We start from the raw sequence: 71,568 nt of genomic DNA on the forward strand, positions 1-71,568 counted from the left end.
TCCCATAATTCCTATGTTCTGCTAATGTCATCATCACATCACATGACAGCATGAGCTGCCAGCTGTCACCTTGACTTCCTCTTCTAGCTCAAATATCAAAGCATCTCATATCTGAACCCATTTAATTCTTAGCGTCACTCTTCTAGCCTAGCCTAGGTGAAGCTTCGTTTGTCTTTTACCTGGGAGAAGGCAGTAGCCTCCCAAACAGAAGTCTAAAAACCTTCAGGCAGTTCCACAGATACTTCTGTAAGCCACTGGAAAGTTGTGTTAGTCAACCCTGTCACCATGACACAGAAAACTGAGAAAACCAACATAAAAAAGAAAAGTTTAGAGCCGGGTGGTGGTGGCAGCACATGCCTTTAATCCTGGCACCCAGGAGGCAAAGGAAGTGAATCTCTGGGTTCTACAGAGCGAGTTCCAGGACAGGCTCCAAAGCTACACAGAGAAACCCTGTCTCACAAAACAAAAATAGGCTTTGGAGAGATGGCTCAGTGATTGAGAGCATTGCCTGCTCTTCCAAAGGTTCTGAATTCAATTCCCAGCAACCACATGGTGGCTCACAACCATCTGTAATGAGGTCTGGTGCCCTCTTCTGGCCTGCAGACATACACACAGACAGAATATTGTATACATAATAAATAAATATTTTTTAAAAAAGAATTGAAAAATCTTTAAAAAAACAAAAATAAAAGCAAGCAAGAAAGAACAAAGGAAGGAAGGAAAGAAGAAAGAAAGAAAGAAACAAAGAAAGAAAGAAAGAAAGAAAGAAAGAAAGAAAGAAAGAAAGAAGTTTAAGACTAAAGAGGCAGATAGATCTCTATGAGTTTGAGGCTAGCCTGGTCTACACAGAGAGATTCTTTCTCAAAATAATAATTATTTAACATAAAAAGAGGATAGGGAAGATTTACTATAGTTCTCAGTTGCAGAGGCTCGAGGCCATGGCTGGACAGACTCATTGCTGTTCTCACCTCTTATGGGGCCACCAGGTTCTGATGGCTGAGTGCACAATGGAGCAAGGCTATTCAGCTCAAGGCAGGAAGAATAAGAAGGAAGGAAGGGAGAGAGGGAGGGAAGAAGGAAGGAAGAAAGGGCCACAGTCCCACAGTTCCCTTCAAAGGCATCATTTGCCAATGAACTAAGGACCTCCCACCAGGTCCCATCTTAAAGATTTACCAACTCCCTCTGTTTGCAGGACATTCAAGATCCAAACCACAGTGAGTTCTTGCCACAGCCCAGCCTTAGCCTGGCTTTTACATCCCTGCCACCTTCCTTCCTATGCTTCAGATTCTTGGCCCAGAAATCGCCTATGTGACTTTTCACTGCGTGCCTCTCCATCTTTCCTGCACATCCCCTTCCTTTCTCACCCAGGTGAACTTAAAACCCTTAAAGGCCAGGGCAAGCCTTGTGCTTGGTGGTGCACCCCTGTAATCCCAGCTACTCCGGAGGCTAAAGCGGGAGGGTGATGAGTTTGAAGACAGCTTGGACTACACAGGAAGACTCTCAAGTAAGCTATTCAGTAAAGAGTGCGATTATTAATCCTCTGTAGCTTTCTCCTGCAGAATCAGCCACCTTCTCGCCTGTGGGTCTGAAGCGCGTGCCTGGGCTCCTCAGGAAGCATTCATTCTGACTGGTCGCACAGGCCGTCTATTAGTGCTAGGTACACAGTAGGTGTTTAACAGAAAATGGATTAAGGGAAAAGAGAAACCTTGTCCAATGTCTTCTATATTACCCCAAGCAAAGATTTGCATGCTTAGGGTAGACATTACCATATGGAGTAGGCAACCTTCCCTCTCTCCTCCTTTCCGGCTGTCATCTGTTGACATTTCTTTGGAGATTGTTTGTTTGGGGGATGGGATCATCTCCAGCTAACTTGTAGATATCCCTGGGAAGGAGTAAGTCTTCAAAGTATTAGCACCACCCTGAAGGAACCCCAAAATTCAGTGCTAGCAGGGAACTTAGTTGTCAGCAGCTTTCCAAAGAAATGCCTCTGAGAGTCCCCCCACCTCCGCCCAGAAGCTACACCCGGCTGAGTGTTCCCAGGAGAGCTGAGAGGAAGCAGGACCAGAGCAAAGGCTGAAACAGGTAGGGGTGAGGGCCGGCTCTTGGTGACAGCCCTGGAAGGAGGTACCAGGCCGGCTGTGCTGTGCGTGCAGAGCCCAAGGAGGGGGTGGGGTGGGTAGTAACATCAAAGACAACTTCCTCCTACTTCACAGTTTGGTGGAATGCCTTCCCTGGGTAGAGTAGTGATTTCCAAATCTCTCTCTACAGTGCCAGGAAATTCTCCAGTGATTTTCCAATTTTAATTCACCTTTAACTTAAACATAAATACATGCCTCGTGGCATTTTTAAGAGGGGTGGGTGTTTGACGAGATCAAATGAGTGACATTAGGGTGTCACAACTCCAGACAGGTTTCACATCGCAGGGTTGCTTTCCCGGTGAGTAGGAGGGTGACGAACCGAGAAATGGCTTCCAAACCGCTCTGCCCTACTATGCTGAGTTGCAAACACGCAGCCTTCCCACAGCGCTGAAAAGCTCCCGCTCTGGGGTGAATGAACCCTGCGGAGCTGCCGCTTGGCTCTCACCCAGCTGCTGAAAAGGCCGTGAAAGGAAATGTTAGCAGTCATTTGATGCACCCGGACTCTTTGGGAGGCAGTGCCCAGGATGGGACCAGCCAGGGCACTCGGGATGGGCATCCAGGGCAGAGCACAAAAGGCTCCCTGGGAACTCTCTGGACAATGGTGGCTTGGAGCCCTGGCCTCACGTTTCACTTTAAAAGAGGCCACCATCTAAACAGGTTGAGATGGTCTGTCCATAGCCAAGGGGTCACTTGTCCACAGATGTGCAAAGTAATTTGGCCTCATGAAGCCCCGTTTCTTCCTGGGCTTGACTCCAGGCAGCTTTGGTGGAAGAGACAAGATGACTCTTACATTGGAAGGCAATCTATACCCCAATTTCATGTATTTTAACTCTGAACTATGTTGGATCCCTGTATGTGGGTGCCCAATAATAACCGTGGGTTAATATTTCAAATAGTGAGTCAGGTGGTGGTGGCATATGCCTTTAATCCCAGCACTGGGGAATCAGGCAGGCGGATCTCTGAGTTCAGGCCAGCATGGTCTACAGGGTGAGTCCCAGGACAGCCAGGGCTGCACAGAGAAACCCTGTCTCAAAAACCAAACAATTCAAATAGCGACCTCCCTTTGTTACAAAGACAAGAGCTGGAGAAGATTATGAGGCCATGAATCATCTTTCAGGCCCAGTCAGTCAATCAGTCAGAGCTGCTGGGATGCAGACTCAAGCAGAGAGGCCCAGCTGAGACCTAAGGCTGTGTCAGGAGCCGTGTCCCCCCAAAATTTACAGGAAGCACCGCTGCGAGGAGCTTTTGCAGAGGGCTTCACTTTCCAATTGTATTGAGAATAGTCTTATTGAGCAAGCCTATCTCACACCCTATCTCACACCCAAATTAACTGTCAATAGAGAGCCTCTGTTAAGGGAACCTGCCTTACATTCCAAACTATCTAGGCAACTAGGTGTGTCACCTTGTGACTTCCTGACCAAGGAATCGTGACCTGACCCATTGTAACCTCTTGGTTTACGTGACGTGCGTGGCAAGACCCCGTGCTCCAGCCCCCCAAGCTCCTGATCCAGGGGCTATATAAGCTGTAACCATGACCCTAATAAACGGAGGCTTTGACAACATAAGCAGAGCCTCCTTTCTCTCATCAGCCTGTGTCTTTTAGGTGGTGCCTCTCCGTGACCCTGGAATAACTGGCCAGCCAGGCGGGTTACAAACCCTAGACAGAGTAACCCGTCGAGGCGGCCTACAGTGGCGCCCGAACCAGGGACTCGGAGCACGGTTAACTTCCCGGACGACGACGCGCAGTCCCGGGACAACAAGAAGAAAAAGAAGATTCTGCAGCTGTAGAACTCGGACAGATCTGCAGGATAAGGTAGGCGCAGGTTCGCTGTCGTCCCACAAGACATGGGCCATTCGCTTTCAAAGGAAGATAAATTCATAAAGGAATTTAAACAATCACTCAGGGTGAGAGGAGTAAGAGTAAAAAAAAGAGATTTAGTTGCATTTTTTTGTTTTATAGATAAAATATGCCCTTGGTTAGTTTTAACAGGCCCAGAAATACACCCTGTTCTCCGCGTCTTCCTTAGTCAGCCAAAAAGGACTCCGCAGCCACTGCCCTATGCTCTGACGGCTCCGGCTCCCGATAGCATGCCTTTGATTCAGAAATTGTTCAATACAAAGCCGCTCTTAAAGCACAAATAGAAGGTCTCAAACAAGTTCTTACATTGCAGCATAAAGTTCTAGACCTCTTCTCTCAGATTCGGGACTTACAATTCACTATGGAAAAAGGCAGGATTTTAGACAGACGGGCAAACGGAGCTAGACAAGCGAAAGCTGCTAAACTCCACCCTGATTCCACAGAAGACCCCCTAGGGCTAGAGAGCCTGTGTTTTAGCCTCCTGCCATGTGGAGCTGAGGCAGCCAGACAGGTTGGTTGTAAGGAGGTCTGTACTCAGAAAGTTACAGCTTCAGGACAATAAAAGGAGATAAATGTGCTTCTTTTCCATTCTAAAATCTTAATTCTTGGTCAAAAATCTTTAGTTTGTAGGCATATAAATTTATATCTAAGGTAGATTAATTTCAGTACTGTGGTTCTGTAGAAAAGTTTTAAAATCAAAGACTGTGATACATTCAGAGGATTTTTAAAATTGTTTAGGATATCTTGAGTTTTTATTTCTTTCTTATAAAGTTGAGGATTGTTCTTTTGAGTTCTGTGAAAAATGTTGCTATAATTTTAATGTGCATTTATAGTAAATTTGTATGTGAGTTCTGTGAGGAATGTTGCTATAAATTTTTAATGGACATTTACACTGAATCTGTAGACTGCTTTCAGTGAAATTGTCATTTTTGCTATGTTTCTTCTATTTTCCCAAGAAAATAGGAGATCTTTATTTTCTAATGTCTTAAAATTTTTTTCTTAAAAGAGTTAAAGTTTTTATCATACAAGTTTTTTCATTTGTACGCCCACTCTTGGGTGGGAGTCGTATTGTCTCAGCTTGTGTTTCTTTCCTGCTGCCAGGTGTTGCTTGAGGGTGGACTGCTGAGACTCAGGCCTCTCACTAAATTTATCGAGGGCCAGAGTTATACTCTAACAAGTGATAATGGTTAAAAATAAAAAAACATTTTCGCCTTCACAAGCAGAGGTAACAGGACCCAAAAACTTCTGTCCTGCTTGCTTGGAGTTACTCCAAGATATTTTATGGTATTCATGGATATTTAAAAGGATGATGTCTCATTTATCCTAGGTGTAAAAGAGATACACTTGGGTTATTTTCAAAATTCTGGCTATGATAAAGTAGTTCTGCTGTATACATAGCTGAGCACATGTTTTTATGGTCAAAAAACTTTTATATTTAGGCCCAACAGGGGTATTGATAAGTTTTAAGGTAAATATTTGCCTAATTTTGAAAAATGGCCGTAATGAGGGACTCCCAATGCTGGGGAGACTCTCACTCAGGTCTCGGGAGGGCACAGCCCCCCCAGTGACTTGCAGGAGACTGTCCTTGCTGCAATCGCACGAGGCTTTGGTTAAGGAGATGGTACAGGGCCCGATGCACTGGGGCCGAGGCTCGTGACCCACGTGGGGGAAGAGTTTGGCCTCTAGTGACCTGTAGAGGAAATTTTTGGAAAAGAGACCACAGCCCTGTGGTCCAGGAGGGTCATAAAAATTCCAAAAATCCAATGATGGTCGCAGGGGGACAGCTCCCTGCCTCTCGGGACCACTCCCAGGTTCCTAGAGCAGTGTGATGATAATCACAGGAGGAAAATTCCTTGTTTTTCGGGATTGTTTATCAGGATTGCAATCTGGTTTTGTCTTCAGCTGGTTCCTAGGGCAGGGTCGCTGAACAGGCTGGCCCTAGATTTTTGATTCTTCTCTTCCTGCTGGAGAAGTCTGGATTTATCCAGGTTTTTCAATACTGTGTATGATCCAAAAGTGACTGCCAGTTTACACTTCCAACGCAAGTGTGCACTTCCAGCAATGAAGTTTTTTCTTTACCCACATTTTCTTAAGCATAAATTGTTAGCAATAATTTTTAATCTTGGTCATTTTTACAAGGATAAAATAAAATCTCAAGAGTTTTAATTTGCATTTCTCTGATGGCTAAAGGTTATTATGTTTAAACATTTTTTTAAACTGTCTCTCAGTTTGTCTGTTGAGAGTTTTCAGTTTAGGTTTGTAACAAATATTTTTATTGGATTAAATTTTTTAATAACTAATTTTCTGAGTTCTTCATATATTTTTAAAATGGGTTTATGATAAGTAAGGACTTTTCCCACTCTGTAGTCTTGTTATACAAAAGTTTCTCAATTCAGGAGATAGAATTTATGGTTTCTCCAAATGTTTGTGCCACTGAGGCTATGTTTGAGATGTGGCAAAGTGTACTTCAAGAATTTTTTCTCTATGAGGTTCAACAAAATTTTTATATGCTGAGGCCTTTGGCTCATTTAAACTTAAGTTTGTACATGGAAATGGATATGGATCTATTTTTATTCTTCTACATGGTGGTGTCTAATGAGGCCAACATCATTAGTTAAAATACTTCCTTTTTTCATTCTCCTATCTGCGAGACAGACTTGCAACTTAAGAGAATAGCTTATAAGCTTTTAGATATTCAATGGTTAAAGCTCTAGTTATAATATTCTTATAGGAGACCTTGAGCTGCTAGGTAAAATTCTTACAAAAAATAGTTTCCAATAGAGAGCTTAGAAAGCTGCCAAGCAGGTACTCAAGCAGGTAAAATATAAATCAACAGGTACAGTATATTAATTATAATACAGCTATGGCAAGTGTGTATATTAAATATAAAACTTGTTCTACAACAGTTTTATAAAAAATGCTGTTTATGGCTAAACCTTCTCAGTTTTGCCAGTTAAGATACGAACTCTTAATTTAGAACAGTAGCCTGTCTAGTACAAAAGGGCAGGATAAAATCTGGGAGATGGCTTAACAGAATATTGACTATGATCAATGATTCTTATACTAAACAATAGATTCATTGATAATTTTAAGATAGATTCCTGGACAATTGCCTTTGCTCAATTCAAAGGCCAAAACAAAAATCTTTTCCCAGATGATCATTGCTACAATTCACACACCTGTATTTTGCTAATGTTATAGCTAAAAATCCCTTAAAGGATTTTATGCTAAATTTTACAAATGGCTCTTCCAATGGAAGAACTGCATATATGGTTAATAATTAATAAAAAGAAAATATGGAGCATACTAAGGCTCCTTGAAAGCAACTTATAACAGTTGCACAAAGCAACTTATAAAAGTTGCACACAGATCCTGATGCAAACGGATCTAGCAAGATGACATCAAGCTGACCTTTACTAAGGCAAGGTAAAAAAAAAAAGCCCTTGCAATGCATTATAAAAAAACCCGACCTATATATATTTGGGGTCGAGGAGATGTTTATGCTTTTTTCACAGAAAGAAAATATAAAAGCTAAACCTGACTTCGTGGCTGCAGACACCCCACAGAGGACTTCCCGGAGGAGATTGGAGAGGAATGCTTGGTCCGGTCGGTCTTCTCTGCCCCCAAGGAGGAGTGCCTGATAACAGAACCTGCTACGCCACTCTGCAGGACATCATGCTGCCTTTAGAGAGTCCAGGGAGACTGCTGAGATAATTGCCAGGATGTGCTTCAGATAGCTGACTACAGCTCACCTCACCCAGGAAGCCCACCTGCCCTGAAGCACAAATGTTGAGCTGCTTCTGCAGTCTGCATTCTGTTTGCTTTGCAGCTGAGGTGTAGACTAAACATCTGACTGTTTTAAACTTTGGGACACAAAAAACTCATTTTAATTAAAATATTAACCCCTCTTTACTTAAGAAGGGGGAAGATCAGGGTTTTGACTGTTGTTCAGAGACTGGAACTGGTGGTATTTGATAACAACAATGTCTGTCAATGTATGTATTACTAGAATTGACCTAATGATATTTGTAACTGCTTATAGATGTTGGGAAAAGTTTGACACATGCTGTAAAATGTTTGGGTTTAATGCATATGTTAAAAATTTTAGATTTTGATCCCTTTACACTGCCCTAATTGTTGGCAGGCAGCACTCATAATCTTATTGTGGAGTAGGCATTTAGGAAGGAGGATATACCTTAGGCCAGACTAAAGGTGAATACTGGGTTTGGAAAATGCCCTTTCTTCTGGTCTGGAAGATGGAGCTATTGGTGCCAAAATTATATCATTATATCTTTTATTTGAGGAGCTCCTCACAGTCTTTTGATTAATGACAAATGCAGGGGCCCAATGACGGGAGTTAGTGTGGACCCTCGCCTGAACAGCACACCATACAGAGGTTGTAAAAACCGGCTCAACATGGCATGGTGCCAGGCACGAGGATCGCCCTCCACATGGCCTAAGACAGGGTGCCCTGTGGTCAAAGATCTGCTTACTTTAGGTCTTGCTAGATACCCTTTATTTCAGGAGCTCCAGGGACGGGCAACTTATGGCAGGACATCCCCCAACCTAAGACAGGGTCCTGGGAACCCGAGGACGGGTAAGGGGAAAAAAAAGGACCTGGTCCCCACTCGGCGTAAGACTCATAAGGCACCCCTCTGTTCCCAGGAGAGGTAAATTGCTCCACCATCCGGGAGGAGGGTCCCTTCCTTGTCCCAGTCCCTTCTCATTTAGATCTGACACCGGGGTTAGACTCTGACCTGGTGCCCTCCACTTGATAGATGCCTGCTTTTATAAAAGGAAGGGGGATATGTCAGGAGCCGTGTCCCCCCAAAATTTACAGGAAGCACCGCTGCGAGGAGCTTTTGCAGAGGGCTTCACTTTCCAATTGTATTGAGAATAGTCTTATTGAGCAAGCCTATCTCACACCCTATCTCACACCCAAATTAACTGTCAATAGAGAGCCTCTGTTAAGGGAACCTGCCTTACATTCCAAACTATCTAGGCAACTAGGTGTGTCACCTTGTGACTTCCTGACCAAGGAATCGTGACCTGACCCATTGTAACCTCTTGGTTTACGTGACGTGCGTGGCAAGACCCCGTGCTCCAGCCCCCCAAGCTCCTGATCCAGGGGCTATATAAGCTGTAACCATGACCCTAATAAACGGAGGCTTTGACAACATAAGCAGAGCCTCCTTTCTCTCATCAGCCTGTGTCTTTTAGGTGGTGCCTCTCCGTGACCCTGGAATAACTGGCCAGCCAGGCGGGTTACAAACCCTAGACAGAGTAACCCGTCGAGGCGGCTACAAGGCTGGGTATGTACCTAGTGACAGAGTACTTGCCTCCCATGTCTGGGACCCTGGTTTCCATCCCCAGGACCAAAATCAACCAACACAACAACCAAATACTACCTCTTCCTCTCGGTATTGGCGGTTTCTTCTACATTTTTGGGGGGAGTAGAGGATTCAAGACAGGGTTTCTCTGTGTAGCCCTGGATGTCCTGGAACTCACTCTATAGACCAGGCTGGCCTCAAACTCAGAGATTCACCTGCCTCTGCCTCCAGAGTGCTGGGATTAAAGGTGATTGACACCACTGCCAGGCTTGATGTTTCTTCTTTTAAGAAGCTGTGTAACACCTAATGGAGGAAGGGAAGCGATAACAAGCAACAGAGCCCTCATTCAAATGAACTCTATACCTGACCTCAGTATACAAAACAAGAAGAGCTGAGCTGCTTTGAGTGAACTGGGATGGGAGCCTGGGAGTCTGACCTCCTTCTCTTGGCCCCTGGGAAGCACATCCATGCTGGGTTCCAGAAATATGCCATCATCCCAATCATAATTTCCCAATCTCCGAGGGCAATTTTGTCATCTGGTGCTTTGAAAACCGTTTTCAAAAGTTACAAAAGATCTGGCAGAGTCCCAGAGGCAGAGGCAGGCACTTAACACTTAGGTTTGAAAGCCACTGTATGTTATATTAGTATGTCTAAGTGGCCAGCTCTGCTCCAGGGGCTCCTAGCCTCTCATCCGACTAGCTGTCTGTTACAGAAAGCCCCCAGTGGGCTGGTGGGAAGAGCCTTAAGGAGGACCAACAAAAAACAGGGCAGAAAGAGCGTGACACAGGGATCACTGAGGTCAGGTGACACGTCGGCTTTACTTTCCGAGCTGACTAAGGGTGCCTCCCACCAAGCTGCTTGCTTGCTGAGGCCTGTCTTGAAAGCTGACAGGAGACGCTTGTGTCTGCGCAGAGCTTTTGCCCAGCAGCTAAAGAACGTGTAACAGATGCCTTCTGCAAATCCCAAAAGGCTCCAGATCAGCTTCGTTTTCTCAGCAGCCAGCAGAGCCAGGCCTTCCTCCTGGGTCAGCCGAGTTATTCCAAACAACTGACTCCTTGGGTGTATCTCAAAGGGCTCAAAGGGAGAGAGGAAAGGCCTTGCCTCGGGGACACGGAGAAGGCCATTATAAAGAGAACAGCTTTTGGGAATCTGATAAAGCTTCTTCTTGGGACAAGGAAGGGAGGAGGCCAGGCCTGAGGGCCGGGGCTATTTCAGGTGTCTGTGTCAGCAGCTGAGAAGTCAGTCTTCACTTCTTTGTTGCGCTCTGCAATCCGGCCTACCAGGTTCACCATGTTCTCTGTGCAGTGCAAGAGCCGGTCACTAGACACACTGTTCTCTACAAACTGATCCGGCCTCGGGAGGTCACGTGACAAGAATGTGTCTCTTGGTGGCCGGACAGATTGCCATGCTGCTGTGATCAAAGGCCTTGGCCCCCAGGTCAGATGCAGCTTGGCCCGGGCTCCAATTCTGGACTATAATTATCTGGAAGTTAGCCAGGTCTCCTCTGTGAAGGACCTGGGCCCAGCCTCATCTTGAAAAATTCAATACATTCCACACTGTCCCAAGAGGAAGTCCAGGGGAGACGAGTGGAGATTCTGAGCTATTTTGACTTTGCATCTGGGCTTTCCTGTACCTAAATCCTAGCTCCTATGGAAATGGGACAGGGGTCATACCCGCACCTCCTGGGGTCATTGCTAAGAGATGCTGTGTGGCAGGTGTTGGAACAGCTTTGACACGTGTAGAAGATGCCAAGAGACACTGAGTAATTTGCCTAGACCAGAGCTGTGTTTCCAGGTTATGCCTCAACCTCCCCTCGAATCCATGGGGTCATACTCTTCCAAGCGCTGGATACAGAGGATACACAAGGCTAGTTTGCTGTTCCCCACTCCTCCCACACACCCCAAGTCCAGTGTCCAGAGCTCTGTACTGTGACGTAGATCCTGGAAGAGTCCTAACACCCTGCTTGAGGACTGACTGGCAGTAGAATCTCTTATCATTCGGTTGGGAGAGATGCCATCTACCTCTGGTCCTAGACTGGGAGGGAACAGGGTCACATAGCCTAAGATTGGCCGCAGTGAAGCTTTTCCCTGGTGATTGTACGTGACTCATCTGAGCAGTAAGTACAAGCATGAGAGGCCCCAGCAGGCACTCAGGGAGCAGTCTAGTGAAGCAATCCTCAAGAAACGTGATGGCCATGATCTCTAACTTTTGCTGTTTGGGCGTGTGTTCTTTAGCCAACTATCTCTTCTCATTTCTGCCTTTGCCAAAATGGGGATGCGACTGCTCACAGAGCAGACGCTAATGAAAACGACTGCCAAGTGCCTCTTTAAATAGAACACACGGTAAGCAGAAATGCTTTCGGTAATGAAATTCAGTCTCTCTTCCTGCTTTGTGGCCCGAGCCACAGAATCAATAATGTTTTCCCAAGTACAGCAGAGTTCCCAGGACAAGATGTGAGTCAGAGAGCTCCCTGAGCTGGGCCTACAGCCGTCCGATGGGGAGTGGCCTGGGTCCTCTGGGCCCCGCTGTCTCTGCAGTGAGTGCCCATCCCTTCCTGGGATACCATCCAAGATGCCAGAGTTGCAAATTTCTCTAATGTCAGAAGAGGCTTTGTTTAGGGTCCAGTGCTCACAATGGGCTCTGCTATCTGTCTTCATTCTGTTTTCTCAGATGCAGACCTAACTGTCTTTTAGTGAGGACCTATTGTGCTCAGGCTCCGTGGTAAATGCTGTCTCCCACAGTATCTACTGTAACCCTCAGAGCCAGCCACTCTGGGAGCTGTCTGTGATTACCATTCCTATTTTACCTAAGGAAACAGACCTGGGGAGAGTTAAACAAGTCAGAAGGTAACAGACCACAAAGGCAGGGCTCCTTGTCAGCCTCCCGCCGCTCCCTATTGTATCAGAGTTGGCCTACATGTACAGACCCCCGACTGAACAGAAAACCACCCCACCGTGTGAGAAGGCTCTAGCCAGGGAATCCAAGGCAGTGGGGGCTCCCACAACCACGGGGAAAGATGCGGGTGTGGCTATGAGGGCTATCAGCCTTGGGGGGGTAAGGGAGGAGGGAACAGGGTCTCTCTTCTCTCACCTGGCTCTAGAGACTGGTGCACAAGCCTGCAGGTCACCAGAGAGAATTCGTAACCTACAGAGACTTACCAGAATCTCACAGCATCCAGGCTGCCAGACCCACTGCAGAGCCCTTGAGTCCTACAGGACACTCAGCACCTGTTCCAGTGACAATCACCCTGCCTCATGACAGATGCCCACTTGCTGACCATCTGCAGGATGTCTAGGCTATATGAGCCTGTCTCTGGGGGAATACAAATGAGGGATTGGAGGAAGGGAGAGCGGTAGAGGAAGTTCCCAGAACTTCTTTTTTTTTTTGGTTTTTCAAGACAGGGTTTCTCTGTGGTTTTGGAGCCTGTCCTGGAACTAGCTCTTGTAGACCAGGCTGGTCTCGAACTCACAGAGATCCACCTGCCTCTGCCTCCCAAGTGCTGGGATTAAAGGTGCGCCACCACCTCCCAGCTTCCCAGAACTTCTTGTCACTCTCTCCATGGAAAAGAATGCTCTGGTCCCTACCCTAGCCCCTGCACCCAGGGGGTCTGAGAGTAGAGCTAAGGAGAGTTGCCTGCACAAATCTGTTGCTTTTTAACTTAGAAAAGGTACATGCACATGTGTGTGCATGTGCATGTACGCATGCAAGTGTGTGTGTGCGAGTGTGCATGTATGTTCATCAGAAATATTGTGCCCCGCTAAAGATTTCATTTCCATGTCTTCATGGCTGCTGGGATATAAAGGGCTATGATACATGGAGTTTCAAGGTGTTTGCTTAGATGGCACTGACTCAGATGCGTGGCTCACCCTTTTACGGCCCGCATGTCCCTCTCCCTCATCCTGCTGCTTGGAGTGAAGAAATGATAACTGATATTCTTTGACCCTCTTGGATCATGAGGTAATGTGGCGGGAGGGTGGTGGTGGTGGGAGCCAGAGCTAAGGATGGTGCAAGAGGAAGACAGAAATGATTTTCCTGCTAACTTCGTGCCGTCATCATTCTTGCCCTGGGATTCTTATTCATGAGAGAACAAATCCTGATTTTTCTCTTATATAAAGTTTATCTTATTTTTATTTTTTGGTGTTTTGAGACAGGGTTTCTCTATGTAGCCCTGACTATCCTGGAACTCACTACATAGATCAAGCTGGCCTTGAACTCACAGAAATCCAGATCTCACACAGATCTGCCTCTGCCTCCCGGGTTGGGATTAGAGGTGTGCACCACAATGCCCAGCCGTGGATAAAGGTTAGCTTCATCCTAAATGGGTTCGATTAAACAGAGGAACCTAGACCTTCTAGCTAGGCAGGGTCACCTGAGCTCTGTTAGCTTGGATTCAGAAGGGCTCTAGTAAACTGCCCTCCAGGAGGTGCCCCTGGGAAATGGGAGCCTGCAGGTGAGCTGGGTTCAGCTGAGACTATAGCCAAGAAAATCAGAGGACCTTTCTGTAGCTAATATGAGATCCCTTTCGGGGGGACCGAGATGGTCTATAGATTGTGAGCTGGCGGCTGATTCCTGCTCAGCCTGCAGCCATCTTGCCCATTTAGGAGCTCCTTTATCCCTTTTCTTTTTTGCTTTTTTTTTTTTAAATATTTATTTATTATGTATACAATATTCTGTCTGTGTGTATTCCTGAAGGCCAGAAGAGGGCGCCAGACCTCTTTACAGATGGTTGTGAGCCACCATGTGGTTGCTGGGAATTGAACTCAGGACCTTTGGAAGAGCAGGCAATGCTCTTAACCACTGAGCCATCTCTCCAGCCTCTTTTTTGCTTTTTAGCGCAGTTCCTGCTCCATCCTTTTACATCTAAAGCAAGAGACGGAACATGGACAAGCTGGGAAGCCTGCCTCTGTGCAGAGAAGAGAACTGGGGAAAGAGCTCACTCTGCTTGTATTTAGGTAGATTCACACTTTCCCCATGTGGTCCTAGGCTTTGACCTTGGCAGAGAGTGTGCAAGGCAGAGGAGCACCCTTGGTGACTGTCCCTAAGGAACCAGTCTGACTTTGTTCCTCCCCCACTGGGTCCTACCCAGGCAACGGGAGGCCTGCTGCTTCTGCTCTAAGGCTCTGGTTTTGTTTGTACTGTAGATGAGAATGGTCAGAAGGGACAGAAACAAGAGAGAGCAGCTCAGCACTAAGGCACCTCGGGGAAAGGGCAAGGCTTTGCTCTTCCTACACACTGGCAAGGAAGATGCATGGCTGAGAAAAGATATTCAAACCAGGGACAAGGTCTCAGGAACCCGCAGCATGGGCTTGAACTCACAATCTGCTGGCTTCAGTTTCCCAAGTAGTTGGAATCACAGGTAGGCCTGCACCATCAGGCATGGCTAAATTACAAACAAATTTGAAAAGTCATGACTTCATTCTTATTTGTGTGTGTGTGTGTGTGTGTGTGTGTGTGTGTGTGAGAGAGAGAGAGAGAGAGAGAGAGAGAGAGAGAGAGAGAGAGAGAGTTTTTTTTTCTTATTTGGGAGAGTTTGGTCTCAATTTCAGATCTTGTGGCAAAAACATGAAAACTATAGCCAAAGAAGAGACACAGCTGCCAAGTTGATGTAGGTGGGTCTTCTGTCTATGTGTTACTTTCATTGGTTAAATAAAGAGACTGCCTTGGCCTTTGATAGGACAGCAGCTTAGATAGGTGGAGTAGACAGAACAGAATGCTGGGAGAAAGAAGCAGAGTCAGGCAGCCGCCATGGAGCCAGCCGCCAGGTCAGACATGCTGAATCTTTCCTGGTAAGCCACCACCTTGTGGTGCTACACAGATTATTAGAAATGGGTTAATCAAGATGTGAGAGTTAGCCAGTAAGAGGCTAGAGATAATGGGCCAGGCAGTGTTTAAAAGAATACAGTTTCCATGTAATTATTTCTGGTAAAGCTAGCCAGGAGCCGGGCCGCAGCCCACAGCTCCTTCACTACACCAAATGATGTTTGCAGCCAGGCCTGGGGTGAGCGGTTCTGTTGATGGGACAGTCTACTTACCACAGCCGTAGCCTAGGGAGCTTAAGTGCTTACCTCCCCACATGCTCTCTGATCCACACACTGACTGCCCAGGTCAGCCATAGCTGGTCTGCACACAAGGTGGAGTCTAACTTATTCCCTCTTAGAGCCCCAGGGTGTAGAAGGGCTGTGGCCTGTCAATCAAATACCTGGTGCATCAAATAATGGCATATCTATAGACTTTAGATTGATAGCAAATGGAGCAGTGGGCAAGTCCTGGCCTGGCAACATTTCCCCCTTTTTTGTCTAAATAAAAAGGAAAGGCCAAGGGGCTGGTGAGATTCAGTGGTTAAGAGCACTGACTGCTCCTCCAGAGGACCCGGGTTCAATTCCCAGCACCCACATGGCAGCTCACAGCTGTCTGTAACTCCAGTTCCAGAGAATCTGACATTGTTATACCAATGCCCATGAAATAAAGTTAATAAAGTTAAAAAACAAAAAAGTAAAGGCCAAGTTGTATTTTTGGTTTTTTTTGGTTTTTCAAGACAGGGTTTCTTTGGAACTCACTTTGTAGACCAGACTGGCCTCGAACTCAGAGATCCGCCTGCCTTTGCCTCCTAAGTGCTGGGATCAAAGGTGTGCACTACCACCACCCAGCCTTATCCTTCCTTTTTAGTTAGATAGAAAGGGGGAAATGTTGCAGGATTTTGTTAACAATAGCATACTGCTGCCCCTTTTCCCTTGTTCCTTCCCCTCCTCCCTCACCCTCTATTTCCTGCCTTCTGTCCCTCTGGGGTAAATAAATCTCCTTTGTGAGAACATGGTCTTGGGCATCCTGGGTTGATAAGTTTCCTTTCAACCCCATTTACTGGGGAATTAAACGGCACACAGTCATGTGTCATATAACATTTTGGCCAGCAAAAGTATCCTGAGATTCCGTGCCCTACTGGTGTGGTCACTATCTCAGTTTGTGTAAGGATACTCTGTGTTTTTTGCATGACACTATCACCTAAGGATGCTGTTCTTAGAGCTCATCATTAAACAACCCATGATTACAATATATAAAAGTCTTCCTCCTGTTATAGTAATTCTAGTATTTGTGGGTGCTGAGGAGTCAAAGTTGTGTGTTCCATTGTGTGTGAAGGGCTAGGGAGTATTCAGGTAGAATTGCAACTATGTAATTTATAGCAAGTCTCTGGTCTACCAGGAGATGGAAGTGACAGCATAATTAACCCACAAACCCCAATCCCCAGCTGCGTCTTTTTGCATACAGAGTGCTCTCCCATCAGTATAAAAGTAAAGCTTTTGGACCCAGCAGCAGCAGGAGGTCAGATACACTGCATGGGTCAGCGGGTGGAGGACAGCAAGGAGACTACTGAGCTTCCTGTATGCACAGCACCTTCCTTAGAGTCAGGTGTCTTGGTTGGAAGACTGGTTGAAGCTAATGGCTGCCCTGCTCACCACTCTGCTCTTGCCTTAGCTCTGCTTTCTCAAGCACAGTTCAGCATCTTTGAGCATCTACCCAGGGTCTTTCCTGTCCCTCTGATCAGCTTCTGTTCGCCACCCACCCCCAGCTTTTCGGTTTGTAGCCTGGCCCTCCCCTCTGCCACCCCACCCACCTCCTGCTACCCCACCCACTCCTCTGCTGCCCTCTCTCCCAGGCTCATGCTCACCGCAAAGAAGATTGTGTCCCAGGCCTCCTATCCCCAGAGCCTCTCTCGCTTACTCTCTCCCTCCCACCTCCCCAGACTGGCTCCGGAGTAGCAGTATTTCATATCTGTCCTCTGATGTCCCATTGTCCACCTCCAGCAGTTAGGAACACCATGACAAGGGACAACAAATACAGAAAACAGGAGACATTTTTAAAAGGAGGGTTAATAAAAAGAGAGCAGATAATTTCCAAATGACATTAAGCTCTATTCAGGGTGACAATCTCCAATCAACAAAATGAAAGGCAAGAAGGGCTGGCCCCACAGGGACTGGCTGAAAGGCAGCCTGACGGTGAGAGTGTTCCGGGGCTGGCTGCTCACACACCCCGTGGGAGGCACTCCTCAGCAACTACTCCCTCAATATCTTCCTGGCAACCAGCCCAGTCTTTGGGGGGGTCCAGACTAGACCCCACCCCAAGCCACAGGCTGTGAGCCGCCTCCTTCGTTCCTCCATTCCTCCTTGTCCGTGACAGGACTTGCTGAGGTTCCCTCACCAGGAACCACAGAGGAACCGCTCTGTGTGCACTTAGCTAACAGAATTCTTTGGCAGACAGAATGCTGCCTGAGTCAGCTCGGAGAAATAATTAACCCTCCTGATGCTTCCTAGAGGAGGAAGGGGCTGAATGCTGAAGGCCTAAGAAAAGCAGAGGCCTGGCTGACCCGGGCAACGTGGGGGATCTCCATCTGGCTCACGTCTACTCTCTGGGGTTTTAGACTGTATTGTTGGAAGATGAAGAGAAGCTCCTTTGAGTGTGTGTGTCTCTGTGTGTGTGTGTGTGTGTGTGTATACTGAGAGTGCAGGGTGCATATTTGTGTACATGCATGTAGAGATTCTAGAGGTATCTTCTCAATCACTCTCCACAATATTTTTTAATTTAAAATTTATTATAGCCGGGCGGTGGTGGCACATGCCTTTAATCCCAGCACTCGGGAGGTAGAGGCAGGTGGATCTCTGTGAGTTCGAGGCTAGCCTGATCTACAATAGCTAGTTCCAGGACAGGCTCCAAAGCTACAGAGAAACCCTGTCTTGAAAAAATAATATTTTATTATTTTTATGTGTGTGTATATATGTGCGCGCACCCCTCTATGGGTACCTGCAGAGGCCAGAGGTATCAGATCCCCTGAAGCTGGAATTACATACAGTTGTGAATCACCTAAGATGGGTACTAGGACCCAGACTACTAACCTTTGCAAGAACAGTACATGTTCTTAACCACAGAGCCATCTCTCCAGCCCCTCCATATTATGTTTTGAGACAAGGGCTCTTCTCTGAACCTGGAACTTGCTTACTAGGCTAGACTGAGGACTGGCCTGCCTCTACCTCCTCAGCCCTGAAACTACGGGTGTGTACCACCATGCCCTGCTTTTTAATGTGGGTTCTGGAAGATCCACCTCAGGTCCTTGACTTCTGAGGCAATCACTTGCCCACTGAGCCAGCTCACCTAGTAGCTTTGGGCCTTCTTCCTGGGTACCTGTTTCTGCCTTTCCAGAACAGACAGATAAGCCATGCAAAGGTGCTTGGATGACTGACTCTGCTTTAGCAAGCACTGAAGAGTTGATCCAAGAAAAACATGAAACCTAGACCCATTCTCAAGGAATCAATCCACCACCCTGGTCATGTCACATGTCCAGCTGAAAGGCCAAAGGTGCTTCCTTCAGCCTCAGCAGACTGCCTTACACATTTGGTACTGCCGAGGTGATAATGTGGCCTGCGGTTCAGGATGCAGCTTCCTTCGAAGAAGCCTCCGGTTCCCTGCCAAGGTCTCTGGGAGCCTTGGGCAGATTCCCTTCATTTCCCTCTACTCCAAGGCCAGAATTTCTCATCCTGTTACACAATCAGCAAAGTCACGACACAGCCTTCGGCCTGGCCTGCCAGGCAATCAGACTCAAGCAGTGGTGCGGCCAAAGTCTGAAGATCTCTCAATCTCCGCTGGCATAGCCGGGTGTGGTGGTGCACTCCCTTAATCCCGGCACTGCAAGGCAGAAGCAGGTGCATCTCTGCGAGGCCAGCTTGGTCTACATAGTGAGTTCCATGTGCAGAATTACGTGGTGAGACCCTGTCTCAGGAGGCGGAGGAGGAAGAGGAGAAGGAAGAAGAGGAAGGAGGAGAAGGAGGAGGAGGCAGAGAAGAAGAAATCTCCACTGGAGCCCCATCTTCTAGTGAAGAACAGTTATTATTATCATCATCATTATTATTATTATTATTTTGTTTCTTGTTTTGGTGATCTAACCCAAGGCCTCACACCTTACTTGGCACACTTTCTTCTTCTTCCTCTTCTTCTTCCTCTTCTTCCTCTTCTTCTTCCTCTTCTTCCTCTTCTTCCTCTTCTTCCTCTTCTTCCTCTTCTTCCTCTTCTTCTTCTTCTTCTTCTTCATTTATTTATTATGTGTACAGTATTCTGCCTGCATGTATGCCTGCAGGCCAGAAGAGGATACTAGATCTCATTACAGATGGTTGTGAGCCACCATGTGGTTGCTGGGAATTGAACTCAAGACATCTGAAAGAGAAGCCAGGGCTCTTAATGGCTGAGCCACCTCTCCAGCCAGTGGCACACTTTCTAATCCTGAGCTGTACCTGAAAATCCCTCAGTGAAGTTTTACTTATACAGAGCACTCCTGGGAGAGGCAGTCCGAAGACAGTGAGAAGACAGTGGGTCTGATATTGAGCTTTGGGTAGCTGTTGCTAGTTTATATGATACCCATCATCTATCTATCTATCTATCTATCTATCTATCTATCTATCTATCTATCATCTATCTATCATCTATCTTTATCTATCATCTATCTATCATCTATCTATTTATCTATCATCTATCATCTATCTATCTATCTATCTATCTATCTATCTATCTATCTATCTATCATCTATATCTATCTATCTATCTATCATCTATCCATCCATCCATCCATCCATCCATCCATCCATCCATCCATCCATCTATCTATCTATCTATCTATCTATCTATCTATCTATCTATCTATCTATCTGAGCTGTGTGTTCTATTGAGGCCAGAGGTTGAGATCTGTTTATTTTCCTCACTCACTTCTCCACTATTTATTGATTTATGTAGGTAGGTAGAGGATCTCTCACTGAACCTGGAGTTCATCACCTTGGCTAAGCTGGCTAACCAAGCTCCGGGAACACACCTGTCTCTGCTCCCCCTAGTGCTAAGATTACAGACCTGGGTGCTACCATGCCCAGTGCTGGGGGTCCAAACGCAGGTCCCTATGCTTTATAGCAAGTACTTTACCTGCTGAATCATCTTTCCAAAATCCCTGCTAAAACAAACAAAGAAACAAAAATATCCTATTGAGAGTTATAATAAGAAAATATTCTTGTAAAATAGGCCATGCTGGCCAGTGATGGCACACGCCTTTAATTCCAAGGCAGAGGGAGGCCAACCTGGTCTATAGAGCGAGTTTCAGGACAGCCAGGGCTACACAGAGAAACTTTGTTTTGGGGGGGGAAAAGAGGCCAAGGTTAAATTTGATCCAATCCATAGTGCTCCCCTCTACCAGGTGAATCTACACAAGACCCAAATTTGGTAAAACATGTTTTTGTTTTTGTTTTTTTCCTTCTCTTTTTCTTGTTTTCTTTTTTTTTCAAGACAGGGTTTCTCTGTCTATCCCTGACTGTCCCGGAACTCACTCTGTAGACCAGGCTGGCCTGGAACTAGAGATCTGCCTGCCTCTACCTCCTGAGTGCTGGGATTAACGGTGTGTGCCACCACCAGCTACATCGCTTTATTTCATCACAGGCTCCTCCTCCCTCCCTGGAGAGTGGAATCATTCAGTTAGCATTGCAGTCTCAGCCCTGATCAGAACGCTCTCTGACCTCTGAAAGTCTGGCTCATGCCAGGCACCCCTAGTGTGGGAGTAGCCAAGTTCTTAAAGGAAGATGTATGTTAGAGACTGCACTCCAGCCGGGCGGTGATGGCGCACGCCTTATCCCAGCCCTCGGGAGGCAGAGGCAGGTGGATTTCTGTGAGTTCGAGACCAACCTAGTCTACATGAGCTAGTTCTAGGACAGGTTCTAAAGCTACACAGAGAAACCTTGTCTCGAAAAACAAAACAAAGCAAAAAAAAGAAAAGAAAAAAGAAAAAAAAAGGCTGCACTCCAAAGCCACCTCTGTCTCCAGTTCCTGCTCTGACCAATGCCAATGCACAATGAACATGACTTTGCAAATTTCCAATAATTGCTGTCATTTCCAGTGGGGTTTTTCTTTACTCCATTCTCCGTAAGGGTGCTTGCCACCACGCCTGAGTTCTATCTCCGAGACCAGCGTGCTAGAAGGAGAGAATCTACTCATGAAAGCTGTCCTCTGGCCTACACGTGTACTGTGATGTGCGGGCAGGTGCACACACAGATACACGCTAAATGAAGATGAGTAATAATAATATAATAAAGAGGCTGGAGAGGTGGTTCAGTGATTCAGACCCAGATTCAGCTCCCAGCAACCACAAGGCAGCTCACAACCATCTATAATTCCATTTCCAGGGGATCTGACTTCCTCTCCTGGCATCCTCAGGTATCAGGGACACACATGCGACACACACACATTCAAACACATAGTTGTTTAATTTTTTTTAGTGGTCGGGGGGTGAGGGGTCCAGACCTGACTGTGCTGGAACTCACTCTGTAGACCAGGCTGACCTCAGAAATCAGCCTGCCTCTGCTTCCCAAGTGCTGGAATTAAAGGCATGTGCCACAACACCTGGTTCATACACATAAATTTTAATATAGATTGATATATACGCACATATACACAACATACATGTATTTATTATATATGTATGTATATCAGTTTTTAAGAAGCTATTTGTATTCTGGCTGTTGTAGTGATACGCTATGCACCCAAAAGGGGTGAAAAACCCGTGTCCATATAGTGACATGTTGGTAAGTGCCAGTTCTGCAACGATGGGAGGCACACAGGACATGCAGGAGGTTCATCTGGAGCGACCCCTTCCATTGCCTGTCGGGTGCCTGCTGTGGTTAAGCGGCAGCCCACGTGAGACCACATCTGTGAAACACCTATTGGCCCAGAGGTGCGACACGGTGGCAAAGGGCTGACTTAGCACACTCAAGACCCCATGTTCCTTCCATGCCCAGCGCTGGGGTGGGGGAATGTCTGGCATATTGGTATCAGTTCTGTATAAACATCTACAGCCATAATTCAGGAAACTTGCGGGGTTTTTCCATCGCAGAACTCAGTGGGCTTTGGGAGCAGAGCTACACTGTGAATCACTGCGCCAGGCGGTGTCTGCAGTTGGTTCCAGATTCTATAGCCCCTCCCTCACATCCTTTTCCCACAACCAGCGTGAATTAGCATTTTTCTAGACAGAAGGGTCCCAGAGAGTCTAAATGTTCTGCTTAGGAGGCAGAAACCCAAGCACGCTCAAGCTTCATTTTCTCCGTGAAGTTTCCCCTCAGATTTCCGAAACCACTTTGTGCCTCCACATTGCCGCCCCCGCTTGCCTTGAGCTCCACTTCTCATCCCACCCAGCCCCGTGCAGAGCACACAGCAACTGCTCAAGTGTGACAAATCACCTGGCTGTTTAATACCGCTCCACGTCTCGTCCCACCCAGCCCGGTGCAGAGCACATAGCAACTGCTCACGTGTGACAAATCACCTGGCTGTTTAAAACTTCAATAGCCTGGACGAGAGCAAATGAGCTGGGCATCTCCGGCACGCTTACTTAACCTCTTTGGACCTCGGTTGTCAACTGAATCTCACAATGTTGCTATGATCATTAAACTCCTGTGTCCAGCACATCAAAACATGTAATGGATGTTAGCTGTGTTTATCGCCGATCCTAAGCGTGCTCTAAACCTGGTCACCAAGCAAAGGGCAGAGAGCCAAATGTCAAGGATACTCTGCAAGGTGGGGCGGGGTGGGAAGGCAGATGCAGAGGTGCTGTTTAATGCTTATCTCTTGTTGCAAGATCTCAAAGTACTCTAAACTATCAGCAACAAATTTTCACAAGAATTCTCTGACGTAGGGTAGAATCCTCTATTGTCAGTGTAGAGGGGACTTAAGGGCCTGATCAAGGTTACTTACTTGCTGGGTCAACCACAGGCTAGGAATAGAAATTGGCTCCCGAGCCCCCCTTTGTCTCAGTGGCTTCCTCCCTGTGTGGTTCTGGCAAAGATTAAGCACTCAAGAGTGACGGCAACTGGAGGGAAGGCCAGAGAAAGCATCTGCGAGTCACACGCCTCCACTGCCTTTCAAACTCATCCTCCTGTAAGAAGGCTTCTGCGGGGGCCCGGGGATGGGGCTCAGGGCGAGAGAAGCCGATAGCGTGTCGACACCATGCTCCAGCCTTCCGTCTGAACGCAAACAAACAACAAACAAACATACAAACAAACAGGAAGCTTGGCTGTCTCTCCAACAGCACACTGTCCCCTCTGACTGGGATCCCCTGACTGCCTTCATCCAGGCCTGCTAAGGAAACAAAGTCCAGTGTATTCGGGGTGCTGAAGAAAGGCTCTGCCATACAAGGTACCCTTGACCTCAGTCATGTCTGCATTCACCCCTCCCTCTCACCACTACCCCATCTCTAGAGTCTCACATCTCCTTGGCTAGGCCTTACACGGAACCCACAATTCCCTAAGCTGCCTCCAGAACCGGAAAATGCTTTCTGTTGCCCAATCATCCAGGGACTAAGTTGGCAATAGCTCTATTTACAGCTGCAAAAGCAGTCAAGTACAGGAAAAAAAACTTAACAGAAAACCACCTAACAAAGCCATCAGAAAGGCCGTCCTTGTGTGAGCATGTGTGTATCCAGACCGCTCTCTGCCCTGGCTCTCAGGTTACTCCCAGCTCCTTGCTTTTACAATTAGAACAGTGAATTATTCATGGCACACCATACTGCTTCCAGAGTCTCCCAAGAGCATGGAGATTGTTACCACCCAAGGAGTTTGCTGCCAAAGTCATCGGGACAATGAGTAAGGGAAGCATAAGCGAGTAGACAGTGGCCCAAGCCGGGGCTCCTAGCTTCACCAGTGAAGACAATGGAAGTCTAAACGGCCTGCATCCCCAGAGGCAGGGATTGAGAACAGTGGGAAGAGGGTGAGGGCACAAAGTCAGTCACGGAGCCTCGAGGACTTCCATTACATTCAAAGGGTAGCAGTGCAGCAGCCTAGGAGAGCATGTGTCTTACATGTGTGTGGCTTAATCCCATGCCCTGAGGCCATACACAAAGTGGGGGTGGGCAGAAAGACACTTTTAAGATTAGATGTACTTTTGGTTTTTCTGGGCACCTCCAGCACGCTTACTTAACCTCTCTGGACCTCGGTTGTCAACTGAATCTCACAATGTTGCTATGATCATTAAACTCCTGTGTCCAGCACATCAAAACATGTAATGGATGTTAGCTGTGTTTATCGCCGATCCTAAGCATGCTCTAAACCTGGTCACCAAGCAAAGGGCAGAGAGCCAAATGTCAAGGACACTCTGCAAGGTAGGAGAGTGAGAGAGAGATACATACACATATATATGCTGATTTCTGAGGTATATATATATGTGTATGTATGTATATCTCTTTCAAACAAGCACACACACACACACACACACACACACACACACACCTCAGGCTGGTTTCAAACTCACTGTGTAGCCGGGAAAGACCTAGACCTTCTGACACTGAGTCTGCTTCCTGACCCTAGCAGATCCTGCTTTGCCTCCACCTCCTGAGTGAAGGATTACAGGTGTGTGCCACCATGCCTCATTTGTACTGTTTGGGGATCAACCCCAGGGCTCCGTGCATGCTAGGCAAGCACTTTACCAACTGAGTTACAGCTCAAGCCCTACTTTTTAATTTTTTTTTGTATACCATCAAGAAAACAAATTCTATTTCTGGCAAGATAAATCCTGATTTCATAGATGCTAAAATGTGCATTTTACTATTGATAGCATAGCTGGGTGGCACACGCCTTTAATCCCAGCACTAGGGAGGGAGGCAGAGCAGGCAGATTTCTGAGTTCCAGGACAACGAGAGCTACATAGAGAAACCCTGTCTCAAAGAAAATAACAAAATAAATAAATAACCAATAGAATTGATATCCTATTATTAGTAAATGGGTCTCATGTTTATCAGGTTCTTGCTCTATGCTGCAAGAAAGCTTCCTAAGCCCTGCCTTCCCTAGCGTTGACAATGAGGAAGAACAGCAGGGGTTAGATGGATTTAGTGTTCATGACTATGACTTTTGGGTTTTGTTTAGAATTTTGAGATAAAGTCTTGCTATGTAGCCTAGGCTGGCCTCAAACTCTTGATCCCCTCCCCCACCTCTGCCTTCTTAGTGCTGGGATTAGAGTGTGCATCACTACCTCTGGCTCTATGGAGCATATAGATGACATATTTTAGGGTGGTCATGTCAGTGTTCCTCTTCTTTCTTTCCTGGGTCTGCCAAACAATATAGATTTTTTTTAAATCTAGGTATTAAACTCAGGTGCTGTATGCTATCAGGTCTTGTACCTCTGAGAAGGGTAGACAGATGAAAGATCTTAGGACTGAACAAATGCAGGAAGAAGGGAACGCTCGAAGCCTGGCTAGCTCTTCAGTGACAGTGGGCTGTCGACCACAGAGCCGGATAGGATGCCAGTGTGGGACTTGTAGGTAATACACAACCGGCTAAGGATTTGGGACGGTTTTATGCTGGCAGTCAGCCATCGTAATGTTTTTGAACTTGGAAATAATTGATGTAAAGCAGTATTTTAAGGGAAAAAAATCAGCATTTCAGGAGTGGGGGATGTCCAGAATCTGGAAGGATGCACCATTCTGTGTGGGGAGTTCAGTGGGAAGAGGTAAAGTGGAAAGGATTAATGACTGTTAACATGGACATCATTGAGTTCCGTTTACAAGAAGGAGCCGTTTCAAGACCACGGTGGTACAGTCAATTGACTTAGATGTCAGATTTGACTCAGTAAAGAAATGGCAGTAAGGAGAGGATGCTGAGGAGAGGAAGGCTAGACATGATGCTTTGGGACTCATTTTCAAAGAAGTAATGGTTGGGTCAAGGGGTTCTGATGTCATGGAGGAAAATAAAATTTAAAATGGGAAGAACTTTAGGAATTCAATTAACTAAAACTCTAATTGCATTTAGTACTCATTGTTAAGTTGGGAGCTTAGGCCCCAGCCCCTTGCATCTATCCTAGCCCCGTGACCCTGAGAGTTAGCACTCTGGACTCCAAATCCCAGCAGGCCAGGTCCTGACCCCTCCTTTGGGGGAGGTCCCGACCACTCCCAAGAATATTTAAGTGAACTCCCAAAAGAGGAACGTGGTTGGGGGGGGCACCCAAGAGTGCAGAACTCCCATTAAACCTGGATATCTCTTAATTTGGTTTGTTTTGATTTGGCTGGATTGGGAATTTGTGTCGGCAGAGAGCTCATGTTAGGGAAATATTCCTAACAGTCATGTGTGGGGCGCAATTGTGGGGAGCAATGTGAACGCAGAGACAGCTTGTGGGGATCAATTGTGGGTTGTGACCCCCTTCCACCTCATGGGTCCCTGGGGACCGACTTCTGGTTAGGGGACCTGGTGGCAGGTGCCTTTACCTTGTGAGCCATCTCCTGTCTTAAGTTGATTTTGATACGAGATCTCACTAAGTAGCCCAGGCTGCACTGGAACTGGAGGTCTCCTGTTTCAGACTCCCAAGTTTGGGGATTGTGGGCATTAGCCAAAAGGCAGAACCCGAGTGTGGTTCTGTTTCTGGATAAGTTGCCAAACTGCAGGACATGCAGAGGTCAAAGACATCAACCTCAGAATGTAGCACCTTCTTTCTGTGGGCCAGATATTTTCCTAATCCTGGCACCTAAATGATTGTCTTGTTTCCTAAGTCAGTTTTTCCAGAGGAGCAGCATGGACATAGGATTCTGTTTTCTTCTCATCTTTGCTGTTTTGAGCTATGGAACTGATTGATAAAAATTAACATTTAGGAATTCTCCACCAGTTGTTCTAAATAGCCTCCCCAGGCTGGCTGCACAGCTCAGCGGCAGAGCACTTGCCTAGCCTGAGTTAGGTCCCAGGCTCCATCCCCACTACAGAGAGCTCTATTTTTCCAGTCTCCCCATCTGTGGTTTGTCTTCTGTCCTTGCTACTCAGTCTATTCTTTGGGGGCTGCTGAGGGTAGAACCCAGAGTCTTGAACACACTAGGCAAAGGCTGAGCTACATCCCCTGCTCTGATTGCTTTAGAAAATTATGAAAACGGGAAAAAAAATAACTTATGGAAATGCCTAACATCCATAAGAGTTGAGAGAGCATAGCCAGACATGCCTGTAGTCACAGCACTCGGGAGGCTGAGTTTGAAGCCAGCTTGAGCTGTATAATGATGCCCCACACAACAGTCACCAAACAGTTGAAAGAAGAGTATGTTCAAGTAACATTTTCTGTTAGACTTAACAGTTGACATGATTTGGTCACACTTGTCTCACCTGTTTTCCCTTCTGTATTTCTGCTGACTTGCTCTAAAGGAAGTCCCACACTGTGCAGCTCTAAGCATTGATTCAGATGTGGGCACCTTCTAGACTCATCATACTATGATGCCTCTGATCAAGACTGACATGTTTTTCTAATGTCACCTAATAGATGATATTGGACATGAGGCGGTTTTAATAGCGTTTCTTTGGGAAAAACACAAATGTACCATTGTCTGGTCTAGGATTATGCTATCATGCCTTTTTACATGAGGCGGCCCGAGTATGATGTCATTACTCCCAGGGAGCAGGCCCTTGTTCAGGATTCAGTCAGCCCCTTTCCATATCTGGGAGAGACGTGCGCCCTGCTTTATTCTGTAGCTCAGCAGCTGCTTACAGAGCATGTGGCTTCTGCTCTAGTCACCATCCGCTGACACCTCCGTTGGAGGATGGCCATCACTCTAGAGGAGTCTGTCTGTAGCTGGTATCCCCAGCAACCACACCTCCCTGGGGTTGGTAGAAGTTCACACAGGGAACTCCTCTTGCCCCTCAGGGAAGAGGGAGCAGAGAAACCAGATCAGAGTTGATTAGATTCAAGATGATTTGGGGGATGGGCTGAGGCTTCAATCAGTGGCTTCTTAAAATGAAGGAAACAAACACATACACATTCTCTCCTCTCTCTCTCTCTCTCTCTCTCTCTCTCTCTCTCTCTCTGTGTGTGTGTGTGTGTCTGTGTGTAAGTGTGTGTGTGTGTTGTGACTCCCTTTACCCCGAACAAAAGAGTTTTGGGGCGTCTCTTAATACTGCTTAACATGGCAAAAGACCCCAGATCACTGGAATTAATGGGAAGCCTGGAGCAGGCCTGGATAAGACACTAGTGAGGTAATGTCTGGTTTTTATTAAATATCCCAAATAGATTACTCACTCTTGCTAGATAAGGGGTAAAGACCCTGTCATGGTTTAAACACAAATCCTGCTACACATAGGATCCCTGTGGGCTCCTATCCCGGGGAGCCACCCTGATGTCTAGGCCGGTGGCTTGGTCAGGTAAAGTGCTAGCCAGAGAGGAAGACCAAGTTAGTTCTGCAAACTCCTTCTCATTAGGAATCCAGAGTTTGATAAAGTCTCGCAAGCCTGCATGACACAAGACGCCCAAGAAGAGTCACAGAAAGATCCCTTTTCTCTGTACCCAGGAGAAGGGCCAGTTGGAACAGCCAGAGTCAGGCCCATAGGGCTCTGCTTGAAGAAGCTTGTCCTCTGGGCTTCTCCTTTTGTGCCTGGAGCAATTTCTCCCATTCAAGCCATTTCACAAGTTGCAAAGAGTTTCTTTGATGTTGGATCCCCATAAAAGCCTTGTGAAATAAGCCAAGAACATCGAGGCTCACATTGGCTAAGGCTTTAGACTGGAACTCCAGCTGCATGCAGATCGGAAGCTCAAGGCTGTTCTACCCCAGTGAAAGGATCGATGGTTAGGAGGTTCACGCCTTCCAATCTAGGATAGCAAAGGTGTGGGAGGAACTTAGAAAACAACAGAGAACCCACAGGATCTTCCGTAGAGAGGCGCAGAGCATCAGAAGCAAGAAGATGTAGGCATCTCGAGCCTTCCTGCCCCCAACACGTCGCCCCCCACACTCCCTAGCCCTGTGGTAGGGCTCTGGAAGCTCCGCCTCACAACTCCCTGGCAGGTCTCCTGGCAGGGGTGCCAGTCCTGCGAGTAGGGACCAGACACCGGAACAGTCACCGGAACGGACCCCAGTGCCTCCTGCTTGTGTTTTGTAGTCTCCTCCTTGCTATTCTCTTGCTAGCCGGCCTTAATCTGGTGGCAAGCTCTGCACCCTCAAGCTCCTCACTACGCTCCTCACCCCGTGCCAAGACGTCTCCTGTGAGAGAGAGTGAGCAAACATCGAGGTGGCTCACCCCTCCTTACCCAGCTTAGCTGTAAGCTCCGGCTGGGTGCTCCCAAGGCGAGGAGGACTAATAGCGACCTGCTGCACAGCCAAGACATAGCTCTTCTCAGAAATGAGCATGTTCCCCGCAGCTGATGGCATTATCTGTATCCCCCAGGAGCTCGGCACACTTCACTGTACTTTCTTTCTGCTTTTGGATTTTCCTTCTAAAGAGGTCTCTAGGTTTTAGTAGAGTAAATAAAAGGGACACAGGGACAGGAGCAAGGAAGCAAAGCCCTCGTGGCTATTATTGGTCAGACCAAAGTGCCCCCCCCCGCCCCATCTCTCAGCCTTCAGAGTGATGCACCTGAGGGATAGAAAAGCCAAGATGCAATTGTGATTACCCAGAATGTTATGGTTTACAGTTTACAATGTCTTTTAAAATCTTCAAATACATTTTAGATATTATTTCATCGGATCCTCACAATAAAACTATGTCTGGTACAAAGGAGATGCAAACACTGGTTCTTTTTCCTTTCTTTCAATGAGGCTGGAGTGTGGAAATACTACTGTCTCTACAGATGAGCAAGTCAGCCTCATAGGTATTCAAAAATCCAAATAAAGACATTGCAGCCGACCGAGCCTCAGACACAGCTCTCCTGGAGTCCTGGGATGCCTGAGTGCCCACTTCTTCCTTAGCCCTGCTGTGCCCCAGCTTTTCAGCATCTTGAATAGGCTCATGCTCATTATTCATGGACTTGGCTCTAAGCATTTTAAATCCATCAACTAATGTGTTTCTCATAAAACACCGAGGCAGGTGTCAGCATTATTCCCATTCTCCATGAGGAAGCTGTAATGGGTGGTGCTTAGGAGCTTGGTCCAGAGCGATGTCTGCAAGAGTAGCAGTGTCTGAGCTTTGCCAGTGTGGCCCCTGGGCCTGGGCCTCCATCACTGCGCCTCCATCTTCGCTTCTTTCCGAGTGCCTGCTTCTCAGACTTCAGTAAGTCCCTTGAAGGCATGACATCTGGCACAGGGTGTATAATCAGTAACTACGTGCTGAAGAAATGCCTGGGTAGCGAAGTGAGGAAGGAAGCTCGAAGAAAGAAGGCCATCTGCTAAAGCTTAAAACCCCAGCGCTGAGCTCAGGTGGAGCTCAGTGGAGGAGCATTTGCTTGGCAAGGGGGCCAGAGGTTCAAGCTCCAGCGCTGAGTATAAAAAACAAAAACGGAAATCCCAGGGCTGTAGATGTAGCCCTGGTAGATGGTGGAATATTTAGCAGGCAAGCACCAGCAAGTACCAAGTCCTAGGTTCTATCCCCAGCCGAATAGAATCGGGAGTGCTGGTGAGGAGGATCGCACCAGAGGAAGGGGAATGTGTATTTAATAATCCCACACTAGCTCCGAATAAGGTATAATAATGTGCTCTTTATTAAAGGGGAACTCACAGATCACAATGAGGAACAGGAATGGAATCCAACATCCAGGTGTGGCCAGCGGGGAGAGAGTGAGTAGGCAAACCCACACGCCTTTTGGTACCCAAGGCCATGCCCAACCTGGTCCAGCCTCTCACAGGCCATTGGCTGAAGGAGGTTCTCCATTATGCTGCACAAATGTTGCAGTTGTCAGGAGGTAGAAGCAGGAGGATAAGATGTTCAAGGCTAGCTTATGTGTACTTGGGAGACAGAGACAGGCAGATCTCTGTGAGTTCAAGTCCATCCTGGTCTACAGGGCAAGTTTCACCACAGCCAGGGCTACACAGAGAACCCCTGTCTCACAAACAAACAAACACAAAGCTCAGAGCTAAACCGATGACGTCTTTCTTCTGATTCTACCTAAGACATGAAACAACAGGCACAGTTTTGCTTCTAGTCAGTCCGTCTGTTGCTGTGACTGGCTCTCAAGCAGAGCTTGTCTTGGCACTTGACGACCAGAGCAGGGTAAGAGCCCGACCTGCACTGTCTCCAGGCTCTGGGGCTACCGTTTGGGTCAGCATTTAGAACATGAAGTACCCCACGGACACTGGAAAGCAGATCCACAGCCTCTGTGCTGGGCTGGAATCAATGCTGAGGACTTCCCAGGTCCCCGAAGGGACCAGCTGCTTGCTCAGTCTGGGACAAACCCAAGCACATGCCCACAAAGGGCTGCAAACTGCAAATTGAGATCTAATATGAGCCATCTGGTCTGGTGAAATGGCCAACGGGAGGGACAGGGGCCTGGAACCTTCCCAGAAGTAGGACGTGATGACTCAGCTCACCCAGAACAAAAGCTTCTAAGGAAACCCTTTGGAACAGGCCAAACTGAACGTTCCTGAGCAGCCAGGGTTGGGGACTCTATCTAAAGTGACCCCAGGGGCAGAGCTGTGAGACCCACAGACCCTGAGTACGACCCTGGGGCAGGTAAATCCGCATTGCTTTGGAGAAGGAAGCGTATGGAGTCCCAGCATCGTTCCAGCAGGCCAGTGAGACAGCTCAGTGGGTAAGGGCAGCGGCTGCCAAGCCTGATGACCTGAGTTTGACCCCCGAGACCTACACGGTGGAAGGCGAGAACGGACTCCAGCAAGTTGTTCTCTGACTCCCCCAAGTTGCGGCATGACGCCTGTGCGCATGTACGCACAAATAGATTTTGAAATTTATTTATTCATTCATCTAATTAATTAATTATTTTTGAGACAGGGTTTCTCTGTGTAGTTTTGGGGTCTGCCCTGGAACTCGCTCCTTAGACCAGGCTGACCTCGAACTCACAGAGATCCTCCTGCCTCTGCCTCCCGAGTGCTGGAATTAAAAGCAAGTGCCACCACCATCTGGCTCTGAAATATATATATGCATATATATTAAAAAATGAATAATTCTAGAGCCACTAAAGGAGTGATGAAAAATGTCAGACTGGGTAGGGGCCAACAGCTTCGCCTGGATTTGGGACACTTTAGCCTTGGTCCAGGAGAATGCCTTTCTGGTGTCTTCTAGACAGTCACTGTTGCAATGGGGATGGGGAGGAGAGCCGACCAATCACCAGGTCTAATTATCCTCCTTCAGCCGCTTTCTTGGCAGCAGTTGTCAAGGCTCTTGCCAAAAACTTTACTTCACCAATACCAGAATCCAAAGAGCCCCAAGTCACAAGGGGAAGGTTCTGCATCCCTGAGAAGCCGTAAGACTGCCCAACACCAAGACCTGGGCGCCAGAGGTCAATTCTGTGAGCTTCAAAGAGACTCTCCTCTTGAGCTCCTCTAGGCCCAGCAACTGAATGGAGGAGAGACGGTGGTGCCAGCCAGTTGGAATGGCACCAGAAGATGACACAACGGGAATCAGCACACTTGCCCTGGTCCCCCATCACCACACCCCAGGAAGTCAGAAGGCATCTGGAAGGCCTGTTTGTGCTTGTAGCGAGAGCGCCTAGGTCAGGGCTTGCTTAGAGCTGAGGTGGTGTGAGCCTCACAGCTGAGGGCAGCTGGAGATGGGCCAGGGGCTGGCAGGGGCAAGCCAGTGCTCTCAGAGCACCTTGGGGTGACCCCCTACTTCCTTGCCTTGCCACAGCTTAGCCTGAGACCTCTTTAACACCTTCTGCTGGGATCAGAGAGCTCACTCTTGGAGGGTGCCTGGGGGCTGCTGGGGCTTTTTTGGCTGGTTTAAAAATGACTCAGTTCTAGAAACCCAGCTGCCTCAGGGGCCTGAGCTTGCTGAGCAGGGTTGTGGGGGAAACCAAAGGGTCAATCTTCAGGGCTCCAATCCTGCAGCCCCAAGGAGAGTAGGCTGGGAAGTTATGGGAACTGAACGGAAGCGGGCAGACTTTAGGCTGTGCTGAGAACAGGTAATATTCCGTGGGTGGGTTCAGAGGTTATAAGCGGTGGTTCTCAACCTTCCTAGTGCTCCTCAGGTCGTGGTGACTCCTAACCATAGAGTTACTTTTGTGGCTTCTTCCTAACTGTAATTCTGCTACCATTATGAACCGTAATGTAAACATTTTTGGAGATAGAGTCAGAGGGGTCGTGACCCACAGGTTGAGAAGCACTGGGGCATGGGCTATTCGTTAATCCACATACTTTCTCCATCCCCACTTCATGCAGGAGGAGGCCTTCTAAGCAGCCCGGGTTTCCGCTGAGATGGAGAGGGAAGATTGTGCCATGAGAAGCAAAACTAGGTGTGTTTCACAAGCCTTACCTTACCCCCGCGCCCCCCTCCAGACAGCTCCATGGATCTCAACGTTCGTGTCAACATCGCCGGGGCGACAGGACTTCTCTCAATCCTCTGCGAAGAGGAATGTTTGACAGTTCCTCCTGCACTGTCATCTGGGGCACTGGACTGTCTGTCGCATGGCCCGTCTGATGGGTGATGTGAGGAAGGGAGAGGCGCCAAAGAGAGCACCCCGGTGGAGAGGTTGACAAGGGACGGAAGAGGCTGGGGAACTGGGCCGGGGCCTTTCGGGGCCGAATGGGGAAGACGCCACAGCACACTCTACCCACCATCACTCCACCCCCTTATCTTGTCCATCTATGCTGCCACAGTCACAGGGAGCCTGGTGGTCGGAGGTTTCAAGCCTTCTCTTGCTCGGTAGCCCTCCGTGTGCTGCATGCTGCAGCCCCAGATACCATGCTGCTAAATACGTTGCCAGGTTAGTCCCAAGCCTCAAAGCAGCGAGGTGGGAGGACCTTCCCCAGCTCAGTGCCAGTTCTCTCTGCCCACTCCAAGGCCCTCTTCACCAAAAGGTTATCTTGGCCAGTGAGGTCCTCGTGTATTCCCAGGAGCCCCTCCCCTTCCCTTCCCTAACCGTGCCTGTGGCTGTGTCCCTGCTCACCCATCCTTGTATCAGAAAGCCTGACCATAACCTGCCTGTCCCTCCAGACTCCAGCTCCTTGGCACGGCTTGTGCCAAATGACTCAGAAAAAACAAACACTACCATGACCTTACCATGTGCCCTACCCCTGTCCCCTCAAACCCAAGAAAGCTCTTACACTGGGGAGATGCCAGGGAAGGGTCCACTGACCTTTAGGACTGAATGACCAAGGACTTGACAGCTGGGAGCTGTCAGGATCCCACAGCCTCAGTTCTCCGGGCCACCCAGAGGGTTTCCACAGCCGAGTGGAGCCCGCTGCTGAGTGGGGATGTCATCTGATTCATTAATTAAAGCAAACACTGTTCATCCAGTGCTCCAGGGCATGGTTTAAAAAGAGAAACCAGAACATTTAACATTTGATAAAAATAGCGTTTGTCATTCCAGAGGTAACCGAAATTTTACTCGGTCTCTTCGGTCCAGGAGCACCCCCACTCTGTCCCCCGTTCCCACCTTTCCTATCACGCTTCTCTGTTGACCAGGGAATTCCTGCCAGAGTTTGCTAATTGGGTTAATGGAGTGACTGTGTAATTGTTCTCTGCCCACAGCCCAGCCCCTCCACTGGCTGCTTTCCGACTACCTGCCTCTCACCACTTCCAGGAGCGCTAATTTGCAACAACAACCTTCCATTGTCGTCCACATCTGGGACCTGGGGCTTAAGTGAAGCTCCCTACAGCAGAGGACAGAAAACGCTGCTATTTTGGTTTGTGTGGTCCACAATGGGGCCATTCTGCGGGGTTTCTGGGCAGTGCGGGGCTACCCAGGGAGAGGGGAAATCGGAGCTGAGCAGCGATGGGACCCAGGCCAGAGAACAAGAGGGCCGGGCTGAAGGGAGGTGACGGCCAGGGTCAAATCCCGACCTTTTCTCCCAGCTACTGGGATTTGAATTTCATTTTAATCAGATGCAGATGAAACCTATGGCTGAGCCTCAGGAATCTCAGGGCCTCACCTTTGACCTCTGGCCTCTAGAACAAGCAGCTTGTACCAAAGGAGACAGCTGAGGGTGGACTTGCTTGTCTCCGAGGTTTAGTCAGAACCTCTTTGTGCTCAACACCCTTGGGAAAACACCACCCCACACCCCCAAACACTCCAAGGCTTTTTCTCCTGTTGTTTTGGGGTGTGTGTTTAGTTTTATTTGAAATCTGGTTCACTTAAAGAATGGTTACTTGTTCAAATCATGAAAATGTCAGCATTCTTGGGGTGGGTCGAAGATGAATAGCTGGAGGCAGCCCCTAGTCCTGAGGTGCCACCTAGACCTGCGGTACCTCCATTCTGCTCCCTAGCCCCTGGGCTTGGATGCCCTGAAGGCTCCTGCTGACAGCCCTTGCTGCCGTTCCCTTCCTATTCCTTCTTTCCTGCCCAGGTCTCAGTACACTCTTGGGGCAGCTCCAGGGTTCTGAGTGATGGATTTGGCTGGCTGCATAGATCAGAAGTAGAGAAATAGCCTATTCATGTGCAAGACCCAGGGTTCTATCCTCAGCACTCGGAAATAAAAAATAGATAAAAACACGCCGGGCTTGTAATTCTAGCACTCAGCAGGCAGAGACAGGAGGAGTTCCAGGCCAGTCAAAGGCTACAAATCAAGACCTTGTCTCAAAACACCAAACACAGAAAAAGCCCACCACTATCGCAGCAAAAACGAACCAATACATAAATAAAATACAGGAACTACTGAATGTGGGTCTTTGAAGATCAGCCTTGTGCAGAAGCATAAGCCTCTAGGGTCCTTCGAACACACGTTGATAGTTTATGTTGTCCTGATTCCTGATTGGTTGACCTCCTGAGTCGCCCAAACTCCTGAGAAGGCAAGAGTAAGACCTTTGTGGAACCGTCAGCGTTGTGCGCCCCCTGGTGGAGGTGCTCCATCAATGCGCATTTCGACTTTCAGGTAAATTTGACTGACCTCACCCACGTGTGCTCTCCCTCTCCCAGTAGCTTGTAAGCGTCCGGTGCGTCTCTTTGCATTCTCTAAGGCTCAGCTACTTGGATGGATGGCAGACCCAGGAATAAGTGCGCTCAATAAGTAACTAATACTGGATTGAAAATTGCTGGCCAAGGTTTTCTGGTGAAACGAAGTGCCAGGATCGGGGGGGGGGGGGGGGGTTGGGTGACTAAGGAGTAAACCAATGATGAGACAGGAAAGTGTACAAATGGCAGTGTACGCACAAAGGGCCATGAGAAGGGTAAGAAGCTTATGCTTCCGGGAGGCAGCCCAAGGCTGATTGATCTCCGTGGATCCACATTCGGTAGTCCCTGGATTTTGAGCACAAGCTGAGTTCCTGCTGCTTGGAGCCTGCTCTCTTCAGGAAGGGCTGAAATCTGCGCCAGCAGTTGGCTTGGATCGATTGCGCAGCACTGCCCTCCTCTGGACAGAGCTAAGGCTGCCTGAGTCCTGCTGTGAGGCCTCGCTCAGGTTTCCTTCCCTCCTTCCTTGGGACAAGAAAGTCCTGGACAAACAGGTTTCCAGTAGGCCTCTGAGAGCAGGTGTTTACCCGGCCTGCCTGAATCCTGAGACCTGGGAAGGTGGAAGAACAAAGCCTCCCTTGACTGCTGCTGGCACACAGTGGGCTCTATAAATATTTAATTCGGGAAAATAAACAGAGCCACACACATTCTTGGCATGCCAGCGGCACTTGGGACTATTATAATGCCCATTAGAGGGAGAATTAATTGAGGGACCCACACCTGTTCTCAGTCTAGAACAGTTCCAGCCCTGTCTGTGGAAGACAAACCATGGGGAACAGAGAGGGACAAAGTCCAAGCAGAAGAAAAGAGCTCAGGAACAGTCGTTCTGCTCCAGAAACAATCGAGATTCTTCTCTCCTTTAAAGTGAAGCTCAGGACCTCCTGCACGCCGGGCAAACCAATGAACAACAGTCCTGATCCACCTTGACCCTTTTTACCAGAAGAGCCTCCTTCCTTCCCTCTCTTATCAGCCATAAAGTGACTGTTCCTGTTGCTGAGATAAAAACCCTGTCAGGGAGCCAGGCGGTGGTGGTGCACGCCTTTAATCCCAGCACTTGGGAGGCAGAGGCAGGCGGATCTCTGTGAGTTCGAGACCAGCCTGGTCTACAAGAGCTAGTTCCAGGACAGGCTCCAAAGCCACAGAGAAACCCTGTCTCAAAAAAAAAAAAAAAAAAAAAAAAAAAAAAACCCGTCAGAAGCAACTTAAGGAAGGAAGGAATTAGGTTGGATCACAAGTGTCGGGCCATCAAGGCAGGGAAGACAGTATGGGGGAGTCTGAGGTGACATTTGTTGTTGTAGGACATTTGACCACACTGTGTGAAGATGTGTCTGTCCTTCCTTATCTGCCTAAGGCACCTTCTGATTGGTTTAATAAAGAGCTGAATGGCCAGTGGTTAGGCAGGAGAGGATGGGCGGGACTTCCAGGGAGAGACAGGAACTGGGGAGAAGAATCTGAGAGGTGGAAATTTGCCTGGGAGACAAGGAAGAAGTTAATGTATTGTACAAGGTGACAAGCCATGTGACAGAACACGAATTAATACATAAGGGTTAATTTAACTTATAAGAGCTAGTTGGGAACAAACCTAAGCTTAGGCCAAGCTTTCATAATTAATAATAAGTCTCCGTGACATTATTTGGGAGTTGGCAGTCCAAAGAAAGCTCAGCTACCACTGACACATCACATCCAAAGTCAGAAAGCAGAAATATATAGGCCTGGCTGTCCTAGAACTTGTTATGTAGACCAGACTGACTTCAAACTCACGGAGATCTGCTTGCTTCTGCCTCCCAAGTGTGTATCACACCCAGCTCACGTTGTCCTTTTTATACAGTCTGGGAGCCGAGCCTGGGAAATGATACTGCCCACAGTGGTTGGGTCTTCAAACCTCAATTAACCTAATAAATACCACCCAAGATCCTCCAGATACCCCCCTGCACCCCATAGTCTGTCTCCCAAAGGATTCTAGATTTCATCGAGTTCACAGTTGAGATTAGCCATCACACCAGCCAGGGAAGCTTTATGGTAAAAGATAAAGAACTAAAGTAAATAGCAGGGGCTGGAGAGATGGCTTGGAGGTTAAGAGCACTGACTGCTTTACCAGAGGTCCTGAGTTCAATCCCCAGCACCCACATGATGGCTCACAACCATCTGTAATGAGATCTGATGCTCTCCTCTGGCATGAAGGCATACATGCAGGCAGAACACTCTCTATATAATAAATAAATCTTTTTTTTTTTTTTTTTTTTTTTTTTTTTTTTTTTTTTGTAGCAGACGAAGCCAGGGTCTATCCACTCTCAGGAATCAGAATGTTCTAGCCCTGGCTGTGGCAAACTTGCTATCTTTGGGTGTAGGTATTTGTAAACTTGCCTTTTTGTCTCTGCTCCTGATCCTGGCCTCATTACCCTTAAGACAGCATAATGCCTGACTTGTAAGAAGTATGCAGCTCATAGTTACTGAATTCTTGGATCTCAAAAGTAGTATATGAATGATGATAATAACTTGCAATGGTAATAAGTCTTAAGGAAACAGGTATTACATCTATTGCTTTAGACATTTTTTTTTCATTTTGTTTTTCGAGACAGGGTTTCTCTGTAGCTTTTGGAGCCTTCCTGGAATGAGCTCTTATAATCCAGGTATTATTATAATTTGCTGAGAAATTGTTTTTGTCTCTCAAATTTAATTCTGGGGTTAGCCCAGGATCTGGCCCTCAAATGTATGGCCTAATAAGAGCTGTCAAGGGTCTTTCGCCGGAAGGATCCAGGGAGCAATAACTTGATTCCCTGAGGCCTTGTAACTATGCCTCTAAAGTAGTTGGGAAGCCCTGATCTAAAGCCTTTTGAAGGATACATTTTAGACATGGAAGAGAGGGGTTGGAAATGTAGGAGACCTGGCATGGAAACTATTGATCTGCTTGGTTGTGTCCATGAGAGATGCCAGAGTGGTATTTTTGGTGGACCTTGTGGTGTGTAATGACCATTTGAGTTAGAAGCCAGGTGGCTTCTAGAAGGGACCAAAATCCCAGGAGCGTGTTTATCCAAGGTATTACAGGCACCAAGGAGGCCCTTTTCTCTCCAGCTGGCTGTGTGGCTGTGGGTCACAAAGAAATCACGGGCTGCCTCTGGGTAAGTATGTCTCATTCTTGCCCCCAGCCAGAAGGTTCTGCTCTTGGGACGGATGTGGAACTCCTCAGAATGATGCAGATTCTCTGCCTTCCACGAAGTTCACTATTGCGCATTGAAAGTCTGCCTTGTTTCCATCAAACTGCTACTGTTTATAACCAGGGAGCTCAAGGAGGTGGGGGAAGCTCTTGGATCTAGGCTAGTACCGCAGGAAGGTTGACTGTTCCTCACGGGAATGTTAGAGACAGTCCTTGGGGTTGTGATAAATGACTAACAAAAGCTGCCTCAGAAGGAAAAGCTTATTTGGGCTCAGTGTGGGGTACAGAAATGTGAGGCTGCTGGCCACACTACTTCAGGTCAGGAAGCAGAGAGATAAATATGGGTGATCAGCTCACTTTCTCCTTCACTGACAGTCTAGGACCCCAGCCCATGGAATGGAACCATTCACTCTTCCCCCCTTGATTACCTCATCTAGAAACTCTCTCACAAACAGTGGTTTGTATACTAGGTGACCACCACTGGCAGCAACATTTTATAGTAAGCTCAGAAGCTTGGTTTTGTTGATTCTGCCATGGAGAAATAAGCACCTGTGCATCACGAGGACTCCAAAGTTTGGATTAAACACGCAATACTACACTATGCCCTTTCACTTACATGTATATGTAAAAGAGGGTTTAATAAAATCAGGGGAATTAATGCTGGGACAAATCTAAGAGATCTGGGGCATTAGGGGGTGAATATGATTAAAATATATACATGCATAAAGATATCATAATGAAACTCATTATTATATATACTACTAAAAATATATATAAAAAAATCCTCCTCTTCCTTAAGGATCATTTGCTGGACTGTCTCTCTTTCTTCTTCTTCTTCTTCTTCTTCTTCTTCTTCTTCTTCTTCTTCTTCTTCTTCTTCTTCTTCTTCTTCTTCTTCTTCTTCTTCTTCTTCTATGGCTTCCACTGCCCAACATATATGTCCCTTGTTCTAAGGATGTGGGCCCCTAACTTAGAGCCTTCTTCAACATCTAATCCCCTTCTTATTCATCTGTGACTTTAACCTTTGTATAGATGATGCAACTAACAATCCAGCCTTTCTGGGAACCTGAAATGTAAAACCCTGAAATTTGAGCAAATGTCCCCACCCCATTAGATTGACTTCAGATTTCCTTGAAGTTCCATGCCGCCACCCCCCCCACCCATAACGTATTTAGCTTGGATGCCATGATGGTCTCTTGCTAGGATCATCGCCATTCTTATTTATTTGCTATTTATTTATCGACAGGGTCTTGATAAGTAGCTCAGTTTGACCTTGGGATCACTAAATAGCCTAGACTTCCCTCAAACTCATGACGTAAAGGTCTGTCTAGTCTTGGTGGCACAGTCCCAGCTACTCAAGAGGTCGAGGCAGAGAATCATTCCAGTCTGGGCAACAGAGAGATATATTCTGTTTCAAACAAACAAATGAATGAATGAACAATAATAAAAAATAAAGACTAGAAAGAAAAAATAAAGAAAAATATAGGCAAGAGGGAAGGTAAGATGGGGGAGAGAGAAAATTGGGGTTATAACTGAGTGGTAGGGACCTTGTCTAGCATGAGCAACCCCCAGCACTGTAAAAACAACAAAAAAAAAAAACCAGAACACTGCTTAAAGCTGTCCAACGGAGAAGGAAAAGCAACTTATAGTAAAAGAAAGTATATTTGTGGGGCCAGGAGTGAGGATAGAGGGAATGAATATAAGAAAGCATGAAGGAGATTTCTGGAGATGAAAAATGTCCCATAAATTTATTATGACATTAGGTATAGAGGGATATACTCCGTGGGTGTGTAATGTGTGTGTATGTCTTCCTTCAAAATTCATGATTGTATATTGTTAAAATCAATGTTTACCACACATAAAATATACCCCAATAAAGTTTATTGTAAAAACTATCTTGTGTCATGCATTGCCTGGAATAAACGGGTCAATTTTCTTTCTTCCTTTTTTTAGAATTTATTTATGGGTGTTTTGCCTACGTTTGTATTTGTGTAGCACCTGTGTGCCTGGTGCCTGTGGAAGCCAGAAAAGGGTGTTGGATTCTCTGGAACTGGAATTGCCGACAGTTATGAGCTGCCATGTGGCTGCTAGAAATTGAACTCAGGTCCTCCGGACTAGCAGTCGGTGCTGTTCACTGTTGAACCCAGGCTCAAATTTCCTTCCTAGCAGATGCCACGAGGTGGCTTCCTTCGCTCCTTGCTTCTTCTCTTCCTCCATTCCCTAAACACTGTTCACATTAAGTAAGCTGCGGATCTAAAATGTGCTTGAGGTGTTTCGCCCTTCCCTGCTCACCTGCTCAGCTTTTATTACCTCTGTGAGCCTCGCTCTTTCTTGCTCCATTTAACTAATACAAAGATCTACTACGGAAAGTTTTTGTTTGCATTCCTGTTGTCTCCCCAACTTCTTGACTGGGCTGTAAGTGTGACAGATGGGCCTTGTCATCACCACGACTGTAACTTGGGTGCCGGGTCACAGAGCTGCTCCTTGTGAAGCAGGAGCCTGACTTTTAGCATCAATCACAGTCGGGAAAGAAGGCAGGGGCACAGGCACCACCCCTCCAGGCCTGCAGGCGGCGATGTGGCAGCCGCCGGCCTCTCCTCGCTCCCGACGTCTCCAAGCGGAGGCCCCGCCCCTCGCAGGATGCCTCCTGCCCATTGGGCCGGCGCGGCCGAGGCTGACCAATGGCGTGGGCGCTAGCGGGCCTCCATCTTTGTACGCCGGAGCTCAGCGCCGTGGGCGGTTGCGGAGGGAGGTGGATAGCCGGGGATCCTGCCCTGCTATTTCCTCAGTGTCCTCGTCTCTCGCTGCCCGAAGCCGCGATGCCTCAGTTCCAGACCTGGGAGGAGTTCAGCCGCGCGGCCGAGAAGCTCTACCTCGCCGACCCCATGAAGGTGAGTCGCTAGCCGGGGCGGGGGTCTCCTGCGCCTGTGGCACGGCTTTAGCACAGGCAGGAAGCAGCGTCTGTCCTCGTTCTCACTGCGCTTTCTGTGTCCTTCCATCTCCTCCCGCCTGACTCGGGACCCAGTGAGGCTACGACAGTGTCCACAGGACAGAGCCATTTCTACAGCAGTGGACTTTGCAGTGGCCTGCACCCGAGGAACTCCTAACTTCCGCTGTGGCTTTGGTTGGTTTACGTGTCGCTAAGGCTGGTGCTCCGCCCCTGCACCTTCTCTTTCCTGTCCGTCACTTATTTTGGTGCCTTCCTTCAAAGGCGTGAGAGTACCTAATGTTTATATAACACGAGCTATATATCGGGGCTGGGGAGAGGCTCAGCATGCGGAACTCATAAAGATGGAAAGAAAGAACCGACTCCCCAAACTTGTCTAACTACACATCATACACACGCACACGCGCGCGCACACAAATAATAAGTAAAAATTATAAAATACATTGGTGCTGGCAACTTGTTTGCCATTTCTTCAGTTGAGCAACATGCTGGAAGGTGTAACAAGATTTTGTCCAGAGGGCCTGATATTTTGACAACAGGATAAATTTTTTAATTTAGTAAAGGAATGGTAAAGGATATACAAGCACACAGAAGAACAGTACTTCTAAGAATGTGGTGGTAGCTGTAGGGAAAACGAAAATAGAAGTGACAGAATTGTGGTGATCAAAACATGTCTAGAATAGACAGGAGAGGAAGAACCTTACATTTCTACCAGGTGGCACAGTCTGCTGGCCTACGCACTTCTGCTTCCTTAATACCTTCTGTTAGTTTTTCACTTTTTCCCCCTGACTGGGGAGGGATGTAGAGCATGAACCGCATTCTCAAGTTCCAAGATGATTTGCTCTAAGAGCTTGAACTTAAGTCCAAACTGTGACTCTGAACCCCAGCCCATCTGATCTGTGTAGGGCTAAAGAAGACAGCTTGTCTGGTCTCAGGAATGTTTGCTAAGATTGTGCCTTCTCTCCCCGGCGCATTTACCACGGAGCCCATACATATCTCCTCACCCTTTATCACACTGATCCTCATGGCTTAAAAGGAAGTGCTGTTGCTGGTGGACTGAAAAAGAGACCGTTAGTTGGGCCTGTCTTCCTTCTAGTCCTTTACATTCCTGTCCCTGCTGTCTGAAAATAAAGACACCGAAGTGTCCTCTGCTTAAAACCAGTTCTTCGCCTGGCAGTGGTGGTGCACTCCTTTAATCCCAGCACTTGGAAGGCAGAGGCAGGCGGATCTCTGGGAGTTTGAGGTCAGCCTGGTCTACAGAGTTCCAGGACAGCCAAAACTACACAAAGAAACCTTGTCTAAAAAAACAAACAAACACGCCGGACGGTGGTGGTGCACGCCTTTAATCCCAGCACTTGGGAGGCAGAGACAGGCAGATCTCTGTGAGTTCGAGGCCAGCCTGGTCTACAAGTTCCAGGACAGGCTCCAAAGCCACAGAGAAACCCTGTCTCGAAAAACCAAAAAAACCAAAACCAACCAAACAAACAAACAAAAAACCCAAACAACGAAGACCAAAACTGTAGTATGAGCTGCGGGCCTGCTTTTCGTCCTGCCCGGCTCCCACATGGTTAGCTTTATACCCGAAATAACAACATATGCATTGTATTCTTTTAAACACTGCTTGGCCCATTTCTATTCATGTGTGTAGCACCCCAAGGTGTGCTTACCGGGAAGATTCTAGCCTACGTCCATCCTGGGTCAGAGCTTTATTGCGTCTGCCGGCGAGAGGGGAGCATGGCGTCTGCTCCAGAGAGCAGAGCTGTCGAGTCTGAGCTCACTTCCTCTTCCTCCCAGCATTCTGTTCTGTTTACTCCACCCACCTATGTTTTAACCTATGAGGGCCAAGCAGTTTCTTTATTACTTAACCAATGAAATGAACAGATTGATATATGACACTCCCACATCACAAAACTTCCCCCAAATTGTTCTTCATTGATTATTGAATTCTCACCCACTCATTTCTAGACTTGCTGAAGCCAAAGAATGAATTAGATCTTTATTTAGAATGCTGCTTTCGCCAACGTTTTAAAAATGATTTATTTATTATGTTATAGAGTGTTCTGCCTGCATGTATGCCTGCAGGCTAGAAGGCACCAGAACTCATTACGAATAGGTGTGAGCCACTGCATGGTTGCTGAGAATTGAACTCAGGACCTCTGGAAGAGCCACCAGTGCTCTTAACCACTGAGCCATCTCTCCAGCTCCTAACCTTCTTTATAGGAAAACATGTATTTTTCAAAGCCACTTCCTAAGAAAAGTGGCTTTTGCCCCTTTCCCAGTATAATCTCCTTTTTCCTTTAGTATTTTTTACCAGTATCTTTCTTTCTAGAACTTTAATTCATTCTGTCTTGTGTCAGATTATTTTGGTTTGTAGAACTCAGAGTCTTGGAGTGGAACCTTGAGTTTTTGTCTCTGTGACCCAGCTGACAATGGATACCCATCTTATGGTACCATTAGCCCCATAACTCTCCATGAAGACAATGAGTGTTTTTAGTCAACAGTCAAAATCCCACATTGTTGTCTTGCTTAGTTTATCTTTCAAATAAAATTGGTTTCTCTTTGTTCCTACAAACTAAATTTTAAAAATGTAATAGTTCAGTGAGTAGGTTAGGTACTGTAAACATAGGTAGCTATTTTATATTCTGGGTGAGTTCCTCCTCTGTTGTCACCCAGACAAACCTCTTAGAGGTGTAACTCTTAAGACCCCAGCAGGGCACGGTGCAGTCGGACGAGCTACAGGTTGCCATGCTGAAACCACTTTAAATTTGTGGGCTTTTGGAATTGGCTCGGCTCAGGAAAGGGCTGACGATCCTTAGTGTTTTGGTTTTAAAGTTACCTAAACGGGAGTTACTGATAGCGAAATGCTGACTCTGCCTCGGTCGCTGTGTTTGCATTCATCACCGAGAGAAAGAAACGCTCACAGAAGCTGAAGTTTGGGCTGCTGTTATAGCGGTGTGCTAATATCCAGATTACGTCGTGGCTACTGAAGTCTAGAATTGCGAGCAATGGGAAGTGTCTCGTGACACAGTGCTCACTGTTGTGAGTGATCCGGGCTTTGGGAAGCCATGGGCACCTTCCAGGTGGATCCCCTCAAGGTAACAGAGCCTCCCTCGTGCTTGTGATAAAGATGGCATGTGCTGAGGAGTCTGACCTGCCTTCTCGGGGGAGGTGCACAGGTGGAAGGTGCATCGGACTGCCCTTGGCTCGGTTTCCTGAGGGATGGAGTTGGACTTCAGCCATTCCTGCTTCTTACCACCCCCTTCCTTTTCATCTGTTTTACTAACAAGAGTGCCAAGCCACCTCACAGACATTCCCTGATGTGTGTATTGGGAATTTTAGTACATTTCTTCAAATTAAAAATACAATACCCAACTTTAAAAACAAAAGGTTGATTTTTGCTTTTTTAAATAGGGCTGGAGAGACAGCTCTGTGAGGAAAAGGCTGTGTGAGCATGGGAGCCCAATGTTGTACTCAGCCCCTGCACAGTCTGGGCATGGTGTGCATCTATGACTCTAGCCCTGAGTGGCTAGAGAGTAGAAGGGTGACAGCAGATTCACTGGCCACCAGCCTAGGCAGTCAGTGAGCTTCAGGTTCATTGAGAGACCCTCTCAAGAATGAAAATGGACAGGACTGGGGAGATGGCTCTTGCAGAGGGCTGAGGTTTGGTTTTCAGATCGCAGCTCACAACCATCTCTAACTACAGTTCCAGGGGCCCCAGCACCTTCTTTTGGCCTCTGCTGGTACTAGGCACTCATTGTGGTGCACAGACATACATGCAGGGAAAGTGTCTAAACACATAAAATAAAAAGTCTTTAAAAAACAGAGTGAATAGAGCACACAGCTCTGCGTACGTGTGCACATATGTACCATGTGCACACATCTAAAGCATAAGTAGAACAGATGTAATGGAACTAACGGCTGGCTTTTCCCTTTACCTCATGTCAGTGAAGAGGCTACAGTGGAAGCGCTTTCTTGGGTGTCTGGGGCATTCACTCTAAAGAGCTTTTGCACGATTGATGAAATTGTGTATGCATAGTGCCATCTATTTTGCTCTTTTTAAGTAAGTAATTTTATTGCAGGTACGCGTGGTTCTCAAATACAGGCACGTTGATGGGAATTTGTGTATCAAAGTAACAGATGATTTAGTTGTAAGTATACATTTTTATTTGTTTTGGGGGTTCTGAGTTTGTTTGTTTGAAGTTGTTTATTTAGAGTTCATGCAGATGACCTATCTAGGGTACTTATTGTGCATGCATTCCATAGCGAAGAACTTCATTCTTCTTTTGGTTTTCGAGACAGGGTTTCTCTGTAGCCTGGGCTGTTCTGAAACTTGGTTTGTAGACCAGGCTGGCTTCGAACTCACCAAGATTTGCCTGCCTCTGCCTTCAAGTGCTGGGACTAAAGACATGTGCCACCACCACCTGGTTAAAGCTGTTCTTTTAGATTCAGGAAGTAACTGAACTTGCTTCATGAAGGCAATGTGCCAGCAGTGGCTAACAGTTGCTTCCTTCAGGCCTTAAGCCAGAAAAACATAGAGACTAAAATTGAGCAAGTTTCCTTTCTCATGGTGAGAAACAAATCATAAATAGTAAATTATATATATATATATATATATATATATATATATATAGTTTGTTGTTGTTTGAGACAGGTTTTTTTTAGTTGATTTTTATTGAGCTCTACATTTTTCTCTGCGCCCCTCCCTACCTCTCCCCTGCCCCCTTCAAACCTCCCCCAAGGTCCCCATGCTCCCAGTTTACTCAGGAAATCTTGTCTTTTCCTACTTTCTACTTCCCATTTAGATTAGATCGATGTGAGTCTCTCTTAGTGTCCTCATTGTTGTCTAAGTTCTCTGGGATTGTGGTTTGAAGGCTGGTTTTCTTTGCTTTATGTTTAAAAACCACCTGAGTGAGTACATGTGATAATTGTCTTTCTGTATCTGGGTTACCTCACTCAAATTAATGTTTTCTAGCTCCATCCATTTTCCTGCAGAATTCAAGATGTCATTTTTTTCTGCTGTGTAGTACTCCATTGTGTAAATGTACCACATTTTCCTTATCCATTCTTCAGTCGAGGGGCATTTAGATTTTTTTAGGTTCTGGCTATGACAAACAACGCTGCTAAGAACATAGTTGAACACATGTCCTTGTGGCACTATTGAGCATCCTTTGGATATATACCCAAAAGGAAGGTTGTTTTCTAATTTTCTGAGAAATCGCCACACTGACATCCAGAGGGGTTGTACCAGCTTGCTTTCCCACCAGCAATGCAGAAGTGTTCCCTTTTCCCCACAACCTCTCCAACATAAGTTGTCATTAGTGTTTTTGATCTTGGCCATTCTTACAGGTGTAAGATGGAATCGCAGAGTTTTTTGATTTGCATTTCTCTGATGACTAAGGATGTTGAACATTTCCTTAAGTGTCTTTTAGCCATTTTAGATTCCTCTGTTGAGAGTTCTCTGTTTAGGTCTGGACTCCATTTTTTTTTATTGGATTATTTGTTCTTTTGGTGACCAGTTTCTTGAGTTCTTTGTATATTTTGGAGATCAGACCTCTGTCTGATATGGGGTTAGTGAAGATCTTTTCCCATTCTGTAGGCTGTCGTTTTGTCTTGTTAAGAGACAGGGTCTTTCTATGTAGCTCTGGCTGTCCTAGAACTTGCTATGTCGACCAGGCTGGCCTTGAACTCCACAGGATGCTAGGATCAAAGGCACCATGCCTGGCTCCATAAATAATGTATTTGAAGCCACACCAGGGGCTTGTTCCTGTTTCTCCATCCCTTCTTCCTTCCCTCTGTGTCTTGCCCTTCGTGCCCTCCACCAGTCTGCTCCTAATGTGAGCGCCACCGTGCTGCGATGAGATCTAGCCCAGTGCTCTCATTAGTTCATGTTCATTTGATCTCTGCCACTTGCAGTATGAAGACCATTCTCTATGGGAAGTTTTAGCCCTTGTAGCTTTATGTTGGCCTTGCTTTTCTGTGCTCCTGTCTTTGCTGATTATTAGATGTTTCCCCGTAAATACTGTGTTTTACCAGTATTCTGGCCTTGATTATCTTTTTGTATCACTTCTAGAATAGTCCATTCGATTCCTACAGTCTAGTACTTTCTGTATTTGTGTCTGCTTACAGATTTGTGCATTTGACTCCTATTTTTCTTCTGAGGATCTGACTAACTCTGAAGTCAAGTAACATTACTTAATTCATCCTTCCGAGTTAGCCTTCCAGCATGGAGCTTCTTACTCTTCATCTGGCTCCTCCTCTGTGGCTAGGAATGCTGTCAACCACCTGGCCAGAAACCTGGGCATAGTATTTGGTCCCTTCTTTTCTTTTATTGTTATGCCTACTGTTGGTTTATTTGAAGAAGTGGCATTTTGATCCCTGAACATGCTGTTTCTGCACTTGGCTAGACGTCTGCACTTGCTGACTCAAGGCTTTCCTGCTTCTTCCTGTTGTCCCCAGCTGTCCATCTTCACTGATGCTCCCTTCAGATTAGGACCATGCTACTTGCCTGGTTTATTAGGATTGTCTCGCAATGGTACCTGTGCTTTTAGTTCATCCTGTGCACTGCCAGTGATCTTCCACACACACACACATACACAAACACACACACACACACAACTTCCCTCCCATTTTTCAAGGGTCATCTACATACTACATATGCACTACTACTGAGCATATCTCCAGCCCTGCCAGAATGACTTTTAAAAGTACAAACTTGAATGTTAACTCTCTTTAAAAAAAAAACCTTTACCTGCCACCCTCAGGTCCCCTCTGAGGTTTTTTCTGCATTGAATAAGATACTATTCTCTCAAGTAGGAAATGTATAAGTCCAGCTTAATAGTACAGGTCTTGTAGCCCATGCTGGCCTGAACTTACTGTGTAGCTGAGAATGATCTTCAACTTTATTCATTTATTCTTGGTGTGTGGGTGTTTTGCTGCGTGTATGCCTGTGTGCATGCCTGGTACCTTAGGAGGCCAGAAGAGGGGAGCTGGAACCACTGGAACTTATAGACAGCAGGATTTAACTTGTCATTTTTGAGATGTTTCTAGAAGGAGTTTCTTTACATTTCATCAGCAGCAGTGACTAAGGGAGCCAGGCGGTGGTGGCGCACGCCTTTAATCCCAGCACTCTGGAGGCAGAGGCAGGCGGATCTCTGTGAGTTCAAGGCCAGCCTGTTCTTCAAGAGCTAGTTCCAGGACAGGCTCCAGAGCTACAGAGAAACCCTGTCTTGAAAAACCAATAAATAAAATAACGGAGGGAAAGCAATTGTTGGATGTTTAGTATGACTCCAGAGAGAACAGAGGAAAATAAGGGCAGATAAGACTCCCAGATATTTGACCACTTACCTGCGTCCCTAATTACTAGTATCCAGCTTTGCTTAGTTTTTGTGTTTTTAAATTTTCTGACAGTGTTTGGTGTATAGAACAGACCAAGCTCAAGATGTAAAGAAGATTGAGAAATTCCACAGTCAACTAATGCGACTTATGGTGGCCAAGGAATCCCGCAATGTCGCCATGGAAACAGAATGAATGGTTTGAAAAGAAGACTGTTTGTATGTTCTTGGGAAGTAAATAGCTTTTGAAACTGAGAAAGTGTTGGGAAGAAAATATTTATGTAACTGAGCTGTTGAGAACTGAGAGACCAGCTCGTGTTCTGAGGTTTGCTTTAGAGTGGGAATGTCAGGGCCCTCAGTTAGAAGCCTTTATTTTTGGAAACTGAATAAGAAATACCTTAGCAGCTTTTGCAGATCATTTGATGTTGGGAAAATATTTAATTATTTTTCTGGTAAATTCATATCAGTAATTTGTTGATGAATTAACAAGAAAAGTTCTTTCTAGATTGTATTTAAGAGGAAATAAAATGTAACCTTTTGCTATTTGGCATGTTTCTTTTGGAGCATAACATTTATGCTGTTTATAATAAACTTGGCAGCTGGGGTTGCTGCTCTGCAGTGAGCATGGTCTGGTTTATGAATTTTGAGCCTGCCTTTCCTCTCTTGCTGGGTTCACACTGTGTTTGAATAGAAGGGATTTATGGCAGCAGCTTGCTGAGCGGTGAGTGCCTCCGAGACTGGCTTTCAGTTATCTGAGTGCACAAGCGGAACGATGGTCTCTGTGATGGGCTGCAATCTCCTCTGCAGAATGTCCATGATGTGATTCCACACATCGTCTCAGAGGGGTTAAGGGTTATTCGGATGAACTAAAGTATGGAGCATAGCATGCCTCTCAGAACTGTTGGGTTTCTAATAAGCCAGGAGTCTACTGTTTCATGTTCTTGTACTTGTTATCTGATTTCACCACCTAAATATAACGTCCCATGTTACCTGCTCAAGCAAAGATACTGCACTAATGTATTTTTTGTAAAAGTTTGTCATGTTGAGTAACATTTTAATTTGAAATTTTTATTAGTTATGAGAATTTTAGTCTGTTCTAGAGGTCAGTAAATAAAATATACTGTTTTTGTTGAAGCTTTGAATATCTTTTGTATGTTTCTTTTCCTTTCCTTCTTTTTTTAAAATATTTATTTATTAAGTATATAATATTCTGTGTGTGTGTGCCTGTGCCTATGCCTGCAGGCCAGAAGTGGCACCAAACCCCATTACAGATGGTTGTGAGCCACCATGTGGTTGCTGGGAATTGAACTCAGGACCTTTGGAAAAGCAGGCAATGCTCTTAACCTCTGAGCCATCTCTCCAGCCCCCTTTCCTTCTTTCTTTAGCTAGGGTCTCACTAGCTCACTAGCTCTGGTTGTCCTGGAACTCACAGAGATCCACTTGCCTCTGCTTCCCAGAGTTGGGACTAAAGGCCACCACACCTGATTTGTATGGATTTCTTGACTAGGGAATGCAGTATTCATTTAATCTGAAGTAAGGTACTGAAAGTGAAGGTTTTTATTGGATATTTTTATCTTTTTTTTTTTTTTTTTCTTTTCAAGGCAGGGTTTCTCTGTAGCTTTGGTGCCTGTCCTGGAACTAGCTCTTGTAGACCAGGCTGGTCTCGAACTCACAGGGATCCGAGAGATCTGCCTACCTCTGCCTCCCGAGTGTTGGCATTAAAGGTGTGTGCCATCACCGCCTGGCTTATTTTTCTCATCTTTTTATTGCATGTGTCTCTAAGCTATTTGTTGGATGATAAAATTGTTTTCTGGATTTGTGAAAGTACAATCAAATACTACTCTTTTAGTTTTTGGCTTTTAAGTTTTCTTCCCAGAATTAATGGAGAGAAAGCGAACATGACCTTTTTCTCATTCACATCTTCTGCTCTTTATGACTCTGTAGCAATAACCTGCATAATAATTCTTATAGCCCATACAAAAACCCAGTGGCCATATCTTCTGAATGGTGTAGTGTTGTGCCCTGAGTGGATACTCCATCAGCATTTTTGGATGCTAGAATTAACTGTGAATCTAGTTTAGCAGACTGTTTTGTGACATATTTGATCAGAATACAGGGCAGGAACTCAAGCAGTGCAGGAATATCTATACATGTAAGATAATTTAAAAAATAATAAAAATAAAATGAGACTGAGGAAACTGGAGCAGGAGGATCGAGAGTTCAAGGTCAACCTCGACTACTTAGCCCCTATTTAAAAATAAACAAATATGGAGCTGGAGGGGTGGTTCTTTCCAGAGGATCCTGGTTCAATTCCCAGCACCCACATGATGACTAATAACTGTCTTTAACTCCTGTTCCAGGGGATCCAACACCCTCACACAGATATATATGTAGGCAAAATACCAATGCACATAAAATACAAATAAATACATTATTAAAAATAAATAAGATAACCCACCCCCAAATTGTACATTTTAAAATATCTTCAGTTTACACAGGTGTTGCTGGCAAGACTGCCACCCGCAGCTGACAGCCTGTGGCTGAGCACCCTGACTTCCTGCAGTGTCCCTAGCCTGACAGCTGGTCCCCAGGGGCCCTGACTGCAGTGCTGTCTGGAGCTCTGGTCTTCTTCCTTCCCTCTGTCCCCAGGCACCAGGCCTGCTCCCACACTTGCCCCTTCACCAGTGGCTGCCAGCGAGACTCACATTTCCCACTCCAGTTCTGCTCTGGGAGACCTGAATTAATGTCCATTTGAACTGCAAACTTTAATATCATCTGTTGAGCGTAAAGTTAGTTGAACTTTAGTGCCTCGGTTTCTTCAGATGTAAAATGATATTAATAATATTTACTTAAGAGTTATGAGGACCAAGTAAATTGATATCAGTGCCTGGCACATAGCAACTCTGTTTATTAAAATTACTAGATTAGAAAGTACTTCATATTTAGAATACTCTTGGTTGAATATATTGCAAATGCCTTTCCCATTTCTGTTTTCATAGGTTTTGTTTGTTTTGCTTAGGAATACTACTGTGGGTTTGGCACAGCACCTTTATTTACCCACTGAGTCTTCTCTCCCAGCGTTCTGATGCTGTTGTCCTCAGGCTCATGGTGCCACTGCACCGATACCTTTTCTCCCCTGCTTCTGTTTTCTCATTCATCTCCTCTTTTTGCCTTCTTGTCTCCTTCTTGGAAGGACCCTTGTGATACCTTGATCCCTGGAGAATCTTGCCTCTTGGTCATGTCCACTATGCTCATCTATAAAGATGTAGTCAGAGGTTTGGGGGCTGTCCAGCCTGCCAGGGATGTCTTTTGTTTTACAGAAACTCTCAAGTTTTGATTCACACTCGTCCTTTGGAACTTCAAGACGACCTTCAGATACCAAAATCCACACACACTCATGTCTAAGATGGTAAAATGTTTGCATACAAGAAAGTTGAGCAATGGCTTCCCAAAGGCCCACTGAGTTCCCACTTCTGCCAGTGCCTGAACACCCTGTCCCTCCGGAAGTTACCTGGGCAATGGGGAGTTAGGCACGAAGGGCTGCCTGTCAGCTTTGAGACCAGATGAGGGGGCTTCTTCCAGAGCATCAGACATGAGCACGTGCATGATGCAAAGCAGCGTTTCTAGAACACCCGCAGTGCGCATGAGCTCGTGAGTAGGATGGCCGGGCAGCCTGGCTGACGGCTGTCTGTACCTTTCGTCTCTGCCATGCCAGACTTCTTGGGTGCTTGGCTTCTCATACCTGCCTGACATGACCATAATTATTACTATAATAATATGCTTTTATTACATTTGTTTATTTTTGGCTGTGATTGTGTCTCTAGGCCCATGCAACCATGCATGTGTGGAAGTCAGCAACTTACACCATGTGTAAGTCCTAGGGCCTGAACTCAGTTGTCAGGCTTGGTTAGACCCTCAAGTACTGACATCCGGCTAGGTGCTGGAGAAAAAGAGCAACTGGATGGAGGAGTTGTTTGTAGAAATGCGGTGTGCTGATTTCTACCTGAGACCAGTTCCCCACTGAAAACAGCACGATAAAAGTACGTCTTTTCCTGTGGTGGCTGGGAAGAGTGGAGAACACCAGCAGAACGCAGAGCCTGTCCTGTCCCCAGGCGCTAATGATCAAAGTATGAATTGAGGGAGACTGACTTCCACACTAGAGGCTGAGGGAGGAAGTAGTTCATTCAAAATTGAAGAGGCTGAAGCCAGGAGAAAGGTCTTGTCCAGAGAACCCAGAGCTGCGCAGGTACGCTGTCCCCAATGGTTACCTGACTCATCATGGCAGATGCCAGCAGCTGGAAGGAGGAAGGGTTTGGGGCATCTGACCAAAGGTAGAGCGAGCAAATTGGGACCCTCAGTGCCTTCAGCCTTGCTCTTTTCCCAAGCTCTTCCTTAGAACTGGGGTCAGGGCATAGTGGTAACTGCATCCACACAGCAGGTAACCATCCTGGGTCTCTTGGTGTCCCCTGAGCATTTTTTTTTTTTTTTTTTGGTTTTTCGAGACAGGGTTTCTCTGTGGTTTTGGAGCCTGTCCTGGAATTAGCTCTTGTAGACCAGGCTGGTCTTGAACTCACAGAGATCCGCCTGCCTCTGCCTCCCAAGTGCTGGGATTAAAGGCGTGCGCCACCACCGCCCGGCTCCCCCTGAGCATCTTGTGTTGGTAGAGATGATGAGGGACAGTCAGCTAACTAAAAACAGTAGTGACAGGCATGGCTTCTGCTCTTGCCTGCCAGCCCCACCACATACCATGGAAGAACAGCAGAAGCCTGAATACATTTAACTCCCTTAGCTCAGGGTGAACCTCACGAGGCCACGGCCTTGGCCTCTGCCCCGCTGGTCCTTAATCCCCTGTGCTGTAGTGGCCTAGGAACAAGGAGCAGCAGTCATTCCATGTCAAGAGGTCTCAGGGGCCCAATTCTGGTTGGTGTCCCAGTCCAGGTTGGTGTCCCAGTCCAGCCTTTGGGGATGCTGGTCACAGTGGCTCCCGACATTGGCCTTGTCTTCCAACGTTAGACTACTGGTCCTGCTTTCCCCAGTGAGGCCTGAGGAAATGCCCATGTTCCTGCTGGCCTGTTAACAGTTATGTTCTTTCTGTGCAAGTTTGTGTGTGTTTGTGTGTGTGTATTCTCATCTGTGTGGGTGTGTATGCATGTGTGTGCGGTCATGTAGAGGTCAGAGGTTGACACTAGATATCCTGGATTGCTCTCTGCTTTATTCACTAGATCAGGGCTTATTACTTGACCCAGAGCTCCTAATTTGCTACTCTAACCAGTCAGCTTGTCCTTGGGAACCTCCCATTTCAGGAGGGCTGCCATACCCATCCAGAATGTATGTGGGTGCTGGGGACCCAGACTCGTGATGCTTACATAGTGCTTTATCCACTGAGCCACTTCCCAGCCCCAACCACTGTGTTAAGTTGGCACAGTGACATCTCGCATCACAAGTGACGGTGTGGAACAAATCCAGTGCCTGGTAGAGCCTGTTCAGCAGATAGCTGCTATAGCAGGTGGTGGTGTCACCTCGAAGAAGTTCTATTTCAGGCTCATTGCATCCATGATGTCACCGAGACACCCTCAGGCAGAGGCAAGTGTTGGGCTGACCCAGTGACTGACAGTCAGCCTCAGGCTCATCAGGTCCCCAGGACAGTGGCTGCTGTGCTCAGACCCCTCCACCACGTGGACAAGTCGCCTGCTTCCATTTCCTCTGCAGAGAAGAGATGACATCACCTGGCACACTAGCTGTGCAAGTGGAGACAGCAGCACTGTAGTTGACGGAATTAGGGGCTATCGGGAAGAGCAGGGAGAAGCGTCCCTTGCCTTGCTTTCTGTATAGTCCGGTCACATTAACTTGTTACCTGTTCCTGGTCCCCCATCCCCACCATCCTTCCACAGGATCATATTCTGAAGACAAGACTTCATCTTCATCCTTGCGGTGTCCTCAGGGCCTGACCCACAGTAAGTACTTGGTAAATGTTTGCCTAGTGAAGAAATGGATGGTGACCGGCAGCGAGGGTCTCATTCAGAGTTTCTCACTTGGAGCACTTGGAAGAGGACACTTGGGGCTGGTTAGGAGACTGAGCACAGAAAAGTGAAGCCTGACGTTCTGAGTTCAATCCTCAGAACTGATACAGTGGGAGAAAAGAACCAACTACCACAAGTTGTGCGGAAGATCCAAAAAGCAAACAGTCAGCCACTGGTTCTTATGTCGACCTCACTCTGAAATGGTGATCCCACCTCCAGGAATCTCAGAATGAGACTGTGTCTAAGAGCTGTCTCCCCCCCCCCGCCCCGTTTCATAATCCTCTCCCCAGCTGGGATTAAAGGCATGCACCACCCAGTTTCTATGGCAACTAGTGTGGCTGCTGGGATTAAAGGTGTGCGTTACTACTGCCTGTTTTACTGTCCCTATCCCCAGCAAGCTTTATTAAAATACAATTGAAATGCCACTACACTATGACACTCAGTAATAACCAGTTAAAATCTATCACTAAGGAACTGATCAGTTCCCCTTCAACAGCCTGGCAAATGAAGCTGGGAACCAGCTGTGATGCTGACTGAGCAAAGAACCCAGGAACCCTAAAACCCAAGCTTCACTAGACTCCACCTCCTCAGGCCTCTGTCTACCCACGCCAGATGGTGGTGGTGGCGGTGGTCACTGCCCATCCACTCGAGAGTTCTGCAGGCTCACTCTGAGAGTGGCCCTTCCCTGGGAACTGCCCCATTGCACCTCATTGGCGCCTGTGGGATATTCACAAGGCAGCTTGGGAATCACAGACCAGGTTCTTTCAGACAGCTGGCTGGCAGAGGGTGATGGCCATACAAAACTTGCTCGGCCTCAAGAAGCCAGGACTGTGGGCCAGGCTCCAGTCTGAACATTCGACTGGGAACGCTTCTGGAGTCCTTACAGGGACAGGCAAACTGCTGGCAATGTCTGCTCATAGAAATCCGGACTGATGGCCCCAGAGTCTAACCTTGTCCCCCTCCTCCGGACTGTGGCCCTGACTGGTAGTCCATCTCTGCTAGGTCTCTCACACCTGTGAGAGCTTCCACCAAGGCTAACTGCACCTTAAGAGGAGTGTCTACTCTGATAGGCTATCCCTTCTGCTCAGGAGAGAGCTCCCTGCTACCTTTGCCAGTCATGTGGGCAGTCCTGCCCTTCAGGCATATTTCCTGAGCACTGTGGTAGTCTGAATGTCACTGCCCCCCATAAGTTTATAGGGAGTGGCACTATTGGAGGCGTGGCCTTGTTGAAGGAAGTGTCAACTGTGGGGCAGGCTTTGAGGTCTCTTGCTTAAGCTTCACTCAGTGTCACAGTCCACTTCCTGTTGTCTTCTGATCAAGATGTAGCCAGTACCATGTCTGCCTGCATAATACCACGTTCCTCCCTGCAATGCTCCCCACCAGGATGATAATGGAACGAACCCCTGAACTGTAAGTGAGTTATCCCAGTTACATATTTTCCTTTATAAGAGTTGCTGTGGTCATGGTGTTTCTTCATAGCAATAGAAACCCCAACTAAGAGAAACACCTATGAAGTATTAGGCATGATGCTAGGGATTAGAAGAAACCAAGATAAAGGCTTCATATGTGGCCCTGCTTTTACAGGGGGACAGACAACAAGATCATATCACTCAGTGGCAGCTGAGGACTCTGAAGAACCCCAAACCAGGACAGCAATGGGAGCCTGGGGCATTGGGGTGATGAGTTGAGAAGGGGGAGCCAGTCATGAAGTATCTGTAGGGGAAGGAGGGTTCCCACAGGGTAGTCAGAAAGATGGCATGGCCTTGCCCCATGTGGCCCTTGGTGGTAGCAGGCCAGCAGGGGGATGGGAGAAGAGATTGTGGAGGTGAGCAATAGCTAGTCTGCTGGTTGTCTGCTCTAGAGTCAGAAAGGGGCTCGCAGAGGCCCTTCCCACAATAGTGGGTTCAGGACATTCTCTTCAGGCTCCTAGGGAGTCCTTGCCCCCCATCATATCCTCAACTCTCAGCAGAGTCACAGCCTCGGAAGTTCCCATGCAGATACTGGGGAAACCAGCCACCTCTTAGATGTGCCTGGCACCCCAACTCTGATATGGGGTATGTCCCTCCCTTCTCCTCTTCATTCAGGCATGAACCCCGAGGGAGTTCCCCCATCTGTTAACCAGAAGCCCATAGAGGCAGCTGCCAGGTGCCCTGAAGATTGATGACATTTCTCAAGTGTCCTCAGATGGGCTCTGCAAAGTGTCATCACTGAGGGGAAATGGGAGCACTTGAGTTCAGTTCCAGACCATAATCACACCGGGACAGGTGACATGAACCCAAAGATTCCATCCATCACCCTGTGTGGTCTTTGTTACCAATTTGCACACAAATATTATCTGGGAGTATTCACGATATCTTACTAGAGATTACAAAGTACATTGTGTTCTTTTGAATTTTGCTATTTAAAACCTAGTGGGTCAGAGAGTGAACCATCTGCAGCAAGAAAGCGGAAATATATGACGACTTGGGAACCAGGCAGATGGAGAAAGAGCGCTCTTGCCAGCCCCATGTGGTGGCAGACTGAAGCCTTCTGGGCTCAGAATGCCACAGGGAGCTGTCCATGTCCAAGGGAATCAGAGACCTCTCAGTGACAACAGCAGAATTTGGGAGTTGGGGACATGTGTCTGGGCTGACCTGGGTAAAGGGAAAGAACCCAGAAGCTGGAGGAAAGTGTATGCCAGTCTTCCTTTCTTGCTCTTCTGCTTGGCTTAGCCACTGCCCTGTTCATAGGGCTAAGCCCGAGCACACTGCTGGCCACGCATGCTCATCATGTCTGCTCTGACATCCTCGTGCTGTCCCACAAGCTCTCCCTTCAGCCTGGAAACACCCTTCCTGCCCCTCAGCCTGGTGAGGGGCTGGGGATTTAGCCAGATGCTCGCAGGGCAGGCCTGGGAGACCTGTGAATCTGGGTCAGCTTCTCAGCAGTCAGAGCTTGAGCGGGTTAGCTCCATCTCCAGTCTCAGTTTCCCCAATGTTGTGATCTGGCTGCCCTGCAGAACTTCCTTGTACTCTGTAATTGACAAGGATGTTCGTGTTCTTTCTGGCCTGTGCTTTTCCACAGAAGCGGTCCCAGTACGTGATGCCCTGATCTTGACCTCTGGCTGCTCAGCATGTCTCCAGCCAGTTGCTTAAAGGTATAAAAGGCTTTAGCTCAGGGCAAAATAAAGTTTGCTGTTCTTCCACCTGAAAAGAAGCCTCCATGTCTCAATCTCTCGGCATCCAGGCTGCACTGGCGTGGCATTTGGGAAACAAAGCAGGAACTGTCTGGTAAGCTTTTTGGGAGATTAAACAAACTCACCCCGACAGAGGTTCAGTCCACATCTACAAGGGGTCAGCAGGCAAGAACTCTGAGCTGAATTCTTGCTAGTTAACACTATGTCCAAGAAAATGTCTTTGCTGAAGCCAGGGAAATGTCTCAGTGACTAAGCCTGTATACTGCCCTTGAAGAGCAGCCAAGTGTGGCTCCCAGCACCATGTCGGGTGACTCACCATTGACTGAAACTCCAGCTTCAGGGGATCAAATGCCCTCTTCTGACCTCTGTGGGCTCCAACACTCAGATGTACTTGTGTGCACATGCACACACACACAATCAAAAATAAAATACAATCTTTTTTTTTTTTTTTTTTTTTAAATGTGGTTGTGGGCTAGAGAGGAGGCTCAGAGGTTAAGTGCAATTGCTCTTTCAGAGGTTCCCAACACCCGCTCGGCAGCTTACAACCGTCTACAACTCCAGTCCTAAGGGATTCAGAGCCCCTCTTCTGGCCTCTGAGGACAGCAGGCAGGTATGCAACACACTCAGACACATACAGGCAAACACTCAACACATTCATCCCTATTTTTGTACAGACTTGAATTCCACTCTCTTCCACTAGGTTGTGAGGATCTGGATTTGTAAAGTCATCTCAACTTGTGTGTGTGTGTTTACATGTGTGTGTTTACATGTGTGCGCGCATGTTCGTGTGTGTTTACATGCGTGTGCGCATGTTCTTGTGTGCACATGCATATATGCAAACACTCATGATGGAGTTGGGATTGGGAAAACAGAGGATGGTGGGAAGGGGGAATCAAACACAACAGCAGTAGCGGGACCACGGCTAATCCAGCAGGACCAAAGGCAGTACTGGGGAGCTGCGGATGTGTGAACTTGCCACCTGGTCCCTTAGTGTCAGCAGCTCAATTGTGGGTAAAGCACTCCACACTCGGTCACCTACATACAAAGGAAGACTGGCCATGCAAATGCCGTGCAAGCTGCTTCTTGGAGCCATCAGTTCCCACTTCCGATTGGACATGAAGCTCCAGTCCTGCCCCTGAGACTCAAGGAGAGGGGGTATCTGAGGGCAGCTCCATATGTCCCTCAGTGGCCTTAGCTGCCCAGTTCCAGTGCTGGGGCATCTTCAGAGAGTTTATTTCCCTGGGTGGCTGCAAGTACCTCTTGCTCTACTTCGATGTTTTCTGTGGGGAAGGGCTAGAAGGAACCTGCACCTGCCCTCCCGCCACTCCCAAGACTAAGTTTGTGGTCAGTGATCTCTGCATCTCACTCCCAAGAGAAACCAACTTTGCCGAGGCACACAAGCTCCCAGGGCACATGTACTGCCTTGATTCATTCTGAGGTAGATGTCACTCGGACTGAGAAAGAGATGGTTAAGGCAGTCCATGGGCTTGGCTATGCTGACCACCTGAAAGGTGCAGGACAGGCACCCATGCACCTGTCCCATGGGCGCTCTAGAGTCTTAGCATGGGGAAGAGGGGTGCCGCGTTCATGGCGGTACCACTGCTGAAAGACAGGTGCAAAAGCTCAACCCCAACCCTTGGCTCACTAAGAAGTTGGTAGATTAGGGGTCTACCACCTATTCTGGACTCAGAAAAAATCCGGATTCAGCCCTCCTGAAGCGCCTGCCCTAAACAGGGAACTGGGGTGGAAGGGCTCATCAGCGTTTTCCCTTCTACTCCACACAGGAACCCAACTTTATATGAAAGACAGGCAGCAGGTGCTCTGATGTGGCATCCTCCTATGGTTCCAGCTATAGTTGCTGGCACTAACCGAAGCCTGGTCACCTTGCTCCAACCGAGTTATGCCCTCTAGTCGCCGCCGCTGAGTTGCAGGTTGGGGCCCAGGTGGCGCTCAGAGCGTGCTTACAGCGTCACCTGGTGGACACGGCGGATACTGCAGTTCACCCTCAACCATCTACATAGGATTACCTACCAACCCAAGACACCGCCTGACTCCTATTTCTACACAGGCTAAAGCAGAGAGCTGTGAAACACTGGGATTAAGTTACAACTTGAAAAGAAAGAGGCCCTGGGAGATTAATTTTCCAAAAAGTCACCAACTTCTCAGTGGCAGAGCCAAACTGTAAACCATATTTCCAGTCCTGGACAAAACTGTCTACTGCTCATTTCCCTACTGCCCTCTCCAGGAAGGCTAGATTTCTTTCTGAACCACAAGCACACACCACTACCTTCCATGAAAGCCACTGTTTATGCATTCCTTTATGGACTTCCAAGGTCTATGCAGGCACCATGGTGGGCTCCATGGTTACGAAGGCAAGAATTCTTCCCCAGGGAGCCACTGGGGAGACAGACGATAAATGAGCACACACAACTTCAGATGGCACATGACAGGACAAGACAGAGACTACTGGGTGTTGGAGTTGGACTGAGCTCTCAGGGACACGGGATCACTGTCATAGCACTTGGGGAGGAAGCTCAGAAGTGTGAGCCCCTAGAGAGGCTGTTTTTGCTCCAGAAAAATAAGACTGGTGAAGTGGAAGGCAGGAGGGTGTGTCTTCAGAACCTGGAAGAAGCAGGGACTGTGATTCCAATAACGAGACAATGGGGGGCTGGCACAGGGGGCTCAGCTGGTTTGTGTGTCTTGTAGAAACTCCATGGGATAGGGGATAGAGAGGATGGGGTGCAACAGGGCCGGGCTGGCCAGAGAGACTAGGGGCTAGACACAAGTGCGGTTGGGGTTGGGCTTTCAGAACACAGTGGAACAACTTATTTGCCATCAACCCCAGTGCCAGGAATCCCCTGTGCCCTCATTGCTCACATCTGTGCAGACCTCTGATGGCTCCCATTGCTAAGACATGATGCTGCAGGGATTGCAGCCTTAGTCGGTAAGTAATGCTTACAGGCTGTGACTAATCACTCACGCTGGAGCCCTGAGCCACCACACAAGATGTCTAATAATGGCCATTCTGTGAGGAAACCTGGGAATATGCAGAAGTCATTCTAGTTGCAGCTCCTAACTGGAGCTCCAAGCCCAGTTACCAGACAGATGTGCAAAGCCCTCTCCAGATGTTCTACCCCTTGCCTTCAAGGCTGGCCATCTGGGGCGCGCTGTGCACAATGGCCTGTGTACCACCCTGCATGTGCTTCCTCTAGCTGCTAAGTCCCACAACACCTTATTCCTCTCCTCATCTTCCTCCCTTATCTGAGGACAAAGTCAGCATCATCTCCTCTACAACACCTCTCAGATGCACCTCTTTTTCCCTATGCAACATCATTACCTTAGAGAAAGGAGCCATATGTCACAGACATTGAGGAAAGCTCACAACTTGGATAGTGGGGCAGATCTGGGCACAGACTAGGAAGTCAGTGCAAATGTTTTCATGAAGGAGAGAAGCAGAAGAACACAGGATTGAGAACCCCATCAAGACAATCAGCTGGATAAATAAATCCATCTAGGTATTATTATTATCACAACCATCATCTTCATTTTACAGGAATGTGAATCATGGGGGGGATTAAGGAGATAAAATCAATCAATTAAATAAAATCCCAAGTTCCCACATGTTTGAGCTGGGACTGAAACCATTGAATCTTTAAATATCCCATTGAATAACTGAAAAATCTTGTCACTAAGTTAGAAAAGACCATATTATAAACCAAGGCGGCTATGTCAGCCAGGTTTCTGTCACTGAGACAAAACACCTGACATGAATCAACTTGCAAGGCAGAAACGACTGTCTCTACTCAGCGTTTCGAAGGTTTCAGTCCAGCACTGTCTTTGGGCCTGTGTTAGCACAAAACATCACAATGTGAGCAACAGAGGGAACAACTTACCTCGTGGTGTCTGAGCTGATCTTGGTGCAATTCTGTGATGCTTAGTGCTTGGAAGGCGAGGCAGGGGAGCCTTGGGCCTGAGCTAGCCCAAGTATGTAGTGAGACTGTGTCTTAAACAGTTGAAAACAAAACACTAACACCCAACCACAGCACACTTCCCTGTAAGAAAGCGCCTCACCTTCCACTTCTGTCCACAGCACTTGCACAGGTCAGTCACTACAGGACCACGCCTTCTGGGAAAGGCCATGCTCCCTGGGTCAACCAAGCTTGGGCGAGGTCCCAGCTCTGTCTCTTTTAGTTTTATGATCTAAGATAGGTTTTGGCTTGTTTTAATTTATAGGGTGTTCTCTGAGCTCATAATTTCCAGGCCATTTGATCCTTGGGGGACTTGGATCCTCTCCACCCCGAGGGAGACACAGAGCCACGTAAGCCACGCTGATCCGGACCTCTCTTCCCACCGGCACATTCTGTTTGGATCCAGAGAAGGAAAGAGCATGGGTCTTGAATTGGTGCCAGTTCTATTTTCAGCCCAACTTCTAGGTGCACAGCTGTTCCTTTGGCGCCACCTGCTGGAGACAGAAAACAAGGCTGCTTAAGGCCCAGGAGGTACATGATTGTTACTAAGAGACATCCAAATCCTCCTGTAATCAGATATTGCTGCACACAAGGGCTCGGGAAGGGTTAAAGTTCTAGCTTCATCATTTATCACCATTCTGTGGCCTTTGGAAAGAAAGCCACCTCTCTCTTTGTCTCTGTTTAGCTGTAAACTTTGGATTGGCACTTCCTCGAGTTATTCAAAGGCCTGAGCTACCTCAGCAGAGCACTTAGGGGGCCTGGGACACAGAGAGTGCTGTGTATTGTGGGAGCAAGTGGTAAAGCTAAGCTGTTCCCTTCATAGCAGTCAGGAAGTAAAGAAAGTCAGGGGAGGGGGTCTCAACATCCCCATTCTAGGGCTGCCCCCACTGGCCAAATTTGCATCCACAAGGTTCTACCTCCTATAAGTTGTACCACTTCCCAACAGTACTGGGGACTGAGGTCAAAGCCCTCAAACACATGGGCACTGTGTGGGGCACAGAAAATCCAAACTATAGCACATTCCATCTAAAGGAAGGCAAAAGTCTCTTCCTGTGAGGTAGTTGCCTTAGCACATACACCTCTTGAGCACCTAGGCTAGGCTCCTGCTTTTCCCTGCTTGACACTTCCCCTGGAGCATGCTTCCTCAGGTCCAACAGAATGCAGCTCCTATGCCGCTGCCTCCAGGAAGATAGTTCCTAAGCTGCCCTTTCCCGGCACTCTCAAACACCTGACCACAGCTTTATTTCTTCTCTAAGAATCCATTACTATCCCAAATATAAGCTATATGCTAACTTATTGATTTGCTTTTTTTCTTAGAGATTTATTTTATTCGTGTGTGTGTGTGTGTGTTTCTCTGTATGTGTGTAGTTTTCATTTATGTGTGTCCCCATTTCCCTGTGAGTGTGCATGCGTCTGTCTGTGGATACATGCACATGACTGCAGGCATTTGTGGAAGTCAGAGGCATCAGAGCCCCTTGCAGCGGGAGTGAAAGCAGATAAAAGCTGCCTGATGTCGATGCTGGGAACAGAACTCAGGTCCTCTGCAAGAGCAGTGTGTGCTCTCAACCACTGAGCCGTCTCTTCAGCCCCAATTTATCTGTCTTGCTTCCCTAGGAAGGGGCGGTGCTTGTCATTTCATTGCTGCACTTCTGGGCAGCCCTGGATGGATCTCATTCCTGTTGCTGAAAGTTCATTGTCTGCACTGATGGACCATGAGCCTACTGTGAGTCTGGAGGCAGGGAGCATAGAGGAGAAGGGTGCATTGAGACTCCTCTACAGAGAGGGGGCAGAACCCCAAAGCAGGTATGGGCATGCACAGGCAGCAGAGGCCGAGACCCTGCTGAGGACACTGGGCACAGGCAGCTGTGAGTCCCCACTAAGCTGTGTAGTTTCAAAAAGAGCTAGGATCCTCCCTGAGCTTCAGTTTCTCTTCTGCATGAAGATGACCGTGATGCATCTGGACAAGGACAGCATTTACAAGTATGCCTGGTGTGTGCTATGCGTTCATCCCACAATGGCTATTTGCTGATACCAGCCACCAAGGTGATGTCTGTTAGAGTCCAGTCCTTGAGGGCCAAGGGAAAGCCTTACGATCATCAGAGCCAGTGTGTTTCCAATTGCTGTATACACCAGAGCTATGCAGTCATAACAGGTGCCAGGTTCCTCCAGAGACCTCCCAAGCTTGCCCTCCTGCACAAGGGCTCCACAGAGCAATCAAGACTGGCTCCGTCCAGCACCCTTCATCAAGCCCACATGGTCTCCGTGTTGTCCCCACGGAGCTGTGACAAGTACGCCCAATGCTGTCATGAGGGATGCAGGAAGGTCATTTGTCAATAAACAAACTGCCTTGGCCCATTTGATAGGCCACCCCTTAGGTGGGTGGAGTAGACAGAATAGAATGCTGGGAGGAAGAGGAAGTGAGCTCAGATGCAGGGCAGCTCCTCTGAGAGACAGACGCCATGCTCTCCTCTCCAGAGCAGACACGATGAAGCTCTGACCCAGGATGGACGTAGGCTAGAATCTTCTCGGTAAGCGCACCTTGGGGTGCTACACACATGAACAGAAATGGGCCAAGCAGTGTTTAAAAGAATAGTTTCCGTGTAATTATTTCTGGTGTAAAGCTAGCCGTGCAGGAGCCGGGCAGGACGAAAAGCAGGCCCGCAGCTCACACTACACATGAGAGTTGCCTGCTGCATTCCAGGGGAGCCTCCTGCATGGGACACAACAGTGGCTGGAATGCAGTTTTTCTTCATAAGTCAGGAGCATCTATCAGGAGCTATTGTGGGCCATGGCATAATTATAATTTCCTCTGAAGACTGTTGCTTTCTTCTGTAATTTCACCTGTGCAATAACAGCCATGAATCTCTCTATTATCATGCATTTTCACACAATGTGTACATTATTATTGCAACTCAATCTTATGGGCACACATATCCATGGATGGTCAAATAGATGACTTTTCATTTAGCTGCATAGTTTTAATTTATAAAATTATATACCAGGACATGTTTCATAGTGAGTTCTATCGTCCCACAAGGACTACAGACACCTAAAAGCCTGCCTTGCTAAACTACACGCAATTAGTTCATTTTCACCTCAGAACAAGTTCAACAAGACTAGAGGTTTTTTTGTACAAAGAAAACTTTGCAGTTTACACAAGGCCAGAGTCACAGATGTTCAACCAAGGTTACGAAGAAAAAGCATGTCCATTTTTCACTTGCCAGTCCACTAACAATGATCTGTGTCTCAGTGTTGTTTTTGGGCACTGTGCACCCTCCCTGTTGGGTCAAGGTTTTGCTCCTGTGTCTTTGGTCCTTTGTGTTGCCATGGTGAGTTTTTAGAAGAGAAGAAGAATCTAGAAAAAGCAGCATGGAGGAGTTAGAAGCAGGACAGGATTATCAGGGTAGAAACAGAACAACAAAGAGCACATGAAACGAAGGGCACTAGCCTGTCTGTGAAGTTACTATAGAGACCCTCTGTACCCCTCCACTCCTGAGAAGTATTTCACCTTCGGGACCCTGGGTAGCGGCTGGAGCCAATCTCTTAGCCCCTACACACATCTAGGTGGGGAAGCAGCAGGTGATGGTTAAGGGATGGGGCAGGAAGAGCATGCTCTCGGTGCTCTTTGGGCCTTGATGTTTGCAGTTCAGAGGTGGGGTCAGTGGTACCAGCAATGAATCTGTGTCTTGTCACAAGGCGTCTGGCCGACCCACATGCTTCCAGAAACCCCTGCGCAGGTTTCGAAAGTGAGATGTAAGAAAATGCCTTGTTTTCGGCTGAACGCGAGCCCAGCACACACAAACTGATCATGCAGGAGGACCACTTCGTGACTGAGAATCAGACTCTTAGTGATCACCCTCCAAGGATCTGCATTTGAATTTACGGTGCGAGGGATGGCTAAATCCACTTTCATGTTCTGCATCTTCTGGGAGGAAAGCAAGTTGATGGTTTGTAAAATAATGTCCTGCTGTGCAGCACTGTGCGGAGGGAGCTCAGGGTGTGAGCTGAGTCTCACATCGTGGGCTACCACGTGGAATGTAACTGGACAGGTGCAGTGTGGGAGCAGATGAAGCAAAGCCAGGATATGAGCTGCCATTTGTCTTCAGTGGTTTGGTTCTCTGCTATATCACCAACAGCCACCCACCCAGGCTGCGATGTCCCTGCTGAGGGCACTCGTTCATGTGTATGTTTACCCTGGTGCTGGCTTTAGGACAGCGTAGGAGCGGTCAGTAGTTAGGATGGTACATGTCTAAGTGACAGTTTCATTATAAGTTGGTTATAGAAAAACTGTGTGCAAGAGGAGGCTCCCCAGAGTTTAGAAACAAATCCCTATTGACTTCCAAGGTCCCTGTGTGTCCTCTCAGCTTATTGATGGGCTACCAAGTAAAATGATTTTCTTTTTGGTCATTTTAAACCAAATTCTCTCCCCCCCCCCCCGTGTGTGTGTGGTCAGGATGTTCTATAGGAGTCTTGTTAACATACACAAGGCTGTGCCCTCCAGGTTAGACACAGTCCACAGGTAGCCTAGGGGGAGGCCCGAGTGTGTTCATTTCTAATCAGGGTCCAGATGATGCTAACAGCCCCGATCTGAAAGTCAAAAGCTATTCAGAGAGGAGTAGGGACAGCAACAAGACCAAGTGGGCTTCTGGCTTGCTATGGAATTCTAGGCAAGCACCTTACCTCCCCCACCTCCCTCCTCCCTTCTCAGGGAATGAGGAGCTTGAACAAGCTTAGCACCAACTCATCCAGAAACAAGCATTGGTTCCAAGGCAGGTTTGCTCAGGAAGTGGGCCTGGTGTTTCACCTGTGAGATCCCTGAGCCCTGAGCAACCTGGGAGTGAGCAGGCTCCCCTTTCTGCTGTGGAGCTCAGCTGGCAGCAAGACAAAACCGATCCTATTCCATATCCCACCCTGTGCTGTGTGCCCACAAGCAAGGGAGGAGCCTGAGGTCGCCCTGGTGAGGTCATTCTTGGAGGACCACTGAGAAGCCACTTAGGAAGAGCGTGTGGAGCCAGGGTCTTCTGAGACTCCTCCGAGGGCTGGCCCACCCTACACCTTCCTGGCTACAGACCAGCTGACCGTGGGTTCCTGATCACTCTGCGGGTGCTGCCCACAGTTCCCCTCCTGTGGACTTCCCAAGACAATCTCTACCCTCAGCTCTTCTTCTTGCCGGCTGGTCTCTTCCTAGGTCACATGACTCTGACTGGGGACATGCTCTGGGGTCCTGCCTTATAGATGCTCCGGTCCCTGGCCACTGGTACAGTGGGTGAGACACCTGGCAGGGCTCATCTGGCGACAGGGAAGCCCGCAGCCTGTGGTACTAGGGAAAGTGCATTTCCACGCCGGTTCCCTCACTGATTACCCACACGGCTTCACTCGTTGGATTTCCACCCTACATCCTGGAATCACCGGGGCCATTTGCCACCTGGCTGGCTCTTTTCCCCTTGTGCACACATATTTCCCGGGAAGATTCTGAGGAGGTTTCTTTTCTCTGAAAGTGCAGCCAGCTCTGTGGTAAAAGCAGAGAGGTACAAACGCATATCCTATCCAACCACAGATCCACTGTGTGACTCTGAGCCAGTGGGCCCATCTCTTTGGGTCTTAGCTTCTCTGACTTTAAATACAGAGAAAAATAACTCCATTATTATGGGGCTTAAATAAGATAAAACAAATATACTGTTGTTGGACCTTGTCTCTATTCAATCTAAAACAATGCCCTGGAGAGTAGGTCTTAGGTGGTGGATATTATAAGAAACTTTCACTGAGGTTCCAAGGTGTGGCAGCAATTATGGAACTATGTGGGAATTAGCGCTCTGGAGGAGGTCAGTATGGATTCGAAGCCTGGCTCAGTGACATAGTTACAAAGCCTCAGTTTACTCATCTTTAAAATGGGAATAAAAGTACTTACTTACATAAAGGGATCCTGTGGGAATTAAAGGAAGCAGTAGATAGCAGGGCATTTGCAGACAGCCCACGTTCCCTAGGTGGATCAGAGAAGATCAGGCCTTTATGTATTGGCTTCACCAGAACACATGGCAGGAAGCCATGCCTGGTTCATGGTTGGCACTTCAAAAAACATCTAAATGAATGAATGTGCCTGTTATTAATGCAGACAAAGATGTGATGAGTAAATATGAATTACCATGAAGGCAAAGCTTGCCTTGTGACTCATTGTAAAAAACTACACTTCCCAGTATTCTTTGCAGGCAGGAAATGTAATCTGCCCAATGAGCAACAGATAGAAGCAACTGGGCCTTTAGTATTTTGTTCCTTTTCTTTCTCTTTCCCTGTCTTGATAGCAAAATGGAATTGGAAGGGCTGCAGGGCATCATGGCGTTAGTGAACTCCACAGCAGCGGCTCAACTCTCAAGTGAAGGGAAAATCTCCCCTAGCACTGTGGAGATATTTTTGTAACACAAATAATAAAAACCCAGAGACAGATATTGGGGTTCAAGCTGAAGATCGGAAAAGCAAAACAGCCAGCAACTGGTTTTTACCCCTACCTCAGACCGAAGCGGGTGATCCTGCCTCCAGGAATCTTCAGACTGAGACTGCACTGTGTCTCCACCAAACTTCAGACTCCACACTCCACTGAGTTCCTGTCTCTTCCCCCCTAAAATTCCTCTCTAAGCCATATTGCTCCTGTCTCCACCTCCCTAGTGCTGGGATTCAAGGTGTGTGACTCCCAAACACTGGGATTCAAGGTGTGAGCTGCTGCAAGCTGTAACATTATATGGTAATTGCTCAGCCATCTTTTCACTAGCAACTTATCAGAACCAAGGGATCTGGTAAAGGGTAAACCAAAGGCAAGGCTTTTCGGCATTATTGCTTTGTGAGTAAAGTGGCTGTCCTTTGCTGTAGGTTTTTCGCTGTAGCTAACTCCCTTTCTGCTACATATTTGGGGATTAATTCCCTAGTTCAGAACAGTTTCCCACTGCCAGGCCTCTGTTCCTTTCTCCTAGGTAAGCACAGAGATTTGCCTTCCTGCATTTATCTTTATCAGCAGGCATTTGGGGCCAGGCATAGAGCATCCTACTTAAGGTATTCACAGATCTCCAAGGACACAGAATTACTACTTGCCCAAGCTGCTGCTCTGGTTTTACCCCGCAACACCCACGATCAGAACAGCTGATAACAGCATAGCCCAGAATTATCAGTTTAGAGGCCTGGGGTCCTTCTTTGTTTCTATCGCCTAGAGCAGTAAGTCTAACTCCAGACCCCCAGAAACTGCAGTGTCTGCTGTATGTGCTATCTGATCAAGAGCCATCGGCTTCCCCTAGGTTGCCTAGTTACCTTATAGCCTCTATGCCCATTGGGAGAAAAGAAATGGCAAGTCCGTGCCCTATTCATAATTTTACTGGAAATAAACTCCTTAACTCTTTACTAACCACCTAAAAATAAAGTGTAGCACACTAACCTTCCCCTCTAGAATTCCCTGATGACTTAATTTCTTTCTTAACTAACTTCTCCATTAAGGAGTTACTAGCACACAGGTGTGTGTGTGTGTGTGTGTGTGTGTGTGTGTGAAAACCCTTATCTGATTTTCTATGGGGCAAAAGAATTCTAGCCCTGGAACCTGCTAGGGCTGGGGAATTGCTGGTTTTAAGGGTATATATGACTGGGAACGTTTATAATGGGGAGAAGTAAGGACAAGGAGAAATGATATAGAACTAAGGAACAATGCAGAACTAAGAACAGTGCAGAACAAGTAACGGGTGGACAATGAGAAATGATGGCTTGAAGAGAGAAGAATAAACACGGACAGATGATTCCTGTTGTGAGTAGATTTCTTAGCCCTCAAATCTTTACCTCAGATTTCTAGCCCCCTTTTAGCTATCTGAGGTGTCTTTAACTTAACCCTGGAAGGGAGTCTTAAAGGGGAAAACCTTTTAAGGCTCCTATTTTGAGCCACCATTACCTGGATCTGTTTCTGGGTTGATCTTGTGTAGCCCAGGGTGGCCTTGAACTCACAGAGATCTGTCTACCTCTGTCTCCAGAGTCTTGGGATTAAAGGTGTGCACACCACCACCAACCCTCTAGTGGCTTAGCTCTGCACTCTGCTCCTCAGGCAAGCTTTATTTGTTAGAACACAAAGTATGACTATACTTTTTTCCTTTTTTCATTTTCAGAGTGGGAGGAAAACAGAAATAGTAGATTCTTCTCGTGCCTTCCTTCTGGCTCGTAGCGCTGTCAGTTCAGAGACTCCTGTAACTAATTCCTTCCTCAGACTTCTGGGGCTTGGTAAGAGCCCCTCAGCCCCGTCCAGTTTCCTCTGGGCCCAGAGGCTCCCAAGCAGAAAGGGAACCCCTTCTAAGTTCAAGACCTATCTCAGGGTTCCCGTGAATCTCACGAGAACTCAGTCTCTAGAACAGGCAAATGCTGCGCGATCCTGTACTCCCCAGGGACAGCGTAACTTTGAGCCTCCTGTGCTGTTCCCATCTATGGAATGGAACTGCGCCAACCAGAGACAGATCTCCACAAGGAACTCAGAAAGGGGGAAAACCCACGGGACTAGACGCTACAATACCTCCAAATAACCCACGACCAGGACGAAACATCCAAGGGAGGCATCAAGACTGCAGCCAAAAGTAGGCTGCTGGGTGGAATGAAGAAGAAAGCGCCAGCAACTGAATTTTATCATCTCTTATAATATAATTAAGTGCTAAGACAGAACATACAATTTAAGAAAAAAAAGTCTATCCCAAATCTCTCTCTCTCTTTTTTTAGGGTCTTTTCTTTTTTAATATTTATTTATTTATTATACAATATTCTGTCTGTGTGTATGCCCGCAGGCCAGAAGAGGGCACCAGACCCCATCACAGATGGTTGTTAGCCACCATGTGGTTGCTGGGAATTGAACTCA

The 71,568-nt window shown here is 47.3% G+C and overlaps 1 protein-coding gene across 1 annotated transcript; it reads left to right on the forward strand.

The window, feature by feature from the left end:
* Window positions 1-41,970: 41,970 nt before the first annotated feature.
* Srp9 (signal recognition particle 9) lies at window positions 41,971-50,687 on the forward strand. Its single transcript, XM_057770988.1, has 3 exons — window positions 41,971-42,158; window positions 46,294-46,362; window positions 49,622-50,687. Exons 1-3 carry the CDS (start codon window positions 42,087-42,089, stop codon window positions 49,739-49,741), a joined length of 261 nt encoding a protein of 86 aa, XP_057626971.1. The 5' UTR covers window positions 41,971-42,086; the 3' UTR covers window positions 49,742-50,687.
* The last annotated feature ends 20,881 nt before the right edge of the window (window positions 50,688-71,568 follow it).

The sequence above is a fragment of the Chionomys nivalis genome, chromosome 5 (genome assembly GCF_950005125.1).
Source record: "Chionomys nivalis chromosome 5, mChiNiv1.1, whole genome shotgun sequence".
In the NCBI taxonomy this organism is placed as follows: domain Eukaryota; kingdom Metazoa; phylum Chordata; class Mammalia; order Rodentia; family Cricetidae; genus Chionomys; species Chionomys nivalis.

Coding starts and splice junctions, on each gene's coding strand:
- Srp9 (XM_057770988.1), top strand. CDS start 42,087: ATGCCTCAGTTCCAGACCTGGGAGGAGTTCAGCCGCGCGGCCGAGAAG. Junction 42,159..46,293: donor ACCTCGCCGACCCCATGAAG/GTGAGTCGCTAG, acceptor ATTTTATTGCAG/GTACGCGTGGTTCTCAAATA. Junction 46,363..49,621: donor AAGTAACAGATGATTTAGTT/GTAAGTATACAT, acceptor ATTTTCTGACAG/TGTTTGGTGTATAGAACAGA.